Source organism: Bos taurus, chromosome X (assembly GCF_002263795.3).
Source record: "Bos taurus isolate L1 Dominette 01449 registration number 42190680 breed Hereford chromosome X, ARS-UCD2.0, whole genome shotgun sequence".
NCBI lineage: Eukaryota > Metazoa > Chordata > Mammalia > Artiodactyla > Bovidae > Bos > Bos taurus.
This window is the reverse complement of record NC_037357.1, coordinates 131764199-131836287: the sequence shown is the minus strand read 5'-3', so window position 1 is coordinate 131836287 and position 72089 is coordinate 131764199. Positions and strand designations below refer to the sequence as shown.

Genomic DNA, 72089 nt, shown 5'->3' with positions numbered 1-72089 from the left:
ATCTACTTGGGAGGGAATTCATGATAGAGATCTTGAGTGTTACCTGAATTCTTTAGCTGCGCAAATCGGAGGTATTTTCTAGAGCCTATATCACATTGGGCTATGAAGATCAGCCCCAATGTCATGATTTCTAGATCAGAAATATCTAAAACAATGCAAATGATCAGAAGTAGATGGACTAATTAAACAAGACTCCAAGATTCAAGGGGTTATTCCTAACTCCAACTATGTTACTCTGGCCAAATCTCTAAACAATCGCAGTCCTTTAACTTGCTCGTCTTATGATGCAGATACTGATAAAAATCCACTCATGTGTCAGGCATCTTTGTTCACTCACTCATCCACAATGAATTAGTGCTACATAAATACCAAATGACAATGTCATAGTAGTAAAATCAGTTTTTAAAAGAAAATAAATGTGTCTTATAAAGCAAAGCTTAAACATGTAACTTTCATTATTTATTAGGCTTTAAAGGAAATTTTGCAGAACACAATTTCTAAGCTAGTTGCCTCATTATTTCCACAGAAACCACAATGGGAATTAACTAGGAGAGCTGAGCAGTTATACAAATAACTCACATAGAAAAACAGCAGATTTTTAATGAATTTCTTGAGTATTGCAGCACTGTACAGATGATAGAGGAATTCTTTTAAAAAGTGGGACTGAACTAAGCAAGATTAATTAAGATACTAGCTCTTACAAATTGAAAAAGTAGCATAGATATATATACACTATATCATGTGTAAAATAGATAACTAGCAGTAAGCTGCTGTATAACACATGGAGCTCAAGCTCGGTGCTGTGTGATGACCTAGAGAGGTGGAATGGAGAGGGAGTGCTGTGCTCTGCTAAGGTACATTAGTTGTGTCCAGCTCTGTGCGACCCCATGGATTGTAGCCTGCCAGGATCCTCTGTCCATGGGATTCTCCAGGCAAGAATACTGGAGCGGGGTGCCATTTCCTTCTCCAGGGGATCTTTCCCACCAAAGGATCAAACCCACGTCTCTTATGTCTCCTGCATTGGCAGGCAGGTTCTTTACCACTAGCACCACCTGGGAAGCCCCTGAGAGGGAGGGTATATATATATATATGAGGTGAAGTGAAGTTGCTCAGTCATGTCTGACTCTTTGCGACCCCATGGACTATAGCCTACCAGGATCCTCTGTCCATGGGATTTTCGAGGCAATAGTCCTGGAGTGGATTGCCATTTCCTTCTCCAGGGGATCTTCCCAACCCAGGGATAGAACCCGGGTCTCCTGTATTGTAGACAGACACTTTACCAACTGAGCCACCAGGGAAGTCCTGGTGGCTCAGATGGTGAATTATATATTATATAATTATACTTATAATTAATATATAATTATATAATATATTATATAATTATATAATATATTTTATATTATATAATCTGAGCCACCAGGGAAGTCCTGGTGGCTCAGATGGTAAATTATATATATATATATATTTTTTTAGTATCTAAATATGAAATCAATTAATTTATTTATAAAAGACAACTAGACTCACAGACACAGAAAACAAGTTTATGGTTACTGAAGGAGAAAGGGGGTGGGGGAAGGAATAAATTAAGAATTTAGGACTAGCAGAAACAAACTATTGTATATAAAATAGATAGACAAAATGATCCTACTTTATAGCTGCTGCTGCTATTAAGTCACTTCAGTCGTGTCCAACTCTGTGTGACCCCATAGATGGCAGCCCACCAGGCTCCCCCGTCCCTGGGATTCTCCAGGCAAGAACACTGGAGTGGGTTGCCTTTTCCTTCTCCAATGCATGAAAGTGAAAAGTGAAAAGTGAAAAGTGAAAGTGAAGTTACTCAGTTGTGTCTGACTCTTAGCGACCCCATGGACTGCAGCCTACCAGGCTCCTCCGCCCATGGGATTTTCCAGGCAAGAGTACTGGAGTGGGGTGCCATTGCCTTCTCCACTTTATAGCACAGGTAACTAAATTTAATGTTCTGTAATAAACCATAATAGAAAAGAACACAAAAAAGAATATGTATATGTATATATATATATAGTTGAATCACTTTATTGTATATCAAAAAGTAACATCCCTGGTGGCTCAGAGGGTAAAGTGTCTGCCTACAATGAGGGAGACCCAGGTTCGATCCCTGGGTCGGGAAGATACCCTGGAGAAAGAAATGACAACCCACTGGAAAATCCCATGGACTGAGAAGCCTGCTAGGCTATAGTCCATGGGGTCGCAAAGAGTCGGGCACAACTGAGCGACTTCACTTTCACTTTCATTTTCATACTTTAATTTTAAAAGTTAAGTATATATATATTATATATATATATAATTATGACTGATTCATGTTGGTATGCAGCAGAGATCACCACAACATTGTAAAGCAGTTATCCATCAATAAAAAAAAGAAGATACTAGCTCTTGTAATATATAAAACTTATGCATATCAGTGAATCCGTCCTGGGACCAGGTTCTTTAGCCTGATTATCTATGAGACTCATACATTCATCATTCCTGGAAAGACAATACATAGTTTAGAACCAAGACTGAGAGCTGAGGTGGGGGAGAAATTCCATCAACCCAGATTGCTTCTTCTCTGCCCAATGGGGCTTTTAGGAATAGAAACATAGGAAGGAATGGAAATAAAAAAGGTGGTGGGTCAGAAATTGCACACTGACAGGTTGCAAAGGGGTTTGTTTGCATGCTCTCAGGAGGGGTGTGGAGGGAAGCAGGGAGCACTGACAAACAAGAAGGCTCTCTTAGCTCCCCTGTTACAAGCATCTCTGGCTGTTGAATATTGCAGTGTTAGAGAGCTTACCTTGTTTTCTTCTTCATGGGCCATCATCTAGCAAATCATGCACATAGCAAAGACATATCTGAGAGGCAATGGAGCAAGGGGTGAAGAGCACATATGCTGGAATCAGGGCTGCATTTGACTTCTGGTTCTGCTCTTTTCCAGCTCTGTGTCTCCATTTCCTCCACTGAAAAAATGGGACAACAGCCATTTTTGTTCCTGGGCTATTATGATAATTCAATGAGTTAATACTTATAAAATGCTTAGGACTGTGCATGACACATGATGAACACTCAATGAGTGTTTTTTAAATTAATAAGTACAATTACACTTAACATTTTATTTTGTATTTTGTTGTGTTTTTTTTTAACATTTTATTTTGTATTTTGGTAGGTGTATCAGTTGATAGAAAATAGGAAGTATTTTGATTGCTCATAATTCATATTTCAATTTCTTTCTTTCCAAGTGTTTATGTTTATAAAGAGCAACTCGTTATAATGTTTCCATTAGTTTTTACAATTTTTTAATCCTGGAAAAGTTCTCTAATAGAAATTTCCACTCCCCCAGTTTTTTTGAAATGAAACTGGTCTTCAGAAAGTTGATTAATTTCACAATGGCCACCCAACATTTTTTTCCTGCATAACATGTACACACAATGCATTATAGGAACTGAAAATTTTCCTCCTCTGTGAAGTGCCTTGATTTTCTTTTACACTGGGGCTTCCAAAGAAACCATCTGCGATTTTACAGAAATTTTCCCAATGAATGGTGCTGTTTTCAAGTTGAATACATTCATTCTGTGGAAAATATAAGTAACACAACATGGAGAAAAACAAGAAAATTTTGAGAGTAAACCAAAATATTTATATATTTATCCACAAAAGATGTGCACCAGTGATTTTTGGATATATAGGAAAATGAGCTTTGCCCTCAATGCTAAGACCTACATCCACTTGCAACAACATAAAAGATGCCATAAGCTTTTCCTTTGTTACTGGGTCACCACAAAAATGTGAGCTGGGTGAACTGAGTGTGTTCTTAGCACTATCTTTAGCTTCAAGTCTGGTGGTCTTTTTTGGAGCCAGACTTCTCTTGTTAACTCAGAATTGTTTTGGCAGTAAAATAGCTGCTTTATTATTCTTCATGCTTTGGAAAAGATAGTTTCAAGTTAATACTACTCTTTGAAATTACTCTGTTTCTTACACCACCTCATTTTTATCTAGTTACTGGCATTCTTACACCTTCAATTTGAATATTCTGTAAATGATTTATATTTGATGAATTTTATTTTTTCACACATATTTTAATTCAAATTTCCTCTACCTAAAAGAAAGTACTTTGAATGGAATTGTACTAAATTTCAGCAAAGGAACTGAACAAAATAATTGTTTCCCTACAATAATTTTTAAGAGATTAATTTAAAGGAATTAAATTAATTTACAGGTTAATTTAAAGAAAAAATTAATAGATTTCTCTTCTAAATAATAATCTACAATGTGTCCCAACTATTTTTATGAACACTCATCAGTGCATATGCCAACAATTGCATTCTAGGGAGTACACCTACTAAAGGGAATTACAGACATTAAATAAAGTATATTTTCTTTCTACCACTGGCTAGAAAAGTACATACTAAAAAGCAAATACTTTTTCTCTACAACTACTCTTTTGTCTGTTACAGAGTAGAGACACAAAGATGCTTTTATTATTGATATTATAATTTTAACTGTTACTTATGGCTGTTGCACAATTATGTTTTTTTAATTTTAGAAAACAAAAGTAGTATATGTTTTGCCCATATCACTTTTGCCACAATGAGAAGAGACATAAGCTTCACAGTAAAAGTTATTTTGAGAGCAATCTCAAGTCCACAATTAGGGGAAAAAAAGCAGTAGCCCTGAAAGTCTGGAGGTGAAATAAGCGGTCAGTTGAGAAAAGGTGCTTAGGAATTCCAAAATTGTCATAGAGGAGCACAATTCATTTAAAATGGAACCAAGGGAGAGAGGTATGCTCTTTATTCTAGAATTTACAAGGCCCTGGTAGAAAGAGGATTAAATCCCCTCTAGCTATGAACTGAACACTTCAAGTCATTTTGAGGTTTTAAAAATGCAGTATTTCCTTCTTTGTAGTTGCATAAAAAATTTCAACTGATTGAAGATTTGGGGTGTGAATAAAGCACATTCCCCCATTTAAGTGAAATAAAGGCAGCAGAGAGTGATTGAGGGAAAATCAACACAAGAGAAGACATTTGACCCTGGTGTACAATGTGGTGAACCAAAACAACACTCTGAAAACCACTTGCAAGACTTACCATGTTAGTCAGCACTTAAAGCAGCCGATCAGGTTAGTTTAGAATTTTAGAATCAGAAGTTATCTTGGACCCAGTATAACCTATCTTCTCTCAGTCACTGAGGAAATGCAGGCCACACAAGGCACACCAAGTTGGGTTTAGAGTCTTTGTATCTAGGGTTCTGGAATGAATGTTTTGGTTATCTTGTAACTGGAGTGCCCAGTCTCTGACCTGCTGAGTTACCCTTCCCTTAAGTTTCCAATTAAAGTAACTGAAATCTAGGCTCTTGTCCACTTCACCAGCCCTGAGTGCTACTTGGGTATTTTCAAGGATATCTGGGTGTGTCTGTGTTGCAGCGTTGGACACCTATTCCTCCTCCCCTGAACTCCTGAGCCCTGCCATCCTCAGTTACCTCTCCAGGCTTCTTCTACCTTTGTCCTCAAACCACTCTGCCCCAGGCTGGATGCACAGTCTCCTCTTCTTCATTGTCAAAGTGCAACTCAAAAAAGTGCTGAATTCTATAGTAGAGGTTATCAAAGATTGAAAAAACTGGAGAAGATTTACCACACAGTCTTAGAAGTCATTTGAAACTGGACATCAACACTCCTGGGTTTCCTCAGCCATAGCTGTTACAGAGAATCCTCTTACTCTTTCCACAGATCTCAGTCCCCCTTCACTTCCACCAGTTCTGAGAGCTCAAATCTATTTTTTCCAGAGCACAAAGTAGACAACCCTATTTTCCTCAAACTCCTCATCTGTGACTAGGTCCTGGAACAGACCTTCACAGAGCCCAGAGGCCCATCAAGTGTTTTCCTAAGGCAGAGAGAAATTTTCTCAAGTTCTATACAGGACTGCAGCCTTAAAACTTAGCACCATAGTTTTATTAGGTCATGGCCATATTAAACAAGTAAGAACCAGACACACTGCAATCATCAATTCAGAGGCCTTCTGCTCAACTTCCAGAGCCATTGGTGGTTTACAAATGTTTTTTGTTCCTGGATACCTCTCCAATCCATCCCCTCCTCCACCTCCCCGCCGCCATTGCTGCGAAGCAAGCCCTCATTGTCTCACCCTTGATTCTGACAACTGTCTCCTAATTTGTCTCCCTGATATCAGCTTCTTCCTCTTTCAGTTGCATTCATCTGGCCCAAAGTTTTACTCCAAGAATTTAAACTTTATTAGGATCCTCTCCCAGTTGAGCACCACAATGACCACTGCCAGCTCTCAGAAACATGTGTGATCTTAACCAGTCATAATCTAACTTGGCATTTCATACTCACACCGTTCCTTTCTCCTAATGGCATTGCCTGGCTGCTATTAAAACCCACCTCTTGTCACATCTTGGTATCTTAAAGAGGCCTTTTCTTCTTTTTGGAATGTGACCTCTAACCTCCTTAAAAATGTCTAACACTTACACCTGCTTCAAGAATCAAGGTCCAGTTGAACTTCACTTCTATGAAGTCTCTTCATGGTTCTTATAACCTTCAGTATGTGCCTTCATTACTGTATTTTCTACATTATGTTGTTAGTGTGGAAGTGTCTCCCCTACTAGATTGTAAAGTAAAAAGGAACATTGGCTTCAATTCATCTCACTTTCCCAGTACTCAGCATATTTAGCTCTGAGTAGGTGCTTGAGAAATGTTCATTTAACTGAATTAAATAGGCTTACCTAGCCAAATGAAGAAAGAAAGAAAGATATTTAAGCATTTCAATTAATTTCAATTAAAATTTCTTTAAAATAAGGGGAGAGAGAGGAGCCTAATTTCATTCAAAACTGATGACAATAATGTTTCTTGGATAATGTTTTGAAAATTGGCTCTATTTATAAAGTAAAAGTAATTTGGACCACTATCTAAAACCATTGTGTACAAGTGACCTCAAAATAAATTAAAAACACCAAAATGAAAGTCACCCATAGAAAACAAAGCAGTGATTAGAAGCAGTAAACTGAAAGTACACAAAAAAGACAGATCTTAAAATGACAGAGTTAAGCAAAATCTACAGAATCAGATCTTGAATACAACATCATTTATGTAAATTAAAATTTTAAATATAAAATGCAAAACAACAATGAATATTTTCCTAGAATATATTCTTATTCAAAGATATATATTAACCATGTTAGGATGTATGCCTAAGACAGGGTTCAGAATGAAGAAGAAAACAGACAAAATAAAATCGGAAAGAGATATCACCCGGACTGATGATAACAGTGGACTATGAGAGAAATTTTTTCAAGACTACATGCCTATGTAAAGACATATATTGAACCTGTCAGCGTAGTGTAATGTGAGAGGAAAATAAAGGGGAAGAATAAATGCTTAAATGATAATGAAGGGGATCATATATTATACACCGGGGAACATTAGTAACTCATTTGTGGATCTAAGGTCTAAATACTGAAACTAAAAGCTTAAAAAATGCAAAAGAACATTCAAAGTTTGGTCTCACAAAACAATAGATGGATAGGGCAACAGAGTGTTTGTCTTCATGGAGCAATATCATGTTCTGGCATCTGATGGGCAATTGCTGGCTTCTTTCTGAAGGCAATGATGTAGAACAGGCCAGGGGTAAACAAAGATTCTAGTTCCTGCTCTGTCTTGGACTTGCTGGCTGATCCCCACAGCCCACTCCACTCTGAGCCTTATCAGAATGTCACAGATAACGATACCACAGAGGGCTGTGAGAGAGCAAGCAGAAGGGACTCACTTCCCTCCAGATATTAACTCTGTTAAACAAACAGTGGGAATACCAGCTCCCAGGTAGACAGTGGTGCCTGCCACTTACTGTCAGAAGCCTGCAGCCCCTGGGTAGGATTTAGGCAGGGATGGAGAGTGCTAAGGAAGAGAAATGGCCAACCCGAGTCCACGTAACTCTTGTCATCGGATCTGTTGAAGCTCCCTTAGCCATCCGTGTGCCTGGGGGATCAATCCAATCTTGTGAATCTATGGTTAATATAACCTGGACCTTCTCAATTACTGAACACCCTCGGTCCCTATTTCATCTCTGGAGAATGGGGTTGGATGGAGGACATGTGATAGCAGTTTGTGATCAAAGGCCTGAGGGCAAGATGGTCCCCATGCCGGAGGGTTGCCCCCAGAATTCCCTTCCTGTTTTGACTGAAGAGAAATTGTTAACTGCTTTTGTGGGACCAAATGGAAGGGTCACCTGTTTCATTCATCTGCCAAAATAAACAAGTAAAATCTTCATTCTTTTATGTGAAACAGGACATCTGGACTTATGAAATATTGCTATTTTGACACAATTTATAGTTAGCATGTTCCGCAATTTAAGCTGAAGGAAAATATTTATAAAATGCGGAAAATTAAGTTTTAAAAAACTCTAAAATTACTTGTATTCGAAGAGAGCAATACATTTGTTTAACCATGAATAGTTTGACACGCACTTTTCCAGAAGTACACTTAAGAAGACTGACACCAAAGTCTTTTCAAGAGCTATTACTTATAATGCTTCTCATTAGCTTTCTTCCTGGGATCTGGCACTGGTTTCACATCATATTTTATGTGGATATGTAACTTGCCATGCTGTGGGGGCAGGTGAGTGACCAGTGAAAAAAGTCTTGAAACAGATAGAACATCAACTGTTGAAATTACTCACAAGACATATTTCAAGTGTTGAGCCTAGAACTCAAGCCTCTGACCTGAACTTAGAAACCTGGGTTGAACTTGATGGCTTTATGATGCCAATTATTCTGTCTTTGCAGGAACAAGAAAGATTGATGCACAAATATCTGACTGGGGGCTAAGCATGTACTCACTGTTTTGCAAAGGCTTGCTCCTCTTTTTAGTGTGTGTGTGCGTGCACGCACACGTGCGTGTGTGTCTCGTGATGCAGTTCAACAGCGTTCACATGAAGATAAAGTAAGCAAGGAGGAGGGGGCTAGCAGGAGAAGAGAAGTAACTTTATCTTTGACCTATTGAGTGGCTTTTTGAAACCTGAGTCATCAGTTTGGTGCTGTCCCGTGGGAAAGGGCCAGGAAGTGATAAACAAAATAAATGATGGAATCCAAATGGAAAAGCACTGCTCTGTGAGCTCTTGGCTGCATAAAAAGGAAGATGGGGTGCAAACGTTTATTCTACCAACATGCATATGGTACTCAGACAAATCAGTTTCTAGACTGAATATATATTCATGTAATCTTTTGTTCATTCTTTCTGTGCACAAGCCTTATGATGACATAAACTTAAATTAATAAACTTTCTACTTCCCACTGAATTTATAGTCACATTTTGATGACAGAAAAACACTTTTGTATTATAAAGCCTCAGGAAAAGAACAGTAGTGACATAAATTGAACTAGTACCACTGATGATATTGGTACCATCAGTGTAATGAAAATTAACCCCCAGTTCCCAGCTTATTTAATCCAACTCATGACAAGATTACCCAATTCTTGAAGGACAAACACAGAAAAAACTTTAATAAAGAATAGTCAATTAATCATCTAATTGGAATTAGAGAAATCCTTTGATTATTATAGATGTGTGCAGTTTCTTTAACTATCACTCATATAGTAAATCTTAAATAGTTAAAGAAATCAATGCATACCCCAGTCTATTGCTAGTTTTGTTTAAAGGATCATCGAGAAATATACTCCTCAGAGTAGGGACTATATGTTCTCTTTAACATATATATTATAGTAAAGATATTAAACATTGACAAAATAATTTCCATTTTTGAGCACATATGAAATATTAGGTGGGTTTATTAATCTGTTTCCTCAATCAAGAAAAAAAAAAAAAAACATTAAATGTGTAATTATCCTAAGTAAGGTAATTCAAATTTTCTTTTTAAAGACCTGCCAGCTGAATGAGTACTCCAACATAACCACCTATAGAGATGGTGTGTATTATCATTGTTTGGAATATGTGGAAATCCTTTATACAAAGGGTTTCTAATGCTATTTAAGAAGCAAATAACACTTGTTTCTGTAAAGTTATAGATTATTTTGGTTCAAAATACATTTTTCACCTTGACTCATCTTTCTTATCAGGGTTGATCCAAGTGGCTTTTTACACTGAGTTGAAAAATTAAATATGTTCTCAAAGTACTTAGCACCACGATGGTGCTAAGCATGAGAGGGGTTGCCCAAATGCTCTGGCCAAAGGCATCATGAGTACTAAGTTACATGCCTCCCAAATATTTGTCAAAGGAAATACTTGTACCTTTTTTTTAGAGGAATAAATTCTAGTGAAAAGGTGTAAAAAAGATCAATGACAGTGATTTGCGGGATAGTCAAGGAGCTATACCTGGTTGCTCAGACGGTAGAGAATCTGCCTCTAATGCAGTAGACCAGGTTTGATCCCTAGGTTGGGAAGATCCCCAGGAAAAGGGAATGGCTACCCACTCCAGTATTCTTGCCTGAAGAATTCCATGGACGGAGGAACCTGGTGGGCTACAGTCCATGGGGTTACAAAGATTTGGACACAACTGAGTGACTAACACTTAACACTTTTTTTTCTACTTTTAAGGAGCTATAAATTCCCTATCTGCTTTTCTCATTCTCACTGAGATCCCTCTTTCTTAGTTCTCTGAGAAAACCAGAAGACTTCCTCCTTTCTACCTCAGCACTCAACCTATGCTACACATATATTCTTTATTCTAACTTCTCTCTTGCATAAAACCTGTGCACAGTCTAAGCCAGTCGTTCTCATTAGCTTTTGGATCTCTGCGGCATCTGTAGTCAGTCCTTTTTATATTCTTAATACCGTTTTGTGGGCTTTTGGCTTTTTGATTTCTCTATTTTATGAGTTTTGTCAGTTGTTTGTCACTACTGTTAATCTTTTAAAATAAACGGCTTGTATTTGAACTATTATATATTTCTTTTAATTTATGTTATCTATTATTCTCATCTTTCTACATTCTTTGAGCTTATTCTGTGTTTTTTCTAGCTTTCTAATGTGGAGGTTTCACTTATTTTTAGTCTTCTAATATAAGAAAGCTGAGTACTGAAGAACTGATGATGCTTTTGAACTGTGGTGTTAGGGAAGACTCTTGAGAGTCCCTTGGACTGCAAGGAGATCCAACCAGTCCATCCTAAAGGAAATCAGTTCTGAATATTCATTGGAAGAACTGATGCTGAAGCTGAAACTCTAATACTTTGGCCACCTAACGTGAAGAACTGACTCACTGGAAAAGACCCTGATGCTGCAAAAGATTAAAGGCAAGAAGAGAAGGGGACGACAGAGGATGAGATGGTTGGATGGCATCACCACTTTGATGGACATGAGTTTGAGCAAGCTCTGGCAGTTAGTGATGGACAGGGAAGCCTGGCGTGCCGCAGTCCATGGGGTCACAAAGAGTCAGACATGACTGAGCAACTGAACTGAACTAATAAAGCATCTGAGACTATAGACTTCCTATTAAATATCACATTAGTTGCATCCCCCAAATTTTATAAATAGTATTTTAATATATTTAAATTACAAGTATTTTTAAATTTCCAATATTTGTCCTTTACACTATATATATTTTTTTCCTTAAATTCCAAAAGTGTAGGGTATGTTTTTGTTTTCTATTGTTTTGTTTTTGATTTCTAATGTAGTTGTGATCAGAAAAGATGAGATGTATGATAATGTTCTTTGATATTTGTTGAGATTATTTTATGTTCCAGTATGTATTCAAATTTTATAAGGTTCTACATGTGCTTGAAAAGAATATATAGCACAATTGTTTACTATAATCAACCTTTCTTTCTCTCTCTCTCTCTATATATATATGCATATATATACATATACATTCAAGTTTGCTTGTAACTTCTATATCATTATGGTTTTCTTCATCTATGAATTACTGAGAGGGAAAAGTAAAAATTATTTCAATTACTGTAAGTTTGTTATTTCTCCTTATAATTTATCAATATCTATTTTTACAGATATTGTACAGATATTTTTACAGATATTTTACAGATATTTTCCTTTTCCAAATAGGAAAAGGAGTTCGTCAAGGCTGTATATTGTCATCCTGTTTATTTAACTTATATGCAGAGTACATCATGAGAAACGCTGGACTGGAAGAAACACAAGCTGGAATCAAGATTGTGGGGAGAAATATCAATAACCTCAGATATGCAGATGACACCACCTTTATGGCAGAAAGTGAAGAGGAACTAAAAAGCCTCTTGATGAAAGTGAAAGTGGAGAGTGAAAAAGTTGGCTTAAAGCTCAACATTCAGAAAACGAAGATCATGGCATCCGGTCCCACCACTTCATGGGAAATAGATGGAGAAACAGTGGAAACAGTGTCAGACTTTATTTTTCTGGGCTCCAAAGTCACTACAGATGGTGACTGCAGCCATGAAATTAAAAGACGCTTACTCCTTGGAAGGAAAGTTATGACCAACCTAGACAGCATATTCAAAAGCAGAGACATTACTTTGCCAACAAAGTTTCGTCTAGTCAAGGCTATGGTTTTTCCTGTGATCATGTATGGATGTGAGAGTTGGACTGTGAAGAAGGCTGAGCGCTGAAGAATTGATGCTTTTGAACTGTGGTGTTGGAGAGGACTCTTGAGAGTCCCTTGGACTGCAAGGAGATCCAACCAGTCCATTCTGAAGGAGATCAGCCCTGGGATTTCTTTGGAAGGAATGATGCTAAAGCTTAAACTCCAGTACTTTGGCCACCTCATGCAAAGTGTTGACTCATTGGAAAAGATTCTGATGCTGGGAGGGATTAGGGGCAGGAGGAGAAGGGGACAACAGAGGATGAGATGGCTGGATGGCATCACTGACTCGATGGACGTGAGTCTGAGTGAACTCCGGGAGTTGGTGATGGACAGGGAGGCCTGGCGTGCTGCGATTCATGGGGTCGCAAAGAGTCAAACACGAGTTAGCGACTGATCTGATCTGATCTGATTTTTACAGAATTTGAAGCTCTATTATTAGACAACACAAGTTTTAAACTGTCAACACTTTTTACTCATTAAAACTTTTATTGATATTTAGTGGCCCTCTTAGTAACATATTTTGCCTCAAAGTCTATTTTGAGGATATATGGATATATCAACTCTAGATTAATATTTATCTGATATAATATTTTTAATTATCTTAATCCCAACACTTCTGTGCTTTTTTACTGTAGACCTTTCTTGTAAACAATACAACTTAGAAAAAAAAAATTTTTTTAAATTTTGGCTGCTGATCATTGCTTTTTAACTAGAGAGTTAATTACAATTATTATGATTATAAACTATTTGGGTTCCTTTTTCCATCTTATTGTATGCTCTTCCTTTGTTCCAATATTTCTTTTCTGTTTTTCCTTTTTCTCTATTTCTGCTGTCCTTTGGATTAAGTTTCCTCTCTATTTTATTTCTCCCCTCTCCTAGGGTCTAGTGTCTGGTCCTGCCAGATTTCTGTGCATTGCCCTAGAGACCTGCACACTGGCCACTGCTTCTGTTTTCTTCAGTTTCCCCCCAATAAACAGTGCTTCAGCAGGACTGGAGTATGTCTGTTTGGACAGTGCTCGTGTTTGCATAACAGTAATTCTAGGTAGTTGGATTACCGGTTCTTTGAGGCAGGCACCTTCACATTCCCCAAACCTATCACACTGTCTGGTATAGTAGGCTTAATAAATGCTGAATGAACTTGTAAACGAATGAAGATTAAGGAGAAGGAGTGAAGGACTATTTCGAAGGGCAGTGGGAAAGGGCAATGTTGATACCAGGAAGACAAAGCCTTAATTTCACAGCTATAGATAATTGTGTCAGTTAGAAGTAAGTTCTGACACTCCATAAAAACCAAGTCTAGAATTTTATATTTGAGAAATCTTAAAATGTGGAATCAGTAAGGACAGAGGAAAAGAAAGGTGATGAGAGAAGATTTTAAAGATGAATTATTCATTAAAGTATAAAACTTAGAGATTTCTTCTGCCAATAACAGCCATAATTGCACATCAAATATTAATCACATTACTGAGTTTTCTATATTAAAGGATTTCTATAAGATGGGTGTTCAACTCATACTTTTTTATATACAATCAAGTCCCTACCAAAGAACAGATGCTTTCAAACTGTGGGGCTGGAGAAAACTTTTGAGAGTCCTTTGACAGCAAAGAGATCAAACCAGTCAATCCTAAAGGAAATCAACCCTGAATATTCATTGGAAGGACTGATGCTGAAGCTGAAGCTCCAATACTTTGCCAGCTGAGGTGAAGAGCTGACACATTGGAAAAGACCTTGATACCTAGAAAGATTGAGCACAGGAGGACAACAGGGCAACAGAGGATGAGATAGCTGGATGGCATCATTGATTCAATGGACATGAGTTTGAACAAACTCCAGGAGACAGTGAAGGACAGGGAACCCTGGCATGCTGCAGTCCATGGGGTCACAAAGAGTCGGACACAACTCAGCGACTGAACAACAAGTCTTTACTACAAGGGCTGGTCTAAGTATGCTTGCTTACTTTTGGAGTCCCCATTCTACGTTAAATAAAACATACTAAAACAAACCCTCATCTCAAAGGAAGCATAATTCAATTGCTGCAAAAAATTTAATGATTTTATAATTATGTTTTATGATATTTGGCTACAAGTAACTTCTGATTTATGAACTGGTTATAATTTCTCAGCAGTCATCATGCACACACACCAACTCTCACAAAGTGAGAAAATATAACTTACTGATGGTTTTCAAATATACTGAAATGTTTATGGATACTAAGTTTATTAATTATTGAAGTTGACATAATGTTAAGCTTTGTGGACATTTAATTAAACATTTATTCATTTTAAAGTTTTCACTTTGTATTCTTGAGCCTATAAATTTTATTTTGTGTCTTAAATATTTTTTAAATCCCTAAAAAGCCCCAAAGCCTTAATCATATGCTCATAGGATATAACGGGTAAATTAGCCCTACTTCTATCCCTTGCCTGCTTTAATCCTGCATCAAAAATACAACCAATCATTTTTATGATCTTAGACATAATAGGTAACAATGATTACTGTGTCACAGAAAAAGAAACCAGCCGCTTTGATATTGCTGTAATGGTGAATGTGCCTGGTTTGCTCCAAAATGTCAAGTAGGAAGTTGCTCCTCATTTCTGCAGTAGTAGCATACCCATTTTCTTCGGAAATGATCTTTGCCACCCAAATTCTCTCTGCCGTTAAGACTTCTTAAGTTCAGACACTAATTGACATGGATTCTTAAAAAGATGTTATTTAACAAAGTATGAAGCCAAACCAGCTGTCCTTGAGCCTAAATCTAGTCAATGGAATTAATCAACTCTTAATTATCTGTACTATAGCCAAATTTGCTAAAGGTTGAGACTTTCAAACAATCGAAGAGTAGGGAATTGTAAAAATCATTTACATTTGCTTCTAGATGTTATTTTAGTATTTATTTCAGATATCCTGGGGGCTTATAATACTTTAAAATAATAGAGCCACTCTGTTAGGTTTTCACAGTCTCTTGCCTCCCATACTTTCCCTCAAAGCACCTTTCTGATAATCTAGTATCTGAAAACCAAGTAACAGAAAGCAGACTGAGTATTCTCTGAAAGGTACAGAGAAGGAAAGAAGAACATTTTTGAAGGCCTACTGAGTGCTTGACACCCTACCTATCCTCTCATTTCACTTTCAGAACAATCCTACGTGGTCAACATTAGTAATATGGTGTGGAAATAGTCTAGCATCAGTCAGCTGAAGAAGGTGGCAGGTGAATGTTTTAAATCCAAATCTGTATCTAAAGTCAAAACCATATCTTTGCACATCATCTCTGGAAACAGATTTTTTTTTTTTGGTTCGTGTCATACTAGGACACAGAGGTAATTATGTTTACTTAAAATCTTAGTCTATGGTCCCTAACAGACTATTTAAAGATCTCATGTGTATTGACTGACTGATTCAGTAAATAAAGTGGGTGAAATGTCAATATAGTCTTGAGTAATTGAAATCTGATTTTATTATTGGTATCTAATATTAATGAAAATTAATTTAATATTAATATTAAATTTGTATTTCTCATTTCCTAAGAGTTGGCTCAATTTTCCTAGAAAATAAATCTGCTTGTCTCTTCATATTAAGAATTCTTTTTCACGCAATTTTATTAGACATCCACTAATTTATTTGCCACTAAATACATTACTCTAGCATGCATGATTTCTTAAAATAGAAGCTATTTTTGCTAAAATAATTCCTCCTTAGAAGTCCCATTTGCAAAAGCCTATTTCAGGCATGCCTTTTGAACTTCATTTTGATCTGTGTTTACTGTGTATCACTAGTCTTCTATTTATAGTTAAGGGATTAACATTCCCATGTTCCCTTTGACCTATTATTCTTAGCATCTAATTCCTTCACTGAGACCTAATTAAATATAAATTAAAGTATTTAAGAGTCTGGATTACTTAAGTGATATGGTGTATGTTCAGTAAGAATCTGAATATTTTCTTTAATAATTGAAAGCTGACTTTATTTACCCACAATTATATTTTCTGTAGTCTTGAAGATCATATTAGTCTTATGTGATATAAGAGCTATAAAAAGCAGTTGACCAATTAAAGTAGCTAAGTAAATCTTCGAAGAGTTACTGTCTTAGTGTGTTAGGGCTACTATAACAATACCTAGACTGGGTAGCTTACAAACAACAGATATTTATTTCTCACAGTTTTGGAGCCTGAGAAGTCTACATCAAGATGCCAGCAAAAATTCAATGTCTGGTGAGGGCCAGCTTCCTGGTTCATAAAAGGCCATCTTCCTGCTGTATCCTTACACTGTGGAAAGAACAAGTGATCTCTCTGGGGTCTCTTTTATAGGGGCACTAATCCCTTTCATAAAAGCTCTGCCCTTATTACCTAATCACCTCCCAAGGGCCTCACCTCCAAAAACCATCACAATGGATACTGGGTTTCAACTTATGAATTTCGGGGGAACACATACACATTCAGCCTACAGAAGTCATTACGAATATTTTAAGTGTATATTAAGAGGTTAGGTATCAAAGAAGAGCTATATAGAAGTTATTTATCCCAGATAAGATGAACATAGGGCAGACTCTGCTAGTTTCCCACTCAATACCCACTCTCTCCTTCTTCCTAGAAGACTCATTTTCCCATGCTATCTTGGAGCAACATTAGCCATGTGACACCAAGATGATACTTGTAACATAAGATACAGTTTTCAGAGAGTTCTGAAAAAGCTTCTGTTCTCGTGACTAAAGAAAACAGCTTGGCATGGGCCTTCTCCCTTCTTGGTGCTTTGAATGTGAAAATGAAGCATGAAACTGCAGCACCCATTTTGTGGCCACTCACCAATAAACATGAGGGAAAATTAAGATATCATGGAATCACAAAAGTAATGCTAGCAGCAATCTTCCACCTCTAGATTTCTTGATGTGTGAGAACAAAATTTGATAAGGTACTCTTAGATGTTATATTACATGTAGCTGAATGCATTCCTAATACTATCTCTTCAATTTTCCTTCTAACACTTTGCCACTCAAACCATGTTCCATGAACCAGCAGCCACAGTGTCACCTGGGAACTTACAAAAAGAAAAAAAAAGGCAGCATCTCAGGCCCACCTCAGACTCTTTGAATCAGAATCTGCATTTTAACAAGATCCCCAAGTGATCTGTATGCATATTAAAGTTTGAAAATCACAGTTCTAAGACATTATGGAAACAGGGAGAGAAAAAAATAGCCTGGGTACACATACAGAATAATAGCAATTTTTCCAAACAAGGAATTATAGGGGGAAGCAGAGGAATGGGGTGCTTAGTTTCAAACATTTGTCTGTATATCATCTTCTATGTGCAAGGTATCCATTCATTCATCCATTCATTTATACACACACACACATACATATACATACTATGGTTTATAGTCATTACATTATTTAAAGTTCAGATATGGTAAGCATTTAGTCAGTGATCTACATGAAAGAGGAAATGAGGCTTAAAAAGTGAAATGATCTGCAGAGCCATCCAGATAGAGCTGTTTTATGAATCCAGGTCTTCTAGACTTCAAAGTCCACTTCTTTATGCTATACTGCAATGAATTTCTGGCTACAAGGTGAAAGGAGGTGGAAAATGAATAAAACTTTTGAAGGAAAGGAAGATGTGCTTTCATGGTGAGAGACCAATAGCACGAACTGCTGGGATCTGCATCTTCAAGCAGAGTTTAGGAGATTATGAAATTGACTTGCTCCAGAAATCCTCAGCCAGAATGCTAAACTCACGCAGTTGTTTTCTGGCAGCACATCCAGGAGATCATTTCTTATCTGAAACACTCATTTCTGTTCATATTTACCGGCAGTTTTTGCTGACTATGCTGTTGGCTTAACATTGCCCATCTGGTCACAGGGTGCGGGGTGGGGGGACTCATTTGGGCAAATCTGCACTGCCTAAAATGCTGTTGATTCATGTAACCTGTGCAAACACAGACTGAAACCAATAGTCATTAGGAATATTTATTTTTCCTTAAGAATGATAACATTCAGTGGAAATGATCATGAAGGAACATGGACAGTAACTGCCAGTGGATGGGTCAAGGGAACACTCCTTTTCCAAAGCCTTGGCCCATTCTACAATGTTATAATCAACCAAAACCCCCAAAAGAAACTTCCTGTTGACCTACATTGGGAAGGTGACAACTTGCCTCGAACTCACTATTCTACTTGGATCAAAATCTCTATCATTAGAGATCTTCTTAACGTACAAAACAAAATTAAAGAATAGTCTCCAGAAAAGCTCCATTCAGTAAATGTTTTATAAAACTCATAAGAGGTGAGGAGGCCAGGAGACTCCTCTTTACCACTGGTGTTTGTGTGTTTATCAAGTCAAGATAAATGGAACTTCATCAAGACATGGTTTTGATAGTGTTATTTCCTTGCTTTAAAAAACACATATATGTAATTCAAATGTGTCCATAGCCCTCAATCATCGTCTTTCTCATCATCCTATTTCATTATTTTCACCATGATTTCAGCAGCTAAAATGATCTTGTTAATTTGCTTTGTGGTTTATCTTCTGTCTTCCCCTTCCACAACAGAGGCTCCAGGGCAGCAGGGACTCTGAGCATCTTAGTCACTACTTCATGACCAGCTCCTCAGGACCATGCTCAGCACTCCATAAATTCTTGGTGAATGAATAAATGGTACCCAGTATGGAGAAAATGAATGGCAAATTTGTCCCTATTTCCACACTCAAGACCTTTCATTGGTTGACTCCAACCTCAGTTTCCCAGGCTTCCTATTTTCCTCCTTTTATGTTTGACCCCAGCCACACTTGCATTGTCACTGGCCCCCAGACAGAATGACTTCTTCCTCTCCAAGGTTTCTTACTAAGTATCTCCATGCCTGCTGACCTTCCTTACCTTCTGCTCACCCAAATTCTGTCCATGGCCTATTGCTATCTTTCCTTCTTTGTGAAGCCACCCAAACTCACACCCATACACACCTTGATCTTCTCTGCATTGTGCATGGTATCTCTTCACTCCGGGTACTGGGCAATCACATGTATCCTACCTGCATTCTCCTCCTCTTATAATGGTACACTTCATATTATCCATTTCATATGTTACTATTTAAATTTTCATGTGTTTCTATTTTGTTTTACTACATGTATACTAAGCAGGCATACACTTTTCACTTTGCTTCTCAAACAGCAAATTGTACATGGCTTTTCACATAACAGACTTTTAAAAATATATAAATTGAATAATAGATTGAATTAGCTAATGAACACTTAGAAAGCACAGTTATAAGGGACTGAGCAAAAGTTCCTTGTGATATGGGAATGTTACAAGAGCAATAAAAGAGGAACTTTTGATTGGTATTGCTCTATAGACCAGGGAAAGAAAATAAATTTCCTTTTGAAGGCCACATTGAAAAACAATTCTCAAAAAACAACTTCTTATACCATTTTGCTAAAAGTACCAAAATCAGTTGCATTTAAAAATCAAGCTAGATTTTAAATGAGATTATTCTGGTGACTATCACAAAGATTTAAAAAGTCATACATGCTACATTTGGCCATCAAGACTTGCCAATGTATATTACATGGAAAACAACTAACAGATACTCAATGAAATTGTCAAAAGATTCACCTGCAATCATCTCACCTTCTAGCTCACTGGGAAATGTATTTTATTATAGATAATACTTATTCAAAAACTAGTGTTAGCATGATCAAATCATTCATGCTAACAAATGTCTGAATGGATTTTTCTTTCTGGCACACCATCTATTTTATTGATTGTTCCTCATTTTTCGTTATTTCCTACACAATGGGATATAATTGCTGAATGTATAAATGATATAAAGTCAGTGCTTTTTATCAAGATGAATAGGAAAAGAATCCGATATACTGACTTTCAACCTCTTGGCTTTTTTTCAAAGGTTGCCATCTGAATCTCAGCTTTGTTACAGAGTATGAACACATGCAAAACTGACCACTTGGTTTTAAAAACCGTGGATTTTTAAATCTAGGATTAATCTAAGACTCCTTTGAATAAGATTTTTTAATTAAATTTATTATAAATCATAAAAGGCTGATTGTTTCCTATTAAATGTGAAAGTAAAAAATTAGCTCCTTTAGCATGTTTGAACTTTAAACATTTCTACTTTGCTGCAATCTATGGAAGCGTGTTGCTTGTGCTTTCAAATTTAGACATAGACTAAGTATAACTCAATAAAACTTCAAAAAATAAATAAATTTTCTATGACAAAATGCTTTGTTTTACTATTAAATGTAAAATTACAGAATTTGCACCATTATATGAACCTTTAATAAACTTTAAAAAGAAATGTATCCTCATTCAAAATATTGAAAAAAAGAATTGCACTATGGACACTGACATTTTTCTTTTCTGTGACTGGTAAGTATTTTGATTCCAAATGAGTTTTCTATAGTATATTTTCTATAAATTATTGTTTTAGAACCTAACAAATAAGTTTCTTTACTCTGTTCATTCTGAAACCATTCTGAAGTATTTGAAGCCATACATCTGTGTGAGTTGTGTATGTGTTTTCTTTACTCACTGACATTTTGAAATTCTATGTAGATGTTTCTTTACGTTTAAAAAAACAGATGAAGCAGGGGACTGATGAACTAAATCCTCTTGCTTCCACTAATGGAATACTGTGCAACTGTAAATCCAAGAGTCAGAAAGTTTCCTATGTTGCAGTGTGGGAAGATACCCAGGTGACACTGTTGAGTGGATAATGCAACATATATAACATTGTGTATAGAATAATACCTTTCGTGAAGAAAAGGTGGGAAATAAGAGTAAATATTCATAGGAATAAAACTTCTCAAGTAATAATGTTTCATATATTTTTCTTTTGAACCAAGTAAATATATGAGCTATTTAAAATAGCAATAAAATAAAATAAAATCTATTAAAAATCAAGTGAACACCCTGACTTCAGATTATACTACAAAGCTACTGTAATCCAAAACAGTGTGGTGCTGGCACAAAAACAGATACATAGATCAATGGAACAGAAGAGAAAGCCCACGCTCTTTAATAACCCACACTCTTATAGTCCATTAATCTATGACAAAGGGGACAAGAATACACAACGGGGAAAAGACAGTCTCTTCAGTAAGTGGTGCTGGGAAAACTGGACAGTTACATGTAAATGAATGAAATTAGAATATTCTCTAACACCATATACAAACTCAAAATGGATTAAAGACTTAAATGTAAGTGCTGTGCTTAGTTGCTCAGTCATGTCCAACTCTTTGCGACCCCATTGACTGTAGCCCACCAGGCTTCTCTATACTGGAGTGGGTTGCCATACTCTCCAGGGGATCTTCCCAACCCAGGGATCGAACCCAGGTCTCCCACATTGCAGGCAGATTCTTTACCATCTGAGCCACCACTGAATACTATAAAACTCCTAGAGAAAAGTATAGGCAGAACACTCTTTTACATAAATCATAGCAATAATCTTTTGAATCTATCTCCTAAAGCAAAAGAAATAGAAGCAAAAATAAACAAACAGGACCTAACTAAACTTAAAAGCTTTTGTACAGCAAAGGAAACCATCAACAAAACAAAAAGACAACCTACTAAATGGAAGAAAATATTTGCAAACAATGTGACTGATAAGGGATTTATACCCCAAATATATAAAGAGCTCATACAACTCAACACCAACAAAACAACCTGATTGGGGCTTCCCTGGTGGTTTAGTGGTAGAGAATCTGCCTGCCAGTGCAAGAGACACAGGTTCAATCCCTGATCCAGGAAGATCCCATATGCTGTGGAGCAACTATAAGCCTGTGCTCCACAACTGCTGAGCCCGTGCCCTAGAGCCCAGGAGCTGCAGCTACTGCAGCCCACGTGCCCTAGAGCTCGTGCTCTACAAGAGAAGGCACCACAGTGAGGAACCTGCGCACCACAACTAGGGAGCAGCCCCCGCTCACCGCAACTAGAGAAAAGCTCCACACAGCAACAGAGACTCAGCATGGCCAAAAATAAAGAAACAAACTTTTTTTTTTTTAATTTGATTTAAAAATGGGCAGAAGACCTGATTAGATATTTTTCCAAAGACGAAATACAGGTACATGAAAAGATGCTCAATATCATTAACCATCAGGGAAAAGCAAATCAAAAACACAATGAAATATCACTTCACACCTGTCAGAATGACTATCATCAAAAAGAACACAAATAACAAATATTTGTAAGGATATGGGGGAAAGGGAAATCTCCTACACTGCGGCGAGACTGTAAATTGGTGCAGCCACGGTGTAAAACAGTATGGATGTTTCTCAAAAACTTAAAAACAAAACACCCACACACAAAAATAAAAACAGAATTACCATGTGACTCAGCAATTCCACTCCTGGGTATGTATCAGAAAACAACAACGCTAATTTGAAAAGCACATGTACCCCAATGTTCCTAGCTGCAATATTTAAAATAGCTAAGATATAGAAGCAACCTAAGTGTCCGTCAACAGATGAACAGATAAAGAAGTGGTAGTATATATATACACAAAGCAATGTTAGTCTGTCATAAAAAGAATGAAATTTTGCTATTTGCAGCAACATGAATGGACTTGGGGGGTATTATGCTAAGTGAGGCTTCCCTTGTGGCTCAGATGGTAAAGAATCTGCCTGCAATGCAGGAAACCAGGTTCGATCCCTGGGTTTGGAAGATCCCCTGGAGAAGGGAATAGTAAACCACTCCAGTATTCCTGGGCTTCTCAGGTGGCGCTAGTGGTAAAGAACCTGCCTGCCAGTGCAGGAGACCTAAGAGACATGAGTTTGATCCCTGCGTTAGGAAGATCTCCTGGAGGAGGAAATGGCAACCCACCCCAGTATTCTTGCCTGGAGAATCCTATGGACAGAGGAGCATGGTGGGCTACAGTCCATAGAGTTGCAAAGAGTCAGACATGGCTGAAGCGACTTAGCATGCATGCACATGCCAAGTGAAATAAGTCAGACAAAGACAAAAACTGTATGTTATCACTTATATGTGGAATCTAAAAAAATACAACAAACTAGTGAATACAACAAAAAAGAAGCAGACTCACGGAGAACAGACTACTGGTTACCAGTGGGGAGAGGAAATGGGGAGGGACAAGATAGGGGTAGGGGATTAAAAAGTACAAAGTATTAGGTATAATATAAGCTACAACATGGGGAATATAGCCAATATTTTATAATAACTATAAATGGGGTATAAACCTTTAAAAGTATGAATCACTATATTGTACACCTGTAACATATAATACTATACACCAGCCATATTTCAATAAAAAGTCACATGAAAGTTTACTAATTTCATTAACAGAACATAAGATGACAATTAAAACATGAACTAAAACTATGATTCAAATTTCTTTAAGTGTAAAAATGAATGGTTTTTAGTATATTCACAAATTGTGCAAGATACATACTAACTCTAGAATTTTTCTATTGCCCAAGAAAGGAAACCTGTGCATTAGAAGTCACTATCTAGTCCCTTAGTACACTATTTTTTAAATTACAAAACATTCAAACACAACAGGAATTCCAAACAGAACTCAAAATTGGTTTTTAAATATCACTCCTTATAGTAGCACTTGTGACTAACATCCACAATATGGTTTCTAGCAGGTTTAAGTCAACTATTGAGTTCAATATCCACTGTTCTGTTAACTCAGTATCTACTTATCTACTCCTATTCCTCCTCCCCTTCTCGTGTCCCTCTTCCTCTGCTGCTGCCAATGTTGCAGCTCTTTCCTCCTCCTATTCCTCATTCTGAGGCCAATTTGAGCCCCGCAGAAGCACAACACTCATATTCACACAGTGTTGTCAGATCCACCTCACACCTTTAAGTCTTCACCACTAAGTTCTCATCTTCTGCTAAAGGCATATTTGGGAATTTGCACATTCAGTATAGAACCAATACAATATTGTAAAGTTTAAAAATAAAATAAAATTTAAAAAAAAGAATATGAAAAAAAAATACCTAAAAACTTTGCTGTCAATTCGCTTTTGTTTTTTATCTTTTAATTAGAATGTCAAAGTTAATTTCCCAAAAAAAAGAGAAAAAATAGAAGAAAAAGAGGAAAATAAAAAGTATGCCTCCCATTCATTGTATAGTTTCATACATGACACAGTAATTATCTATATCTACTATAGAAATTCAAATGTTATTAATAAAACTGAAGTGAAATTTTTTTCTCTAAAATAGAGGCCTGAGAATAGCAATTGAAGAAGGTTAACCTAATTAAGGAAATCATGCAACAAATACTTGTTGGATGTCTTACATATCCAAAGCACACTAAGAAAGTGATAGGAAGAGGGCCTCTAGGGGACAGAGACCCACTATTTCTGTATTTCTCATTTTGTCAAGGATCTTGCATTCAGTTGCCATTTCCCACTTCTCCCAGCTTTGGGTGCTAAGGTTTTTTCCTTGAAGATTACTGTTTCATTGATTTGATTGTGCTGGGTCTTTATCGCTGTGCAGGGCTCTCTCTAATTGTGGTGCGTGGAGGTTACTCTTCATTGTGGTACATGGGTTTCTCATCGTGGCGGCTTCTCTTGTTGCAGAGCACAGGCTCTAGGTGTTTGGGTTCCAGCAGTTGTGGCTCCTAGACTCTAGAACACTGGCTCGTAGTTGTGGCACATAGGCTGAGTTGTTCCACAGCATGTGGGATCTTCTCGGACCACGGATCGAACTTATAGCCCCTGAGTTGGCAGGCAGATTCTTCTCCACTGTACCACCAGGTAAGTCCTAAGTTCTTCTTCTTATTATTATAATGTTGGAAAGCTTGCATATCCTTTTCTCCATCTTTACAGCCATCAGCTTGGTTCATGGCCTTACCTTCTCCCATCTGGATAAAGAGATGGCTCCCCACTTGGGTCTTACTTAGCCTCAAATTTCCTTCTCTAATCTGACTCCTTCATGGCTACCAGAAGTATTTTTCTAAAGCACAGACCTATTCATGCCAGTTTACTGATGAAAATCATTCAATGGCTTCCTCTTGGCTGCAGGCCAAATTCTATTCCTTAGCACGGCATGTGTGTGTGCTTAGTCACCCAGTCGTGTCCGACTCTTTGCAAACCCATGGACTGCAGCCCGCCAGGCTCCTCTGCCCATGGGGATTCTCCAGACAGGAGTACTGGAGCGGGTTGCCATGCCCTCCTCTTAGCACAGCCACAGCTCATGTTTCTCGCATGGTTAACCACATATATTGCCCCCACATCTGCATTCCAGGGCAGCCCACACAACTAATTCCCCAGAAAGCATTCCCCCAGACATGTCTTCCTCTCCACTCCCATCCACCTAGAATACTTCTGTCTATCCCCTAAGATCCAATTCAAATAATACCTTATCTCTGATGCCTTCTTCAGTAAAAATGTACCACCATCAGATGCAACTCTTGTAGATGGATTAAAGACTCTCACAGAATGTATTGAGTACCTTCTTTGAAAGTCCTGACATTCAGGAGCAGAGTTGGGCTATGCTCTGAGGATAATGAGTTTTTATTTTGTGTCTGGTTGCTCTACATAATAGGGGTAGAATGGTTGGGCATCCAGTGATGTAGGCTAAAATAATTATGATCACTTATCCCTTATGAACCTAAGGGAGTGTTTGATAAGTTTGAAAAGGAACTGAAGGATGCCACCAAAAACTGTCCAATGATTTGGACAATCAAAAGACACGCTGTAAAAAGATTTCCACTGGTGAAACAGAATGTAATCCCATACATGTGATGTTATTTTAAGTCAGCCAAAAGAAACCAGGTCAGAAAAGGCAATGGCACCCCACTCCAGTACTCTTGCCTGGAAAATCCCATGATCGGAGGAGCCTGGTAGGCTGTGGTCCATAGGGTCGCTAGGAGTCGGACACGACTGAGCGACTTCACTTTCACTTTTCACTTTCATCCATTGGAGAAGGAAATGGCAACCCACTCCAGTGTTCTTGCCTGGAGAACCCCAGGGACTGGGGAGCCTGGTAGGCTGCCCTCTATGGGGTCGCACAGAGTCAGTCACAACTGAAGCGACTTAGCAGCAGCAGCAAAGAAACCAGGTATAAAATAGTAGACTCTAACAATGCTTATAGCTTTATCTGTTTTCTGGTTAATTTTCTGTTAGTTTTGTTTCTTAACAGAGTTCAAGCAGTGTTAAAACTTACATTTTTCATACTTCTACATATTGCAGATGAGGATAAAGAACTATACTGTGGCAATCATTTGTAAAAAAAAAAGATTTAATTTTTCAATCAGGAAAACGACAATCATACCAGGTATTTTAACAGAAAGAATTAGATATAAGGAACTGGTTGAACTGGTATAGGAGTACTAAAGGGACATAAAGGGCCCACTGAGGTAAGTCAGACAAAGTAACTGCAAGCAATAGTTACCACTCGAAGGCTAACGAAATAAAGAGAAGAGTTTGGGGATATTGGAGCCTAGGAGATCAGAGGAGGTCAGCAGAGAACTAATACCCAGACCTCTGAAGAGAGGGCACAGGTTGGCCTGTGCTGGTGCCTCTAAGGTCATACAATGAGGGTGGGGGAAAAAACCTAGGAACTTGAAAACAGCTGCCACTGCCAGGTAAAGAGTCACTGCCAGGGTGACACTGACAGGAACGAGAAGCAAACAGTAAAGGGCAAGCCCCTTCCGCCTCCTCCAGCTTTGCAGTCTCCCCTGCAGTACCCTCCTTGCCAGGACCCGACTGGCAAAAGGAAAATGAAGTTTTCAGATTCTCAGCCCCAATATCAAGAGGAAAATATAGAAGACTGAGTTTGGGCTGAGAGAAAATAACTTAATGATCGGCACATTTCCTACTTACACATTCCTACTTAATGTTTAGCTTCATGTTTAAATATAAGAAAAATTCCCATGTAGGAACAAATGAATGCAACTTTGAATTCTAAAAATCTATGAGTTTTTACAATGTTAAGTACATTAAAAGTTACATAGCTTGCGTGTTAATGTTCTGGATTCCTAATTTCAAAGTGAAAGTGAAGTCGCTCAGTCGTGTCCGACTCTTTGCGACCCCATGGACGGAGGTCTTCCAGGCAAGAGTGCCAGAGTGGATTGCCATTTCCTTCTCCAGGGGATCTTCCCGACCCAGGAATCGAACCTGGGTCTCCCACATTGCAGGCAGACGCTTTTACCATCTGAGCCACCAGGGAAGCCCCTGATTTCAAGGCTCCTGTCAATTCTCAGTAACAGATACCTTAAAAATTCTAAACCCACTTTGGAAATACAATCAATGTCAAGAACACACATATCTATTGAACACACATTTCAAAATTAGTGTCCCTGGCCTCTACCCACCAGATGCCAGTAGTGTCCCACTACCAAGTTGCGACAACCAAAAGCTGTCTCCAGACATTGTCAAATGGCCCCTGGGGGTGAAAACTCACCCTGGTTAAGAACCACTGGTCTGCTACCACTTGAGTACAACATTGATTAAGTGCTTTTGATAATAATCAAGAGAAATGAGCCTCTTTTTATAAGTGTTTTTGATAATAATAAAAAGAAATGAGAAATGAGCCTCTTTTTACCATTCCTAATTGGAACAGCCTGTCTGCTAACTCAATGTGAAATTTGTAACTAGTTTTCAAATTCCTGTCAGTTTAATTTTGGAAAAAATGATTTCTCATCTTTGAGGAGACCATGCCTACATTTGGGCCAGAGTCTTTTCATCTATGCTTGTAACTGAGCAGAGAAGATTCCTGAATCTGAGTGTGCCTTGCTGCATTCCCAAGTACAAAGCTCAGAATACTGAGGTATGGTTTTTGACTGTTCCATACTATTTATCTTAAGTATCTGTGGTCAGAAGCCAGAGTTCTAAGAAGTCTGAGTTGTGAAAGATCTCAAACTGAATTTTTTTTAAAAGGTAGTTGGAAGTTGGAATTAATTTCTCTCAACAATCTGTTTTTAGATTCATAGGTAAAGGAACCATTAAATACAAATACAGGGAGTTTTCTCTATTTGGCCAAATACCTAAGAATGTTTGAAATAAATATAGCTAATATTTGAAATGTTTCTTTTTCACACACCTTCAAAAACAAAATTGAGCAGAAATAGACACAGCATGAAGGAAATGAAGACTTTCAAAGCACATTTGGTTAGGTGAACTAGTAATTAATTTTGCTTAAATTTCCTCAAATATGGAAAGAGGGTAATTTATCCCATCAGATCTATTCTGTATAATTAATAAATTTTCCATACAATCAATTAATTATGTACAATTAATGAAGCCAATATTATCAGTCATAAATAGTTCAATCAAAAGCATGTCTCTATTCACTGAATGTGTTAAGAGTTCCCATCCAAGGACATTCTGTCTCTTCCTCTTTGTTTTCCTCCCCTCTGCCTCTTGTAGTGCGTAATACACATTCAGTGTGGAAAGTTTATAAAATAACCAAAATAAAGAAGAAACTTACCTCAAAAAACAATAATATTACAGTATATTTCATTCATTACATTTTTTCTCCACTATTTTTGTCAATGCATTCATTTATAAAGAAAAGTATCACTATGAATTGAAATCATACTTTTATAGCTGAATTTTTAATTGAACATTGCATCATGTACATTTTCTCAAAGGGATAAATATTCTTCAAAAAGAGGAAGCATTCTCAACATGTTCATCTTGGAGTAACATTATGCTTATTTGTGTTTATTTTTTTTTCTAAAAGCGTTAGCACTCATGGAATTAAGCTTCTTTGATGATTTTTTCACTGTTTCTATGATTTTTAAATTAAGTTCTATTCATGAATAAATTTAATGTAAAAAAATTGTAAATTCTCTATTTCCTAGATTCTCAATTTTGTACATCAAAAGCAAAACTGAGATCTGGGAATTTGTAAGTCACTTCTGCTTATATAAAGCAGTTACCACAGTGCTTGGCACATGATCAAATTTCACAGAAAGTTAGTATTATTCTTAGAATTCTCAAGATTATTCTATTTGAAACTTCAGCTTTGAGAATAAAGCAAATGCCATAAAAGGATTACCTAAATATGAGCTATTTTTACACGTGTTACTCTACATCAGGGTTTCTCAACCTCAGCATGACTGAAATTTGGAACTGGCTAATTCTCTGCTGGGGGATTGCCTGTACATTGTAGGATGTTTAGCAACTTCCCTGGTTTCTACCTACTAACTGTCAGTTGTCACAGCCAAATCTGTGCCTGGACATTGTCAACCTGCCCGGGGGAGGTGGGTGCAGAATCACACCAGGCAGAGAAATTCTGCTCCAGGTAATATGTCTGAACCAAAAAAAAAAAATATATATATATATATTCCTTTATAAAGACCTTCTGCCATCACCAAGCCTTTGGCATGAGTGTTTTATTCTAAGATCTCCATACGGAGTGAGATTGCCTTTTCTCCTGAGAGAGAAGTCTCTTAAGCTTCCTCAGGTTCGTGACATTCTAAAGTGTGGATGGTGTCAGGACTAGTCACCAGAGATGTCTGAGCCAATAGGACTGAACAAAGAGACACGTGATAAAGATATCTGAAAGGCTGAAAGTCTGTGCATTTGGAAATTAAAACATCCTTCTGTTTCCATCCAAAAACCAAGGCAGAACCACATGATGCTGGAATGATGAGTGAAAAGAAAATATCCATAAAGAACACACTGCCTTCTCCATCTCCTTAACCTTCTCCTTATTTGTGCAGTATAATGATCATGACTTACTTCACTATTAATAGCAGCATAAAAGTAACAAAAAATTAATTTTAAATTTACTTTGGTGTTATTTTTCAGTTGCAAGTCATGTCCATTTCTTTGTGACCCTGTGGAGTGGAGCATGCTAGGCTTCTCTGTACTCCATTATCTCCTGGAATTTGCTCAAATTTATTTAAAATTCAATTAATTTAAAATCAATTAAATTATACTTAAATAACTAATATATCTGGAATATACACAGACTTTCTACTTTGGGGTAAACTATATCCGCAATGACTCTCTTTTTTTAATGAATTGACTTATTTTGGCTATGCTGGGTCTCCGTTAGTGTGCACAGGCTTTCTTGGTTGTGGTGAGTGGGGGCCACTCTCTGCTTGTAATGCATGGGCTTCTCATTGGGGTGGCTTCTCTTGTTGTGAAACCTGGGCCCTAGGGCACAAGGGCTTCAGTAGTTGTGGTGCCTGGGCTCTAGAGAACAGGTTCAAATGGTTGTGGCACATGGGCTTGGTTGCTCTGAAGCACGTGGGATCCGCCCAGATCAGGGATTGAACCCACGTCTCCTGCATTGGCAGGCAATTCTTTACCATTGAGCCACGAAGGAAGCCCCGCAATGACTTTATTTCTAAGGGTTACATTCTGAGGTACTGGGTGTTAGAACTTCATATCTTTTGAGGAGACACTTCTGAACCTACAGCAATTACTAAGTTTTCTTTTTTTCAAAGTGCTTTGAGTTAAAGATGTATATTCATTATGGCAGGATGCTAGCTGCCCACCAACAATTGTGCTCCGTTTCCATCATGAGGGGTGATCACTGCAAAGCAGCCACCCCATCTGGCACTGTTTTGGGAGATCCCCTTGCTTCTTATGTGACTATGCCATGAGCTCTCACCAATGATATGTAGATTGGAATAAGTTTGTCAGTTCAAAGTAGGTTTTCCTTTCATTATATTCTCATGGAAGTTGATATTCTGATAAATATACCTTTAAATGCCAAAATGATTTTAAGCTAATAATAGAAGGAAAGCAGTGTACATGTTATCCCAACTGTGGACAAGCTATAGGGATAGATACTACATACTATGGAAAAAAAGACACAGGAATCCTTGACCAAGAAGTGAGCAGTGAAGTAATGCAAACCTCTATTTCCCATGCTCCTGAAGGAAATTATGTGAAAAGAAGGATCAAGGAGACAAGAATAATATTGGATTCTGTTCCTTTTAAAATTGAACTTAATTCTTTATTTTCATGGCCATTTGTTGCGTACCCGTACCAGTTCCTCACTGTGGTTCCAAGACAGAAAATCAAGGATCATGTACGTAAATGTCGATGAACCTTTGCGCCACCATTGGAGTCGCCATCTGGTGGTCATGGTGAGGAATGGCATGTTTTCCTGAGAAAATAATGGTGCGAAGTGGGGGCATTTTAGATATTTCCTTGGTATCTGAAGGTACTGGTAATCACAGCCCTTCTTTTTTATTTTGTGTGCTCTGAGTTTTCTTTATACCAGCAGAGAATTTTGACATACATCTGTGGAGTGTACTTTCACTTTCAAATAGGGATGATCTAGCCTGGCAAAAGTTTTCTGTGAAGGCCCAGAAAATAAACACTTTAGGTTTTGTGGACCATGTGTTCTCTGCTTCGCGTGCTCAACAACGCCACTGTAGGGTGAGCGCAGCCACAGACAATATGTACACAAAAGGGCGCGGTGCGTTTCAGTAAATCTTTATGGACACTGAAATTTGAATTTCATGTCATTTTCACGTCACAAAATATTATGTATTTTTCAACCATTTTAAAATGCCACAATCATTCTTAGCTCACTCAACTTTCAAAAATAACCAAGAGGGGGATTTGGCTCATGGGCTATAGTTTTCCACCTCCCAGTCTAGTCTACAAACCACTTGCTAGACTTCCTTCAGGATGACTGTGAGGCATATCTGCTGCATACTTGCCCTGGGTGTCTCTTGTTCATGCCTCCACAGCCAAAGAGATGAAGGGCTATGAGACACCCCGTAGAGTCCTGACAAAGATGGCCATGATAGGCGAATAATAGGCTGATTAAAGGACTGCTATAGAAGACCATTTCTTCTAAAAATGAGCTCACAGATAAAACTTATAAAGCATGTAAGGAAATCAAATTTCATAGAAATAACAAGGATAGATAATAGATAAATTCAATTTGATGATTATAATAAAGGTTTCAGTAAATAAGCTGAACAGTAGGGTGGATACAGCTGAATAGATAATTGTGAATTAGAAGAGAGAGCTAACGAGAAAACCAGAGACCAGAAGGATAAATATTTGAAAATTTCTCAATAGGGGCTTCCCTGGTGACTCACATGGTAAAGAATTTGCCTGCAATGTGGGAGACCCAGGTTCAGTCCCTGGGTTGAGAAGATCCCTAGGAGAAGGGAATAGGCACCCACTCCAGTATTCTTGCCTGGAGAATTCCATGGACAGAGGAGCCTGGTGGGCTACAGTCCATGGGGCTGCAAAGAGTCGGACACAACGGAGTGACTAATACACACAATAGGAGCCAAGAAAAAAGACAGATGAAATGGTGGGCTCCAACGTACAGTTAATAGGAGTTACAGCTGGAAAGATGGACAGAAGGGGAGAGAAGCACTAATGGAAGGGATAAGGGCCAAGACATTTCCAGGAAGTATTCTTGCAGCCACGTGTGAATTTAACTTCAGTATAGTGAGGGGCTTGAAAACATGACCTTTGGAACCAGAGAGATTTTAGTTTGAGAGCGGTTCCATACTGGAAATGTTGAGGTCTCAGGCAAGTAGCTTAGGCCTTGATTTTCTCGTCTGTCTCTCTACCTTCCACAGGAAGATAACGTATGGGGGGGTACTTAGCACAGGGGCTGGTTCTTATTAACCATCACTGTTACTGTAACCTAGAAGCACAGGAAAGAGCTCAGCTAGGGTGTGGAATTGATTTTAGAACTAAGGGGGCAATTAACACACTGAGGTGGCATCTTGGATTCTTTCACTTCAGTTCTTGAAGTGTTGTTCTTTCCCAACAATGTTCCTGCATAAATCATTTTTATTTGCCTTAATTTCTCTCTCTCTTCTTTTGGAGGGGGTGTTTTGTTTCCTTTTTACTTTCCCTGCCATCTCACACTGAAGTTCCCATCATGGCCAGATTCTCTGGTGAAAACTGTCTCTGTACCATTACTGAGGTATTCATTTGGATCCTCCAATGCCACTTGAATATCTGGCATTTTATATGTACAGGGATCTTTTTCTTTGTTATCCTCTGTTCTTGAAGTTTGAGCTTCCTGGGACCTTTAAGATAAGAAGTCCATGTCCCTTAGTGATCCTAGGATAGCAATTAAAAAATAAAAATATATTTCTTTGAACACCAAGTGGTTTCTCACTCTTATGTGACTTTCCTACTTTATTTATTTTCTCTTTACGGTGCTTGCAGTAATACTACTCTATCTTATTCTTGTGAATTTCAGTAGGAAGAGATGCCTGGCTCACAATGAGGAACTGGCTGCCTTCACTGTGCCATCATCCCTAAATTAGTACTTCTGCTTTGATCCTTCATGTCCATTTCCACCCCACCCCAAGGTCTTCTATAAACCAAGATTATTCTTTTGCAAAAAAAAAAAAATCAACTAAAATTTTGTAGACTGATAGAAAAAAATCTGTGTCGTAACATTGCAATTTTACCTGATAATGGCAACACAACATCAGTTTGAGTAAAACTGACTTCAGTAAAAACAAACAAACAAACAAAAAAACACCTTTGTTCATTATTGAGAATCAAACCAACAATTAATGGCTTTGGTAGACTTGGACCACAATTCTCTGATACTTCACCTCATATGGAGTTGAAACTGGAGAAGTCCTGAAAATCATACCACCTTCGTTCCTTACTTTGCAAATTCAGACAGAAAAACTAAGCATTGCCTCCCACCTCCTCCTCTCTGCACTTGGGCTGCTTTTCCTCTGCTCTGTCTTATTCACTGAAGAACGCATATTTAGATATTTAATTAGTCAAGAATATGATGTGTCAGTACTTAATAGTGATTTTGTCTCACCTCCCTTTGACAGCTGTGGACTTCGGGGTTCACTGAAATGAGGTGCATTCTTATAGCAAGTGCATTAGCTTCCTATGGCTATTGTAAAAATTTACTGCAAACTCAGTGGCTTAAAATGACACAAAGTGATTGTAGGAGTAAGAAATGCAAAATGGGTCAGTAGGACTGCTTCCTTCTGGAAGCTCTAAGAGAGAATTTGTTTCCTTGCTTCTTTCAGATTATAGAGATCGTCTGAGTTCCTTGGTTCAGGGCCCTGTCTTACTCTGATCCCCTTTACTCCTCACGTCTTCTGCTCTGCCTCTGACCTTCCTGCCTCCAACTTAGAAAGTCCCTGTGATACCACTGGGTCCACCCAGATAATCCAAGATAATCTCTCCATCTCACTAGCCTTAACTTAATCATACCTGGCAAGAGTGATTTGTTGTGCAGGGTACCATTTCAGTGTCCAGGGATGAGGATGCAGAGATCTTTGCGGGGAGAGGGTTGCATTTTTCTGCCTAGTAAAGAAGTATTGGCTGTACCTGTCACCAACAACATGTCTTGGTGTAGAAGGAAAACATTTTTATTGCCATCTAACCTTCTGAGGTATGTCTTCTTGCCACCATCATTAGTGCTGTTTCCTTGAGGGTAGACTCTTTCTTAGGCATCTTTTGTACCCTCCAGGGTCAGGACTTTACACATGCTTGGTAATAGTGATGCCCTCAATGTGGGTTTGTCTATGAGTACACTACATTAGAGGATAATCCAGGGGTAAGTCCCTGATAGTTTCTTCCATAAAACATATACATCAACTTCCAAAATATGTATAATGGTTAGTGCCAACAGAACATTTACAAAATGACTATTGCAGATAAAGAACAAGGCAAAAAATAGATATTTAATCATCCTTATTAAGCTGTTTGAAATCTGTAACTTTCTCTTCTTCATTCTTGCATGCTTTCTCTATATTCTTCTACATTTCTTCTGACTGACTGACTCAAAGTCATAAATCAATCCCTCACATGCGGAAAGTTAATTGTCAACTTCACATACTGAGACTTAAGTCATGCTTTATGGTGACGATGATCTATGACTGAAATATGACAATCGACAAATGCAAAGTGAGCAGCTTCCATTTGTAAAGTTTCCACATTATCAATGTTACTCATGACCCTCTTAAATGTTCTGAAATAAGTGGAAGAAAAGAGAGTCTTAGAAGTGATTGAAAATGGCCCCAAAGCTTGCACATATGCAAAATGGATTTTTAAACAACCACCAGAATTTGGAGAGCCAGTGAGGGACTCTCTCTATATTCAGGACACCCCAGTATCTCGCCTCTACCACTTTGATAAAACTACACACAGCATTTGCCAGACAGACTAGCACCTCAATAGATTCTTGGCTGCTTAGCATTGGGGCTGATGGAAACTTACACTGGCCATCTGTGTCCTTTGAGAATCATTTTAAATATATACATATAAGATATATATAACATGTCCTCCCCCTTTGTATATGGTGATATATATATAATATAAGATATATATACAAGGTAGATATATATAGATAGGTAGATAGATGTAAGATGCATTTAATGGCCCCTTTCACTAAAGGGTCAGTTGAGGATAAGTGGTGGTACCGATTCACCATTGTCTTTTTGCTCCTTCCCATTTTCAAACAAAAATGAGGATTTTTCAATGATAAGCTGGGATCCACAAAAATGTAATAAAGGGAAGCATAGCTAGCCCTGTTGTTGCTTAGTCACTCTGTCGCATCTGACTCTTTACAACCCCATCGACGTAGCCTGCCAGGCTCCTCTGTCCATGGGATTCTCCAAGTAAGAAGGCTGGAGTGGGTTGCCATTTCCTCCTCCAGGGCATCTTCCAGACCCAGGGATGGAACCCAGGTCTCCTACTTGGCAGGCAGATTCTTTACCACTGAGCCCCACCTGCAAAGTCCTATACCTAGCCCTGTCCTCAGTCACTTTAGTCGAGTCCAACTCTTTGAGACCCTGTGGACTGTAGCCCACCAGGCTCCTCTGTCCATGGGATTCTCCAGGTAAGGATACTGGAGTGGGTTGCCACACCCTCCTCAAGGGGATTTTCCTGACCCAGGGATCAAACCTATGTCTCCCGTGGCTCCTGCATTGCAGGCAGATTCTTTACCACTGAGCCACCACGGAAGCCCCATACCTAGCCCTATTTGATATTGAATATAGACCTTTAAAATTCACTAATACCTTAATAAAATCTAAAATAGAATATGAAAAAAAGGATGAAAAGAATGTTCACATTTATCTGTTAAGATATATAGTGTCTATATTCCCATACATACACGTATCTCACAAACCAATTCAAAAAATAAATTGATTAATTTATAGGGCTCTATCAATTAACCTTTATAAATAATGCAACCAAGAAAGATGACAATAATGCTGAAACTCAAGACACTACCAGTTTATATGAATATCTGTGCATAAAAACGGGCTTAGTTGTAGAGTTCTTCTCAAGTTGCTTCAAGGGTCCTTAGCTCTGGCATGACATTAGTCAACATAATTCACCCCTTCCACCAGATAAACCCTCTCATATTGGGAAACCAGACAAACTTCCGGAGGTATACATCACAAGCTCCTAAGTAGAACTAGTCAGAGGTCAATAAGCATCATTTTTCTAGCCAAGACCCTGACACAGGTATGTTTTGCTTTCCAATGAATTAAGAAAGAGGGAATTCTGAATGATTCAGGGCTCTGCCTTCTTACAAATAAGTCTGAATTTTGAATAAAATGCAAATTAAGGCAGCTTTTCCTGCTATTTTCAGCCAGATTTCTTTTTTCCCACTTCTCTTCAACTTATGAGCTATGTTCCATTCTATTCTGGTTCATCCCCATGTTAACTGGTGGCTCAGACAGTAAAGAATCTGCCTGCAATGTGAGAGACCTGGGTTTGATCCCTGGGTTGGGAAGATCCCCTGGAGGAGGGCATGGCAATCCACTCTAATATTCTTGCCTGAAGAATCCCCATGGACAGAGGAGCCTGGTAGGCTGCAGTCCATGGGGCTGCAGAGAGTCGGACACGACTGAGCAGCTAAGCACACACACCATGTTAAGTAAAAAATTGAGTTAGCTGAGTAAGTTGCTTGAGGAACCTTGAATAGAATGTTTTGTGCCATGATAGGAAGCAAAACTTCTAAAGTGGCCATTAGGGTGAAATGACAAGAGTTAGAGTGGACAACAGGGCCTGGAGTCCTCTCCAGAACCCCTGAAATCATTCAATGCACACCATACGGTAGCTGCCTCTTCCACTGGTCCTAGAATGTGGTTATTGAAAGCAAGTCTGTTTTTATTTTTAATGTGCCTCTAGGAACATCTAGTTAGAAGAATTACTTTCTTCTCTTATATTACATAAAATAAAGGAAAATTTTATACATTTTTAAAACTTTTGGAATTCCTTCTTTGTTCCAACTACCTTCTTCATTCTCTCATTGAACCTACATTTTTCTCTAAAAGAGAATGATGTCAGTAAGGGACTGGTTGGCATGTACAGACTCAAACATCTGCATGCCAGAATGTAACAGAAGTTTTTTACAGATCCTGTTCTGTAGCAAATTCCAGACCAATTCATTTGAAGTGAATTAAGCAGAAGACCCAAGAGGAACACCAGTTGAGGGGGACACAAAAGTTCACAGCAAGGTTAAATGTCTTTTGCTCACGGTTTTCGCCTGAGAAGGAATCTTTCTCCTTATATTTCTGCTATTCTTCTGTCTCTCCCCCTCCTCCTGTTTCTAGTATTAGATCACTTTTCTTCAGTGATAATGAGTACTTCATTCAACAAATGATTTTTTCAGACAGATGCTTTGTACAGAACATTCTTCTCTTGTGAATTCTTCCCTCCTGTGCACTTCAGAGTACAAGGTTTCTCATGTTGCCACTGTTAACATTTGGGCTGCAAAACTCCGTTAAGAAGCTGTGCTGTGAACTGTAGGCTGCTTAGTGGCATCCCTGGCCTTGTCCCATTAGATGGAGCCTCCCCCTCAGATGTGACAAACAAAAATGTCCACATATCTCCAAACGGCCCTGGAGGTCAAGGGGAAGCAAAATTGCCCCTAGTTGAGAACCACTGATTTAAAAGAATATGTTTTTCTTATTCACCCAGGGTTAAGATAAAGTAATTAAAGACATAAAATTTCTACTAAAAGTCTTGTGCTGAAGCTGGCTATTTTTAATTCTTAAATCAGAAGCGGTTTCATTTCAAGTATCCTTAACTGTCTTTCTAGTGTAATATGTAGGCCTTATAATGTTAAGAGTGTCATAAAGTTCACATCACCATCAAACTTGATGTTCTTGTATGGTAAAACTACAGTCTTAACTGCCTCTTCTGTAGCTCATGTGCTAAGTCGCTTTAGTCATGTCCAACTCTGTGTGACCCCATGGACTGTAGCCCCCCAGGGTCCTCCATCCATGTGGATTCTCCAGGCAAGAAAACTGGAGCGAGTTGCCATGCCCGTCTCCAGGGGATCTTTCCAACCCAGGGATCGAACCCACATCTCTTATGTCTCCTGCACTGGCAGATGAGTTCTTTACCACTAGCGCTACCTGGGAAGTTTGCACATCAATCTATGTCACAGTCACAATGCAAACATCTGGACTTCTTCCCCTACTCTTTGAATGCAACCCCATCTTCTATCTATTTTCCATTCTGTCTTATTCTAAACTTTTTGTTTTGTTCTCTAGCCAATTTTTCCTTTTCCCATGGTTCTATCAAGCATCCCCGCTGTCTTGGGTTTAGGCAGTCCATTAGATGGAACATTATCAAAGGTTTTCTGAAAATTGAGATTATCCATGTTGCATGCATTACCATTCTTCGATGTCTGTAAGCTGCTCCAAAGTATACAAAAGAGCCAGTGAAGTTAGATAGATAACATCTTTCTACGTAAAATCCCCTCACTCTGTCTTCTTGAAGCCAAAACACCCATCTGAAAGGGAGAAAAATGCTTGTCGAATATGTTTTGAATGCAGTCCAAATATTTGGATGCTTGGCATCATGTCGACAGCCATCTGGAAGGCTGATAAAATTTTTCTTCTAGATACTTTGGTGGTGTGTAGCCAGAAATTCTGAGTCTTCTTGGAATACTAGTGATTGTGACAGGTTCAGAGTTAACTAACACTTAATGAGCCTTTTCTAAATATCATACAAAGATAACTATTTGATCCCCTTGAGTAGTGCATAAGGTATGTATTTCTGTTCCAATATTACAAATAAGAAAAATTGGCCTTAAAGACTTAGGTCACAAAATAAGTGGTGGACTTAAACTTGAACTTGGGTATTCTGACTCCTACTCTAGTCTCTCTCCTCTGCAACACAGAGGAAGAGTACAGAGTCCTGTGCCCAACAGATGAGTTAACTCTCTGTAAGTAAATTTCCATCATCACTGTTCAAGATGCAATCCTTGGACCTGCAATGTCAGCAACATCTATCAGCTTGTTAGAAATGCAGAATCATGGGATCCAGTGCAGACCTATCGAATCAGAAGCTGATTCTGATCCCCAGCTGATTTCTATGTACTGATACTTAAATTTTGAGAAGTGATGCTCTTTGGCTCTATGAATATGGAAAGGCAATCACCTAGTTGGCTACTGTACTGCATCCCTTTGCAATAACATGTTGACCAGCTCCTCAGCCTCTTCCTGTCACCCCTGCCTATGTTCCTCCACTCTGATGCCCTTACATTTTCCTGGACATGACAAGAGGCTTCAAGTCTTTGGTCAACACCAATGAACATGCAGTGTTTTCCTAGAACTTTGTGTAGAGGATTCTGATGTTCTATCTGGCTTAAAGTGGTAAGAGTCTGATGTTGGCCACAGGTTTGGGAAGTGAACGAGGATAACACACATGCCTTAGATTTGCCATTCTTATTCCAGACATTCCCTTCCTTGTTCTATCAATACTTATGCATTTATTACCTGCGTTGTCACAACACAGTTCCACGTAACTGCATAGAAAATCTGATAAGACAATTCCAGCTAAAAGTTTATCAGCGATAATGAATTATTTATAATTCTCAAATAACTGTCCATTTTCATAAGACCCTTTAATTATTTGCTACAAAAGCATAATATATGGCAGAATTAGGACACATTGGGCCTTTTATAATTTTTCATTTCAATAAACTTAGGGTCACAATATGCTGGTAGGCACCTCAGCTTCCGCGTCTTCTTGCAAATTGGCAGCACTGATGAGGAAGGACACATTGTAAGAGAAAACAAAGGACCAGTTCACATCCATCAACACTCCCAAGGAGAAAGAAATAGGCCCTGCTTAAGGGGAACAAAATAAAAGGTTGTGAGGGACAACGACTCAGCTACAGAAACTGGACCCACCACCAAGAGCAGTTCAGGAACTCAGTCTCAGCCTGTCACATGAGACTGAATACTATAATTACAGATCACATTTACACAAAGTGTTATCATATCCAAAATACTTCCCCATTTTCTCTACTGATTGATTCTCTCAGGTCTTTTGTTATACTTTATTTTTTAATCAACATAATTTTTTTATTTTCCATATGCGTACATTAGGCTTAAAGTTAGGACAATGGAATGTGACTCACTTAAGGTATGTTTTTATGAAATTAACAAAAGGATTCATTGAGAACTTGATTCAATTCTAAGAAGTGAATGAATAAATGGTATAGGAATAGTAATAGACACACAGGGCCACAATGACTATAAAAGCTCAAGTAGTATTTATACATTCCTTCTATATTGGTCAGGGTTTTTCAGAGAAATAGAACCAATAGGGGAAATGAATATAGAGGTATTATGTACATATATGCAAATATTATAATAAATCTCATTCTAGATATCTATCTTGAGAGAGAAGGTAAGAAAGAGAGATCTAAAATGAGATTTATTATAAGATTTATTATAATCATGAGATTATAGAGAACGAAAAGTCCCAGGATTTGCCATCTGCAAGCTGGAAACCCAGAATCTAGTGGTATAAATTCCAACCTGAGTCCGAAGGCCTGGGAAGTCAGAGTACCTATGGTATACATCCCAGGCCAAGGGTAGGAGAAGACTGATAGCTCAAGCAGCCAGGCAGAGACAGAATTCCCCCTTCCTCCACCTTTCTGTTCTCTTCAGACCCTTAACTGGTTGGATGATGCCCATCCACCTCAGACAGGGCAATCTGCTTTATTCAGTCCACCAATTCAAATACTAATCTCTTCTGGAAACACTCTGACAGACACACTCAGAAGCAATGTTTAAGCAGATATCTGGGTATCTCATGTTCCAGTCAAGTTGATATATAAAATCACCCATCACAAGGCCACACCTTGTCAGCTTGACACTAATATGTATCTCCTTTAACCATGCTTAATCTCCAAACACAATAACTAACAACGTCATAATTCTACTTAACATGATCCTGTGTACAACCAAAAACATACGAACTCCTTTCCCAGATGAGGAGATAAGTCCTTAAGTGACGCTTACTCTTTCTCTTAATATCCCATAACTTAAATATTATGATGCAGAGTCACTATATCATATGTTACCTGATAATAGAATAAGAGAAAACAGATCCAATGTGTGTTCATGTAAGCATGCATAATTACAAAGAACTATTCTAGAACCAGAGGAATGAAGACGAATAAGAGAGTTGCTTCTCCTTGTATATTCGTGGTATGCCCTGACTCTATTCCAGACTCTTCTTTCGTCATCTTAGTATCTAATGTCTCTTTTTCCCTTGATATTCCATCTCTAGGTGGCTTATGCTCATCCATGTAAAGGCATCATTTGCTTCCTTTTATCTGGGTTGATTTCAGTGCTATTTTCTTACTGTTGAGGTTTGGGGGTCTTTTTTATCTTTAGTTCCTCAACATTCAGCTTCTCAAATACAGATATTTTCTTTACAAATTTATTTTTAATTATATCATGACTACATTGGCACATTTTCATTTGTAAAATGATCAAAATACAGCTCCATTCAAAGTCACCTTAGATATTCTTGCTACCTATACCCACTCTGAGGCCCCTCCACAGTGGTGATGACTATCCTCAGTCATTTTGAACTCTTCAACATCCCTTTAGCAATTTTTGTTACTATTTGCATTTCACCAAACATGAAAAGGCATCTGGCTTAGCTAACACTGTCTGTCTGTCAATGCCTTCTAAAAACAAACAAATTCTGTCCTTGACTACAGTTAGAGAATGATAGAACTCTTTGCTTTAAGGAGCAGGGGACTGGGGTTAAGGAAAGAGATCTTCTGAAGCAAGTGTTACTAAAGGTTCTTTCCTGTGGCCTTGAAAGGAGTCTGTCGATTTCAGCTCCACAGATTCCCCTGGGCAGCAAGAGGCTGGAGTTATGAGTTGACCCTGGTTTACAAATTCTGGTTGTCTGACCATACTGTCATAGTCACACTATCTTAGTGTGGCTTTGGAAGTGAGGTATTCAGATGGCATGGGACCAAGCTCCACCAGGTGCCCATTTTCAAGAAGTGGGTGGTGTCTTAATCTGTTCAGGCTGTTACAACACAATACCACAGACCAGGCACCTAATAAACAACAGAAATGTATTTCTTACAGTTGTAGGGGACTGCAAGCCCAGGATCAGGGTGCCAGCATGGTCAGGTTCTACAGAGAGCCCTCTTCTGGATTGCTGGCTCCTCCCTGTGTCCTCACATAGTGGAAGGCATGAGGGAGCTCTCTGGAGCCTCTTTTATAATGGCACTAATCCCAATTATGAGGGCTCTGCTTTCATCACCTAGTCACCTCCCCAAAGTCCCCACCTCTTAATAATATCACTTTGGGCATTAGGCTTATAACAAAGGAATTTTGAGGAGGTACAAACATTCAGACTATATTGCACATGCTAGATTCAAACCTGCCTTGGCTAGCGTTTCTCCACTTTTCTCCTCTGCCCTCAAGTTAAACTCAGTTCTAGTTTTCTAATGCTCAGTGTGTTCTTACCTTTGGGCATGCCTCACTGCTATGTTCCCTTCTGCTTGAGAATCTTTGCTTACATTTTCCCCCTACTTGAGAAACAGGGACATAACTAGACATTTCATACATTGACAGAAAGGTGTTGTATGGCACAAGGTGCTGAGAATCTAAGACAAAGAAGGTAAGAGTGCCAGATGGGAAAAAAGAGTCAAAGTTCTATGGACTTCCATCTCTTTCAGTTCCATCCATCTTTTCAGTAATGCCTCAGTTGTTTGCAATTTTAGGGTAACAGAAGAGAGCTGATCTGCAAGTCCAGTGTGTTTTTCCTTTAACTTTACATAAATGTATCCTGTTAAGACGGGCTTGGATGCTGTATCATCTGGGCCCATGATATCACCTGTTATGAGACTAGCAAATTTGTTAAGTTCTTGAGCTACTTTGTTGCTGCCTTCCCAATGGTATATCATGTATTAGCTTCCTATTGCTATCGTAATAAATCATCAAAAAATTAGTGGCTTAAAATAAGACAAATGTGTTTTGCTATAGATCTAGAGGTCAAAAGGCCTATATGAGTCTTAAGGGGCTAAAACCAAAGTCCCTGTAGCAAGGCTGATGCTTTCTGTAGACTCCAGAGGAAAATCCACTTCCTTGACTCTTCTAACTTCTAGAGGCCACCTGTATTCCTTGGCTCCTGGCCCCTTCCATTATCTTCAAAGTGCATCATTTCAATCTCTACTTCTGTCATTCCATCTCATTCTTCTTTGATCTTCTTGCCTCTCTTATTAGGGTTCTGATGATTACCCTGGGCCCCACCAACTTCGGTATGCCCATGTCTGAAGGTAAAGAGAAGGATCTGACTGGACACTTGGGGGTAATGAAAATTCAGAAAGTAACTGAAACCGATTGAATAATGGACACATAGAGAAATGGTTCTTAGTTTGTTTTTTTTTTTAGAATCTAATGAACCCTACAGATGTTTGCTTCAGAAAACTGAAAATCCATGCACAACTACACATGCAATTTCAGGACTTTAAGTGCTCTGTGCATTCATGAATGCAGGCTAAGAATTCTTGATGTGTAGTCATCAATGCTAAATATCCAGTTAGATCCTTATTTCATACCTCTCAGCAAAATACATTCTGATCAATCAAAGATTTTATCCTCACAAAACAAAACACGAGTCTTTAAAATAACTTCAAGGCAATAGAAGTCTTTCTAAACATAGGACAATAATCTCTAATTTATGAAACAAAAGACTAACAAAATCAACCAGATAAAAATATGTGTGTGTTCTGTATGGAAATTAATCTATAAACAAAAAGGAAAATGACAAAATGGGGGAAATATTTGCAAAGATGAAGGGTTAGTTTTCTTCCTGTTAAAGACATTCTTAAGTTGATAAGACCAGTAATTCAATAGATGTATAATGTATGTTCAAAGAAACTGATGTAAAATCATCTTATTTAATCTGAAAAGATGTTCAGTTTCATTCATAAAAAAGAAATGCTATTTTCAAATATTAATTTGAAACATATTAAGAAGACTGAGCACAGTCTTAGTGAAGATACTGTGAGAACACCATACGTATATTGCCACTGGGAATTCAATATGTACAATCCCTATCCAGGTACTAATCAAACTGAAATGTGTACACAAACCCTCAGGAATCTTGTGAAAATGCAGACTCAGGTTCAGTGGGTTGAAGGTGAGGCCTGAGATGCTGCATTTCAAACCACCTCCCAGGTGATGCCAATACTTCTGATCCACAGAACACTCTGTGTGAGTGGCAGTGCTTAATAGAAATTTTCAACGTGCATTATCTCTTAAGCCAACAATACAATTCCTAGGATATGTGAGAAATGGTGTGTGCATAAAGATACTCCTCCTAAGACTGAGTGTAATAACAAAAGCCAAGAAGTAACATAAATAAATGTCTGTGATAATAAGTGTGCTAGCACAGAACTTCCTCATGCCCTTCTTTGTTCCTACCTTGTATTCATGGGGGTTTAGAGGACTAAAAACTACATTTACCGGACTCTCATACAGCTAGGATTTGTGACATGATTTAGATTTCATTAGTAAGCTATATGTGTATGAAATTTAAAATAAAAAGAGACATCTTCCTGATGCTTTGGAGTCTGAAAAGTGAAGTGGACATGAGCAATTGCAGTACCTGTACACCCCACATTCCAGGGTCTACTTACTAGCTCCATGAATAAGAGGCCCAGTTGTGGTGGTGACAGCGACAGTAACTGCTTCCTGACTTATTGATCACGGTGATTATGGTGCGATCTTTAAACCATTAGCCCTCCTGAATTCAGCTCTTGCCTTGTTTGCAGTGAGTTTCCTAGCACCTAATTTTCTGTAGTAAATTCCTTTCTACTTGAAATATCTAGTGTTTTGTTGTTATTGATTTCTGCATGTAATTGACTAAAACAGTATTTGGCACCAAGATGGAGAACTGGGATTAGAATTCTAACCTGTTTGGTTTTCATGGCAGTGGTAAGTTCATCACCAGACTGGGTGACATTATCTCACCATATACACAATTCTAACCAGCTGAAATACTATTCAAAGGCAAAAGGAAAAACATTTGTAAACACCAAATATATACATGATTAGTTGCCAAGTTGAGGAATATTGTAGCTACAGATATTTTTTCCTTGTCATTCTATGTATATATCTTTATATACTAACCATATTTCTTTTTCTCTCTCCTCCTATTTTATATCAAGATGTGTAAACAGTGGTTGTTTTTTATCACTTAGTCCTTGGGTTATATTATATAAAAGTCCAATTGTGACTAACAATTCAATTTTTGTTTACTTTTTATTGGCGTATAGTTGCTTTACAATGTTATGTTAGTTTCTGCTGTACAGCAAAGTTAGTTATACATATACCGCTCCTTTTTAGTTTTTCTTCCCATTTAGGTCACCATAGAGCATTGAGCAGAGAAGGCAATGGCACCCCACTCCAGTACTCCTGCCTGGAAAATCCCATGGACGGAGGAGCCTGGTAGGCTGCAGTCCATGGGGTCGCTGAGGGTCAGACACGACTGAGCGACTTCACTTTCACTTTTCACTTTCACGCATTGGAGAAGGAAATGGCAACCCACTCCAGTGTTCTTGCCTGGAGAATCCCAGGGATAGGGGAGCCTGGTGGGCTGCCGTCTATGGGGTCACACAGAGTCGGACACGACTGAAGTGACTTAGCAGCAGTAGCAGCAGAGCATTGAGACGGAGAAGGCAATGGCACCCCACTTCAGTACTCTTGCCTGGAAAATCCCATGGACCGAGGAGCCTGGTAGGCTGCAGTCCATGGGGTCGCTAAGAGTCAGACATGACTGAACGACTTCACTTTTACTTTTCTTTTTTTTTTTTCACTTTCACTTTTCATTTTCATGCATTGGAGAAGGAAATGGCAACCTCAAGTGTTCTTGCCTGGAGAATCCCAGGGACCGGGGGAGCCTGGTGGGCTGCTGTCTATGGGGTCGCACAGAGTCGGACATGACTGAAGTGACTTAGCAGCAGCAGCAGAGCATTGAGAAGAGTTCACTGTGCTATACAATAGGTTGTCATTAGTTATCTATTTCATATATAGTAGAGTGTGTGTGTGTGTGTGTGTGTGTGTGTGTGTGTGTGTGTGTGTGTGTTAAGTAGTTTTAGTCATGTCTGATTCTTTGCAACCCCACAGACTATAGTCCACCAGGCTCCTCTGTCCATGGGATTCTCCAGGCAATAATACTGGAGTAGGTAGCCATTTCCTCCCCCAGGGAATCTTTCTGACCCAGGGATTGAACCCGAGTCTCCTTTGGCTCCTGCATTGGCAGGTGGGTTCTTTACCACTAGCACCACCTGGGAAGCCCATAGTGATGTATATATGTCAACAGTTGTGACTAATTTTAAAAGATATTGTGCAAGCTGCAAACAGTCAGACAGCTATGAGTCTGTGTGGTTGCTGGCCTCCATCTCCTAGGGTCTACTCTCCAGCTTCACAGGTATGAATAAGCAGTGACACTTGTGGCTATGGGAGCCAAAGCTTCTGCAACTCCAGATCCTGGCTATGGTTGTGTAACTTTGAAATCAGTAGTACAGTTGCAACTGCATGACTTTCACTCTCCCATCCCTTTCAATTATTTCATTGTCCCCTAAATCCTTTTAATAAACCTCTTTATGTCAGAAATGGGATCAATTCAAATGGACTCTGAAAATTCAAACCATTTTGGAGCCCCATACATACTGCTAATACATACATACTAATAAACTGGTGTGGTTAAAATGCCTATATGTGTGCTGTGCTTGGTCGCTCAGCCATGTCTGACTCTTTGTGACCCCACGGACTGTAGCCTGCCAGGCTCCTCTTTCCTCCTCTGTCCAAAGGGATTCTCCAGGCAAGAATACTGGAGTCGGTTGCTATGCCCTCCTCCAGGGGATCTTCCCAACCCAGGGATCAAACCCAGGTCTCCCGCTTTGCAGGCAGATTCTTTACCAGCTAAGCCACAAGGGAAGCCCAAGAATACTGGAGTGGTAGCCTATCTCTTCTCCAGTGGATCTTCCCAACCCAGGAATTGAACCAGAGTCTCCTGCACTGCAGATGGATTCTTTACCAACTGAGCTATCAGGGAAGCCCACATATATACCAGGGAAGCCTGTATATATAAAATGTCTATATACTGCTTGCTAAATGAAATAAAGTCACTTAGGCAGAGCAGTGACATTCAGTGAAATTTAGAACATACCTAACATAGCTTCCATAAGGTTCCCTTGTGGCTCAGCTGGTAAAGAATCTGTGTGCAATGCAGGAGACCTGGGTTCAATCCCTGGGCTGGGAAGATCCCCTGGAGAAGGGAAAGGCAACCCACTCCAGTATTCTGGCCTGGAGAACTCCATGGACTGTATAGTCTATGGAGTTGCAAAGAGTCAGACATGACTGAGCAACTTTCACATTCACACAACATAGCTTCCTAGGAACTAGCTTGCTTGTCCAGTACAACCTGACCTTTGTCTCCAAATTTTAATCCTAGTCCTTTACTACTGCCTTTATAAAGTCTTTAAAAGGTGGATGATTGCTATTAATTTGGAAGATAATAGGCATGACTACCTTCAGTTTGTACATTGGAAAATGAAATTAAAAGGATTAATGTGTCCTCAAAGCTAAAGAAAGGGCCATTAGGAAGAAATAGGGATGTTGCGGGTTTTAGATTTATGTTATTTTGAGTTCTTCCAGCAAATTCATGTTAAAGCTCACTATCCCCATTTGTCTTCCAGAATAATTACATAACTCAGAGTTTATCAACCACAGTTTTTTTCCCCTTGAAACTTAAAATTTTAGTATAAACAACATTGATATGGATAGTCAGTTGTGCATAAAATTTTAATTATGTAAGTTTAAATATATATATAGGCCATTCTGTAAGTTTATCATCCTCACTTATGAAAGAACTAAAAATTAGAACACTATACATTTTGCTGTTTTCATGATCCTTTTGGAAGGTCCATTGGTCTCAAGTCTGTAAGAGACTTATCTGCAAAATAATCAGTTCCCATTTAAAAGTTGCCTGGAAAATGTTATAAAACTAATAAAAGTGAATTAATATTTAAGTCCAGTTGAAATGACACAGTTTAAACAATGAGAAAAGAATGCATGACTTGTCCCAAGTGCTATTTTACAACATCAGTTTATTATAATCCTAAAAACTGTTTTTTAAACATTGTTGGATGAAAATTGTTAAAGATTTCCAAAAAAGGGAAGTTTGATAGCACAACTCTATTTGGTCAGAGACACTGTCTTTATAGGGAATCTAGGAGCTTTCTGTTTATAAAATAAATCCAGTGTTATTTGTATTTTTTTCCTTTGGGATATAAACAATGAAAAAATGGTAGAAAAGATTCAATAAACTATAACGTTATCACATTTAATCTATCAATCTCAGTGAGAAGCCCCAGAGCTGTTCATAAGATAAGTGACTTAGATCAGCCACGATCCAACATAAGCATTTAGAAAACGTGGCGAGCTAATGTGACGTACTTGACCACGTTTTCCATTGTCCGCTGTGGTCAGAAAGACTACACTGGGCATTGAGCAGCCCCCAGAGTGCTCTCTGATGTCTAGACTTTAGACAAAGTCAGCTTTGGCCACATCTTCTAAATCTTTGCCTCTGCTTTTCTGTTCAGCTCCACAACTAATGTTTCCTCTACAATCATTCTCTTTCAGCATAAATTCTCCTGTAGAAGGCCTTTCTGTGACCTTCAGACATGAAATTGCTCCTCTGGCCCCCTGTATTTCCTTTATCATTACATTATTTTTTCACTGAATTTGTAAATTCATCTATATGACTAGTATCTCGTTTCATGAGGCCAGGAACGTGCTTCTGTGGTTTCATCTCCTTAGTCTCTCCCCTAGGATGTGATGCTTACTAATTTCTTTTTTGATGAGATAGTGATCAGCAATGACCACAATGCATAATCTTCTTTCCTATTCCTGTTGTCTCTCTGTTGCTGTGTTTCTCCTAGGATGCACATCTCTTTCTAAATGCAGAATTTATACTACAAATCCATTGCAAAATATACTTTTCTCCTTTACATAAAAGTACTGGGGGTAGGAAAGCTTTAGGTCTCTTTAGGACTCTCAAGTTCTGAACTGTGTGCTCTTTCCTAAACTTTTACGTGTTCATTTCAATATTACATCAGGAAACTGTACATGTGTTCTGTTTCACGCCTCTTTTGTGAGTTTTCTGGCCCTTACTTCCTTGCAGGAGACGAATTATATGTACCAGGCTCTGTTATAAGCACTTAACAATATATTATTTAACCTTTTCCAACAATTTTATGAGTCAGATATGAATATCTTACTCAGCCTACATACAAGGAAACTGAAAGGTATGTGTATACAAACACATCACACAGACTATGGAACCAAATGACCTCGCGCAGAATACAGGCTCCACCTCATGCTGCCTCTGTGTGCCCCTCGGAACAGAATCTGGCATAATGGGGCTTTCTGGGGGCTGACCATGCTATGTTTATGCACCTCAATCTTGGTTTTCGAAGAAATTGTTTCACAACAGTTTGTTAAGCTGTATGCAGTTTTTTTTAAATAAATGCAATATTTTACAATTTTAAAGGCTGAAAGAGCAAAAGAAGGAAGGGTAGGAAGATGGAAGAGAGGGCGAGAAAACAGAATGACAAGAAGGGAGCAGGAAAAGGAAGAGTCTGACAAAGAAAGCATTGTATAACTGTCAGCTATTATCATCTGAAAACAATCCCCAATGCGTTTGGCTGTACTTTTGAATATAGGAACAAGATATTGATCAAGTTAAGTGTCATCAACACACATGTATAACTAGCTCTCCTTTTCAGAGGGGTTTACTTCTGTGGAAAATAGCCCAGTGTTTCACCTTTTCTTCTGGCTAAAACTTTACTATGAAATATCACAGCTACATAGAATGTTAGAGAAAATAATATAACAAATACTTGCATGCTTACCACACAGTTGTATAAATTCTTTATATTGTATACTACTTGTTTCAGTAATTTTTAAGTAAAAAATCATGAGTTACACATTTATGCAATGGGAAAACCCCCTCCCTGAAATGTGCCCCTTCCCTCACCCTGTTTCTCTCCTTTCCTGGAAAAAGAGCCATCACTATGAGTTTGTTGTGTCTGTGCATTTGCATACAAATATCATTTACTGTATTATTTTATATGCTTTTTAACATCATGTTTTACTAACTACTACGGTTTTGATACAATGGCTCTATGTAATTTTATTTGTTGTGTAGTATTCTATTATATGAATATATGCTATATATTTTATCCATTCTCCATTTATCATCTATTTAAATAATTTTCATAAGCTTTTGAAATAACAATTCTATAAAGAACATTCTTATTATACTTGTCTCTGCTACATAAAGTTAAGAATTTTTCTAGGTAGCTCGCTAAAAATGGAACTGGTGAATCAAAAATAGTGCATCTCCAACTTTATGATCTATGGTCAAATTGTTCTCCAAAGTGGTTTTTCCCATTTGTACTTCTACTAGCATTTAAGAAATCTCATCTCCTAGTACCTTTACCAGAACTTTGCATTATCTAGACTTTACATTTTTGCCAACTTGAGAATGTGAAATTTAAAATTTTTGTTTGGAGATACATTTCCCTAAACACTAATGAGGTTATACATATTTTCAAATGTTTCTGCTAAATTTCTCCCATGTTAAGTGGTGTATTTCTTTGCCTGTTTTTTGTCTTTTAGGTCATTAATCTTTTTACTTATTGATTTCTAAGCATTCTCTAAAAATTCTTCTCTGACACCTTATTTTTCATGCCTGATAAGCAAACTCTTTAGGTAATTTTTTAAATTGACATACACAAATTTTTAAAGTACAGCACAGCTCAGTGACTTTTCACAAAAGTAACTAGTGACCACATAACAAAGTAGAATATTCCTAGAACCTAGAATATCCTCTTTTGTCCCTCTTCCCAAGGGTAAACACTATCTCAACTCTTAACCACCATATACTTTTTCCCCATGTTTGAACTGTAAATAAAAGAAATTATCCACCAGTACTGTTCAGTATGTAGCTTCCTTCATTCAATAATAACCTTGAGAGAGAGAATACCTGCAAATGATGTGACTACCAAGGCATTAATATCCAAAATATACAAACAGCTCATATAATTCAGTAACAAAAAAGCCAGACAACCCAATCAAAAAATAAGCAGAAGACCTAAACAGACATTTCTCCAAAGAAGACATACATACAGATGGCCAACAGACACAAGAAAAGATTCTTAGCATCACTAATTATTAGAACAATGCAAATAAAAACTACAATGAGATATCACCTCATACTGGTCAGAATAGCTATCATCTAAAAGTCTACAAATGATAAATGCTAGATAGTGTGTGGAGAAAAGGGAACTCTTCTACACTGTTGGTGGGAATGTAAATTGATGCAGCCACTACGGAGAACAGCTCAGAGTTTCCTTAAAAAACTAGAAATAGAGCTATCACATGATCCCACAATCCCACCCCCAATCCAGAAAAGATGACAACTCTAATTCAAAAAGATACATGCACCCCAATGTTCATAGTAGCACTATTTACCACAGCCAAGACAGGAAAACAACCCAAGTGCCCAAAAACAGTTGACTGGTTTAAGAAGATGTGGTGAGTATACACACAATGGAATGCTATTTGGCCATAAAAAACGAATGAACTATTGCTATGTGTAGCAACATGGATGGACCTGGAGAATATCATACTAAGTCAAGTCAAGTCAAAGAGAAAATATTATATGATATCACTTACATCTGATATCTGAAGAATAATACAAATGAATCTATATACAAAACAAAGAGACTCACAAATATAGAAAATAAACTTACAGTTACTGAAGGGGAAAGGAGGAAGGAAAAATTAGAAGTTTGGGATTAACAATATAAACTACTATATATGAAATACATAAGCAACAAGTATTTACTATGTAGCACAGGGAATTATAGGAGAAGGCAATGGCACCCCACTCCAGTACTCTTGCCTGGAAAATCCCATGGGCGGAGAAGCCTGGTGGGCTGCAGTCCATGGGGTCGCTAAGAGTCAGACACGACTGAGCGACTTCACTTTCACCTTTCACTTTCATGCATTGGAGAAGGAAATGGCAACCTACCCCAGTGTTCTTGCTTGGAGAATCCCAGGGATGGGGGAGCCTGGTGGGCTGCCATCTATGGGGTCGCACAGAGTCGAACATGACTGAAGCGACTTGGCAGCACAGGGAATTATATTCAATTTCTTGTAATAACCTACAATGGAAAATTATATACATATATATACACATAGCTGAATCACTTTGCCAAACACCTAAAACTAACACAATATTACAAATTAATTATAATTCAATTTTTTAAAGTAGAAAAATGATCATATCCTTGAAAGATTCACCTTTATTGTTTGTTCTCTGTGATGTATTTTATTTTATTAATATATTACAATTTATGTATCCAGTCTACAATTGAATATTTGTATAGCTGATAGTCTAGGTGCTATTACAAGACTGAGGGTCAGAGGAGAAGGGGGTGACAGAGGATGAGATGGTTGGATGGCATCACCAACTCAATGGACTTGAGTTTGAGCAAACTCCTGGGAGATGGCGAAGGACAGGGAAGCCTGGTCTGCTGCAGTTCATGGGGTCACAGAGTCGGATATGACTTAGTGACTGAACAACAACTATGAACCTTCTTGTCTTTTGGTAAACTTATGTATGCATTTCTGGAGGGCATAGAGTCAGGAATACAATAGCTGGGTCATAGGGTACTGCATGTTAAACTTTACTGAAGCCTTCCAAACAATTTGCAAAAGTAGTTGTTTCAATTTATAGTCCCACCTGCAAGGTATGAGAGTCCCAGTTGCTCCATAGCCTTGCCAAAACTTGGTATTATCTGTCATTTCCATTAAAAAAATTTTTTTTTAATTTATTTATTTTAATTGGAGGCTAATCCAATACTGGGAGAAGGCAATGGCACCCCACTCCAGTACTCTTGCCTGGAAAGTCCCATGGATGGAGGAGCCTGGTGGGCTGCAGTCCATGGGGTCGCTGGGAGTCGGACACACCTGAGCGACTTCACTTTCACTTTTCACTGTCTCTGGGGTCGCACAGAGTCGGACACGACTGTTAGCAGCAGCAGCAGCAGCAATAGCAATCCAATACTTTGGCCACCTGATGCGAAGAACTGACTTATTTGAAAAGACCCTGATGCTGAGAACAATTGAGGGCAGGAGGAGAAGGGTACGACAGAGGATGAAATGGTTGGATAGCATCACCAACTCAATGGACATGGGTTTGGGTGGACTCTGGCAGTTGGTGATGCACAGGGAGGCCTGGTGTGCTGCGGTCCATGGGGTCACAAAGAGTCAGACACGACTGAAGTGAACTGAACTACTTTACAATATTGGGGTGGTTGTTGCCATACATTGACAAGAATCAGCCATGGGTCATTTCCATTTAAAGAACTTGCAGGCATATGATAAAATCTTGGTAATTTGCATGCCCCTGCTGAAGTCACTCACTTTGCAAATATCCTCTCCCACACTGTGACCACATTTTTTTCACTATTTTTATGCTGCCCTTTAATGAACAAGAGTTCTTAATTTCAATGTAGTACACTTTTTTCTTTTTAATTAGTGCCCTTTATGTTTAAAAGCATTTTGCTACCTCCAAAGTCGTGAAGAAAATTTCCTAAGATTTCTTCTATTTTATTGTTTTTACCTTTCACATGTGTGCCTACAATCCACCTGAGATTGGTTTTGCAGATGGCTGAGTTAGGGGATCAAGATACCTATTTCATATGAACATACAGTTGACTCAGCATCATTTATTAGAAAGACCATCCTTGCTCCACCACACTGAAACAACTGTTTTTACATAATTCAAGTGACATGTGGGGGTCTCTCAGTGGACTCTCTATTCGTCTGCTTGTCTATTCTTACATAATTCCACAGTCTCTTAAATACTGTAGGTTTATAATAAGTCATGATATCCAATATCTTCTAATTCCTCTAGGTTTTTTCTTATTCTTCAAAATATGCTTGACTGTTTCTAGTCCTTTTCATTTCCATGTACATTTTAGAATTCACTTGTCAACTTTTTAAAACACTGCTAGGAGTACACTGTATTTATGAATCTATAGATCAATTTGGGGAGAACTAAATTATAATATTGAATCTCCCAATATATAAACACGATATAGTCCTCCATTTATTTAGGTCTGTTTATCTTAATAATGGTGTTGAAGGAGGAAACAGAACAGGCTCTATCTTGAAAGCAGGACTCCATCTTGGGCCAGACTGTGGACTTTGAGCTATATGCCCAGTATCTATGGAAACGACATACCAACTGGAAAACCAGGACCCTGGAAGGAAGAGCCCCAGGGCTCTCCATTGCTAAAAGAATACCCTAATTATCTGTGTAACCGAATAGAATCATACATTCTATTATGCTTATTGGGGTATGACCACAGGCCTATTGATAACAGTCCACTGTTAACTACCTAGGCTTAAGGCATATGAATCATGGGTTAACTTTGATTGTCGGGGAATTTGGGGAGGTGGGTTTGTGCATGTACACGTAGGGTATACCTTATATGGTCAGGGTCCTTGGCCAAGAGGAGACTCTGCCTTGGGCCCTCCAGTGTAATAAACTGCACTCCACTATCTGCATCGTCCTTCTGAGTGAGTTTGTTTCCTGGAACCCGTGGCTACAACTGTGTGTTTTTTGTACCTTTTATTAGATTCTATTCTAGGTATTGGGCTTTTCTTATGCTACTGTAAATGGTATTTTAAATTTCATTTTTGCTTATTGCTGGCACATAGTTGTAGTAACCTTAGTAAATGTATTCATTAAATAATTCTTATAGCTTAAATACTGATGGAACGTTAGTTTTGTTTTTTTTTTTTTACATAGATAAGTGTCATTCGAAAATAATGAAAACTTCATTTTTCCCTTTTCAAACGTTTTCTTTCACTTCTTTACTTGCCTTATTGCTCTAGCGAGTACCTCAGTACTGAATAGGAGTGAGGTATAATGGGCATTTTTGTGTCATTCTCCATCTCAGAGGAAGAGCTTTCCAAATTTACTGCTAAGTGCAATGTTCTACCGGAGAAGGCAATGGCACCCCACTCCAGTACTCTTGCCTGGAAAATCCCATGGATGGAGGAGCCTGGTGGACTGCAGTCCATGGGGTCACGAAGAGTCGGACATGACTGAGCGACTTCACTTTCACTTTTCACTTTCATGCGTTGGAGAAGGAAATGGCGAACCACTCCAGTGTTCTTGCCTGGAGAATCCCAGGGACGGCGGAGCCTGGTGGACTGCCATGTATGGGGTCACACAGGGTCGGACATGACTGAAGCGACTTAGCAGCAGCAGCAGTGTTCTACGTTCCTTTTTTTCTGCAATGATTTTTTAATCCTCACATCTGTAATATTCATTACCTGGGTAGCCTGCTTCATTTAAGACTCGATTCCTCTTTTTTTGAAAATAAAATGTAACTTTGAATTTGTTTTTCCTAATGAACAGTTACTACTTGATAAATTTCCGGGATGTGATTTCCATTTTGAGTATCAATGTAACTTTTACTAAAATCTGTCTATCTGTATTTTCTTGCTTAGGCCTTCCCTTTTTATTACATTTTGAGAAATAAAAGGAAAATAAAAATATATAGACTTGGGTTTCTATCAAAGCTATTAATGTTGTTTATCCACATTTTAAAATTTTTATTAAAGTATAGTTAATTTACATCATTGTATTAGTCTCGGGTGTACAATATAGTAATTCAACACTTTTATGGATTATACTCTATTTAAAGTTATTATAAAATATTGGCTATATTCCCTGTGCTGTACATCTTTGTATCTCGCCTATCTTATACATGGTAGCTTATACCTCTTAATCCCCTACCCTTATCTTGCCCCTCTTCCTACTGGTCACCACTAGTTTGCTCTCTATATCTACGATCTGTTTTGTTATAGTCATCTGTTTATCTTTTAGATCCCACATATAAGTGACAAGATATAGTACTCATTGTTCTCTGTCTGACTTAATTCACTAAGCATAATACCCTCCAGGTCCATCCATGCTTTTGCAAATGGCAAATTCTCATCCTTTTTTATGGCTGAGTAATATTCTATTACACATTCTCAATTTAAATTAAATTGAGATCAAGATGACTTTTGAAGGCTAAAGATTCTTTTTTCTTTTATTCAACAAGCAATTCTGGAGCAATTGAGATATACCAAGAACAATGCCAAGTTCTGAGACCTTTGAAGGCTGAACATTCACTAATTAACTGACCAACTGATTAGTTCAGTTGACAGGCATTTTTGGAGAAATGATGGTTTACTTGAAATTGTGCAAGGCCCTGAAGATACATAGGAGTTGTCAAGGAGGTCCCATTACACAGGAAGAGATGACAGTGGCTCAAATGAGGGTGGCAGCAGCTCAGATGGAATAAAAGATATACATTGGATAGCTATTTAAGCGCTAGGACTTGGTGTATGATTACTGAGGGAGCTGAGAGGAAGAGGGTGTCATGAATAACTACAAATTTGAAGGGCTACTTAGAAAGTAGAATTGAATGACTGGGTGAGGGGGAAAAGTTAACAGTTGGTATTCAGGTATATGATTTGACTAAGAGGGTGGATGGTGATTTAGCCACTAAGATTCACAGCAGAAGTTTAGGAAGAAAGGTCGAGTTTCCCTTGAACTTGTTACATTTGAGATACTTTGGGTACTCCATAGGTACAGGGCAAGCAGGCAGTTTAGAAACAGGACTCTGACACGTGGGAGTAAAGTGTCTGGAGTCATGATTTTGCAGGTCACCAGCTGGCCCCATCAGTGGGGCTGATGTGGCCATCTGGGGAAATACCACCATGAAGAACTAGGGTTGCAGATCTGACCATCTAATGCATTAATCAGAGTCCAATCTCTTTTTAGTAACATGTTTATATAGCCACAAAATAATTCATATCTTGTCTGTGCAACTTCACCAGCTGTAAGTTACAGCCCTTCTGAGAATCAGATTCACTAGTTACTGTTTTCTTCCAATGGAAACCAAGTATTGAGTAAAGAAAAGCAGAATTAGTTTCACATTTCAGCCCCTTTTGCATCTTTCTGTTCCTACTTGAGAACTGGTCTTTCATCATCCTTTCTAGTCTCCTCCTGCAACATACCAACAATTACATAACAGCATGCACAAGTCAGGACTGAGTGTTACCACACTCAGAAAAGCATTTGCAAACCCAAGGTGAGATGAGAATACTCATTACAGCTAATACTTATTTTTCATTATTAAAACTTTAAGTGGATGCTAATAAAATGAAAAACAAAATTTGGTTCAAGGTTTGTGGAATAAATCCTTCATATTAATTTCAAACTCTGTTAAAAACTGTGTCTTAAATAACTTGGCTCACTTTTCCACCTTTGCTACATATAAAATAATGGCCACATCAGCAAGTTCTTAGCATGTTGACTGTTATGTTCATTAGGACTCTTGGTTGCAAGTAACAGAAACCCATCTGAAAACCCAGATTAAAGAAAACAGAATGCATTGCCTTAGATTGAGTGAGCTACCCAGCTATCACAGGAAAAAACTGCAGAATCTGAGAATTCCGGAAACATCATAATCAGGACACTTTACCCACCAGGATTTCAACTTGTTTCTGCTTCTCTTTATGAATTAGCTTTGTACACTGTTATGAAGATCAGCCTCTCCATCAGGTGGGGAAGATGTCGCCCCAGTCCCAGTCTAGTTGCTTTCTCTCTGTGTCCAAGTACCAAGAAAGAACAGGGAACGATTTTATTTGGCTCTGAACAACAACTGAGATGACTGTTTTTTTGCCTAATACCTTGGTGGGGAGATGAGATAATACTACATTGGGTCAACCCTGACCATGTGCCCAGCCTGTGACTAAAAAGAGAGACCTTTTACCAGAATAAGGAATATGGCAAATCCTGTGAGGCTAACCAGATACAGTCACTGTCACACAATTTACATGACAGTGATGCCAAGAATCCAACCTTTTGGATAGCATGGAAACAGATCTGACAATACCTCAGAATCATCATTGTGAATGATAATCCTCATTGGAGAGTATTGTGTACATAGACAGAGCTTGGAGGCTGAATCCTATGTGTCACTGTACATCCTTAGAATTTTGAATGTTCTTTTAAATATCATAGTTATAGTAATTAATCTCTGAAAAATAAAATATGAAAATAATTTTCAGTTACGTTTGAGCCCAAAGTTTCCATTTTTAGTATAATGCAGGATAATCTAGGCCAATGATTTTTAATCTGATGATTATGCCACTTTTTTCATGATCCATTTATCATATACTCATATCGTAGTTTCTTCCTTAGAGTCTTAAAAACAATGTCAACATGACATCTTATAAACAATACTCACAGATTCAAGGAAAGGGGAAGTAAACCTATAGCCATGATTAAAGCTAATAATAAATATTTACTGTATCTCAATTCTCTTTACCATGTTCTCTCCAAACATCTAAAAAACAAATTAATTACAGGGACTAAAGGGTCATTTTTCAAACATGATAAAACCAAAGAACACTGCTTTTCTTCTAGATCCACTGATTGGAATGTGAACATTTAAATGATCAAAAAACTAATAAGTTTCAGAATATGGTTAACAGCAAAATTTATAGCTTATATGAATTCTGTTCCCCAGTCAAGATTCACCAATTCACAATATATAATTAACAGAAGCAGATTTTATTATTTATAACACTGTCATTTTATTGAAATTAGTCAAGAATATAGTTATTTTACTCAGAAACATCACATGAGCCTTAAGTAAAACAAATTTGAGATAAAACATTCAATGCTTCTGTTGAAATTTTTATGCAAACTTCAATTAGGTTTTAATATTTCAGAGGTCTTGGCATTTGGAGACTCTCATTATTAGGTCAAATTAAGAAAACCTGATTTGATATTTTGGCCCTCGTATAAAACTATTTTCTGTAAATTTCTCTGAAATTCTAACTGTAAGGAGACTCATAATCTGGCTATTGTAGTTGGTATGACTCAATATCCTGAAGACTGAAATGATTCTATGACTGTAAGCTCAGGGTCCTTTTTCATGCAAATAATATTCCCTATGCAAGCCCTAATTTGATATGTCACAGGTGCAGAGAGCAGAGATTACATGGCGGCATAAAGACAGAGACATTTAAAACTTCTTTAGACTTTTGCAAGCCTTTTTCAAAGCTTGTAAAACTCAATGGGAAGTTAACAAGTAAACTGAGAAAGTAGCAGGACATGGGAACTGCAATCAGAGTGGAAGACAGGTTTACTGACGTGCCACCTTGGCCAAGTCCCTAAAGGTCACTGAGCCTTGGTTTTATTGTTTATAAGTGGAGAAAATAGTACCTATCTTGGGGAACATCTCTGGCGGTCCAAAGGTTATGACTCAGCACTTCCACTGCAGGGGGACCAGGTTCGATCCCTGGTCAGGGAACTAAATTCCTGCATGACATGTGGTGTGGCCAGAAAAAAAAAAATTGTACCTACCTTGTAGAAGGGTAAAGTCCATAGAGAATGTTAAACAGCCATGTTCCACAGCTCTGAAATCATCAGAACCCAAATGTAAGCTGGGTGTTGGCCATGAATGTTCTTGATCACACAACAGGAAAGCCTGACAAATACCTGCCTCAGTTAACCCCTCAAAACACTAGGCTTAACCTGTTCAATAAGAGTTTGAATTCTTGGGTGCACAGATGCTGGAGGCCCACCATCAGTATTTTGTCACAGGGGGTCTAAACTGCAGGTTTAAAAAGCTCCTTGGGTGAGGAGAAATCCAAATTCCTTCTGCAATGCTTTTTGTTGTTGCTGCAGCTGCTGCTGCTGCTGCTAAGTCGCTTCAGTTGTGTCTGACTCTGTGCGACCCCATAGACAGCAGCCCATTAGGCTCCTCTGTCCCTGGGATTCTCCAGGCAAGAATACTGGAGTGGGTTGCCATTTCCTTCTCCAATGCATGAAAGTAAAAAGTGAAAGTGAAGTCGCTCAGTCGTGTCTGACTCTTAGTGACCCCATGGACTGCAGCCCACCAGGCTCCTCCGTCCATGGATTTTCCAGGCAAGAGTACTGGAGTGGGGTGCCATTGCCTTCTCCTTGTTGTTACTATACCATTAATAATTTTCCATGTCAATAAGTATCATTATACAGCATAATTTTAAAAGGCTTCCTAATACAGATGTGCTGCTGTTATGTTTTTTCATACTTGTGCTTTGTTTCAAATTCAAGCTAGACCTCATATATATTAGTAGCCTTATTATTTATAAAGTGACCTTGACTTAAGTCTGATTGCCCAAGCACAGTATTATGGTTTTCTGGGAAGGAGTGGTTAAGAGCACTATGGGCTCTGGCATCTGGCTGAACTCACACCCCAACCTCGGACAGGCCAGTTACCTATGCAGGTCCCAGTTTCTATATCGATTCAATAAGTATAATCAGAATACCATCTCATAAGGTGGTGGGGATGATGCAGTCTGAAGTGTAAAGTACTTAGTACCATGCCCACCACAGCAGAAACACTCAATAAATCTTGTGCTTGTGTGCTTAGTCACTCAGTCATGACCAACTCTTTGTGACCCCATGGACCGTAGCCCATCAGGCTCCTCTATCCGGCATTTTCCAGGCAAGAATACTGGCTGCTGCTGCTGCTAAGTCGCTTCAGTCGTGCCCAACTCTATGAGACCGCATACAGGAGCTGGTTACAATTTTCTCCTCCAGGGGATTTTCCCGACCCATGGATTGAACCCTGTCTCCTGCATTGGCAGGTGGATTCTTTACCACTGAGCCACCTGGGAAGCCCCAGTAAACCTTAGCCACTGAGGAAAAATAAAAAGAAGAAAAGCAGCTTTTGACACCTAGGAACTGGTCAGGACTTCACAACTGGGCCTGGTTGTTCTCCTACTGACCTTAAACAATGTCACAGAATAGCAGAAAAGGCCAGTTTAGGGACCTTGGTCACTAAGACACCCACTCTGTAATCATGCCTGAACAGACAAAATTCAAATACTGTCCAAACACAAAATACAAAACAGTCCCTATTCATCCAAAGAAGTGACGGCTGTGTCTTTGTCAGTTACAGCTTCAGCCTCAGTTGGATCCCCCTCCCAGTTAAGATGTATTCAAATACCCAGTCGTATGATCCCCTCTTCCAGACAGCGTCGAACCGGAGAACGAAGCTCCACTTCCTTAATCACTCCCCAGATCACTCAACATAAGCCCAAGTTCTCTAACAAGGCTCCCCACAGTGTACCTTCTCCCAGACTGAAGGAAAGAGATAAACTGGTTCCACTTAAGCTGAAAAAGTGTATTCCTGGTGAGTTTTGGCTGGCAGTCATTGACAGTGTCACTCTGGAACTCTTCATAATGAAACCACATGTAAAGAGCTGGATTTCACCTTGGAAGGACATTTCTATATCATTCGAAACACCAAGGGTGGGAGCCAAGAAGCAAAGGTCATTCCCCACTTGACCTGACAAGCAGCACTTAGGGATTAAGAATTAAGACGCATTGCCACTTTTGTAAAAGAGTCACTACAAGTTTGTATCAGAATATTCCTTAACCACAAAACACATTCTTAGAATGTAAGTCTGCATATCACTAGAGACAAAAATAATGAAAAAGTTTCAACATCAAAAGTATTGAGGCCACAGGCTGTTCCAGATATGCATTCAAATTTTTCTCCAAACTTAAAAGAGCAAATCTCAGTTGCAACTGTATCATAAACGGTTGTTACCCTTCATTCACAAAGTCTATTTAACCCTGAATACACTGAAGGACTACTTCAAATTCACCATCAGTTATGTCTTTATGCCTTTTTTTTTTTTTAATACATTCTCAGTCCGGGGCTTGGGGGGCATTTCAGCAATAACATTACAATGAATACAAAGATCATGCTAGGTGCCAAAAACTTAACTGTCTGCAATTGCAGAAGAGGCGTGATCAGGATAGTTTCAGCTGCACCAGTCTACAGCATAACAAGAAGCCTGGCGTCAGGCAGCAGGGCTGGATAATTTCGGGGAGTCACACGCAAAAAGGTATCAGGGACCCAGTTGAGTGACCCCGCCCTAAGGTTTTGCCTTCATTCTCAGAGCATGGAGGAAGACCGACTGCAGCATTTAATCGACACTCCCGCCCAGATAATAAAACCCAGTGAGTAAAAGGAGAATTTATATCATATCCATCTCTTTCAGTAGTGGGGGGGAGGAGGGAAGCGGGATGATTCTCTGAGGATTTGGGAGGCAAAGACCTGCACAAAACTGAGGCTCTGCTAGCAGCCACGCACCTGGCCCAGCCAAAGGCCAAGTGTGAACAATGCATAAATTTGGCACGTGGACATACCTTGCTACAGCCAAGAGAAGGGATCTCTGCAGCTCAATCTAGATGACCTATTAAGACATTTTTAAAAAATTCTGTTAGAAGATATTTGATGGCTATCTTAATCCTCTAATGCCCTGCCAAAAACGAAACAAACAAAAAAAGCGAAACCCAAAACCTGGAAAAGGAGGAAGATACCTTATAAACATATTGAATTAATTAAACAAGGAGGCCATTAGATAGAGGTGACTCTAACCCCTTGGAGGCCTATATAAGCAAATCAAAAGCAGGATCTAAGCCTGTAAATGCCTCAAGGTTACCAAATTGAAACCTAAGGACAACTAATACCAAGCAGCCAACTAGGCTTGAAACTACATCCCATCAATAATTTCCTTATTTTGATTATGCCTTTTCGCTATAAAAGCCCTCACACCCACTCCCGCAAGAGGGAGATGATAGATCTATAATTATGGCTGAATTGCGCTGTTGTACTGCAGAAACCAACACATTACAAAGCAATTTCGCTCCAATTAAAGAATAAATTAAAATTAAATAAATTTTTAAAAAGCCTCCCACAGCCCCCGCACTTCCTGTCAGCAGCACACCCCTTATCACACCGGTTTGGTGCTGCCCAGTTCTAGCTGATTTTGCTTAGAAACTCTGCGAACTTTTAATATGCCTCAGTTTACCTTTTAACAGCTCTGGCATCAGCACAGGGAACCAAAGAAGCCCCGAGAGCCCCCAGGAGCAGTGAGCCAACAGGTACCTATGAAGTCACTTGATGGGCGGTCCACTCACCTCCCGAGGTGACGGGCGAGTCCCTCTCAGAGCCTGGACCTTCACACGTTTCTTTTCTCACATTGGGTCCAGAAACTGCTCAGAATCAGACTGGATCCAACTTAGAAACTGAACTGAGTCCAGGGACAAACTGTGTCCACCTTAAAAACGGGGCCAGGACAGACCAGGTCTGACTTAGAAACCGAATGAGGTCTGATGGCGAACTGGGTCCAGCAAAGAACTGGGTCCAAATCAGAAACTGGACCGGGTCCAGGGACAAACCAGTTCCAACTTAGAAAGTGAAATGGGTCTGGGGACGGACTGGGTTCAACTTATGAACAGAAACCAGAAACCTGGTGCAGGATGGACTGTTTTTGTTTTAATGTTTTCAATTGGGGTTAAAAGTCACATAATATAAAACATACTATTTTAACCATATTTAACTAAAGTTCAGTGGCCCTATGTACATTCACATTGTCATGCAACTCACCATCAGGACCGACTGGGTTTGACCTAGAAACTTGACCGGGTCTGGTATGAGGCCTCAGGTTAATAAAATGTTGTCTTGAAATCAACCTTACTGGACACTTCCCTGCTGGCCCAGGAGTTGGGATTCAGTTTCCAGTGCAGGGGTGGCGAGGGTTTGATCCCTTGCAGGGAAACGAAGATCTCACCTGCCTGGTGGCACAGCCAAGAAATTTAAAATTAATAAATACAAATTTTTAAAAATGAAGTTAATTTTACCAAAGATAATCTTGAGTTACAGTGGCCGCAGTGGAGAACTTTTAACCACCTGAGATGACCTTATCCAGTTACAAGACCCTAGAGAAAAGGGTCTCAGCCAGGCACTCACTATGAAGGGTCGAGAGAGAGTTACTTTTCCTCCTCTATGGTTTCTAGTGACCAGGATGAGACCCACTGGGACGCTCCACTTGCTTGGAATCCTGCAGACAGCATTATGGGAAAACTGGCAGGAGCCTTGCAAAGGGTAACAGTTCTTAACAAGGTCAGATCTCCTGGATCTGTGGAGCATGGGTGAGAGGAAGGGGAAATTTCATGTTGTCCTTTCCTTTCCAAATTCACAAGGGCAGGAAAACACATTGGCTATCGATCCTTTCCCTCCCAGGGATAGCTGTGAAATGTAAATGATGTTTTACCTAGTTTTCTCTAGGAACCCAGAGGCATCTCATGAAATGCAAACTTCAGAGAAGTCATGCTTATCAGGAAAAAAGAAGAAAAAGCAGCAGCAACAGCAGGTATTTGGAGAGTGAGTGGACGAAGGATCTTAAAACTTTTCCCCACTAATATCAGTAAAAAAATAAGTCATCTGAGCAAGTAACCTTAACTTATTCTGTCTACCTGATATGCACTTTAGATCCAACCATTCTTTTATAAACTAGTGAGTTTTGCCTTATTGTATGTATCCCATGGCTAAAAATGTTAAACAAAGCCTATAAGATCTCTGCATCTGTCTGTATATTTATGTATGTGATAGATGTGTGATATTTTCCTACCTTTGGATATTATAGCCAAAATTAATTTGTAAAGAACTCTAATAGGCTGAAAAAACAAACATTTATATAGATCAAGTGTGTGCTAAGAAATATAGAAACCAACCCAAATGTTTTTCAAGTTCACATGGTCTAGCATAATCTTTGGTAAATGAAACCTAGTTTAACTGTGTTGGTTTAATTAAAACAGGCATCTCTTTAGACTAATCAGTATTAAGTTGAACATTTTTATTCTACCAGAGTTAACTAAAGTTAAATTATGTAAATGTAAAGTAAAATTATGTAATCTCTGTTTTGTCAGCAAGAATGGTAACTTAAGATGATGGCTGGCTGTTCAATGTCTCATGAAATTTTCATGAGTAAACATAATTGTTGAAAAGAAGTAAATTAAGGAGATGTAAGTAATAGTTTAAAAGTGTACTTTTCAACAATAATCATACCTTATGATATGTTTACCTAAGATTAGTTTCCAAAGTCTTCTTGGTAACTTAAAACCTTAAAGTTGTATGAGATAAGTTAAATGAAAGTCATTAAACATCTAGATCATTTCCAAGTAAGATAAAATACTGAAATATTAATTACTGAACACAGGTTTATTCACTTTTGGCTTTCTTTGGCAGAGGAACTAAAGATACTTGATGCTATCCAGGAAACATGTTTTGTGCCACACTGAAAAATTACTAAAAGGAAGAATATACTTCTAGCAATTGTGAAAGGTATTTATAAACATGCCAATCCACAGAATGCTAGTATCATAGTCCACACTGCTTACTTCTTAGTTTTCACTAGAAATAAAGGATTCTAAGGGTCAAGAATTTTAATAAATATATGTAATTAAAACTACTTAGAAATAATAAAGGTGAAAGGAAACAACTGTACCTGTAAACTGAACTGGATCCTGAATTCTTTTAGTTTCCTCCAATACCTGCTACAACTCTCCAAACTAGTGTTTCCACTTTTCTCCTACTCTTCTGACTTGGAATCACTGAGAACAATGACAACTCCTGAACCTCCTTGGAAGGGACGATACCAAGTCTTTCTCACTACTCAGATGGCAGCCAAACTTTAGGGACCTGAACCTGGGTACACATCCCCCACTGAAAACGGGCTCTTCCAGACCCTTGGAACTGCACACCAGCTGAAGAGGTAAAATTGACTAGGGAGGTTCCTCCCCAGAAGCAGATGGCATCTTGAGGGAGACAGCTCTCCCAAGATCATGGATCAAGATCTTCATCCCCAATATGAAATCTTTATTCCTTTTGCCTTCTTGCTAGTTTCATTTTCCCTCTGTTAACACTGGGAAGACAATGCCCCTTAACTCTGAGCACTATTGATGCATCTGGGGCTAAGGCCATAGTGACATAACAAAGTCCCAAGACTATCTCGCTAAGGTGGTTTAGATACTATAATTGCTATAGATTACTTGCTGGCTGAATAAGGAGTCGTCTGTGCCATAGAAAATATCTCCTGCTGTACCTGGATCAACCCCTTTGGTATTAGAGCAAATGCAATAAATTAATCAAGCCACTTGGCTAAAACAGGTTGATGCTCCTTCTAGTACATTTTTTGATATATTTGATACCAATTGGTTTGATTCATGGGGGCCCTGGTCAAAGTGTATACTTCAGGTTCTTGGTATTATCCTCCTATAGTCAGCATTGTAGAGCCCCTGGTGTGCTGTGTTCTCTCGATAGTCTTAAATGCATGTTCACAGCCATCAGCAGTGTATCAGGTGGTCTCACTGCACTTGGAGAAACAGAAACAAGATGAAAAATGAGATGAACATCAAAAACAGATCTTCCACGGATCTGACATCAAAACCTGTGAGTTTCACAATGAGACAAGAGCAACTTAACTGTGAGTGAGTGACAGCGGCACTAACACCAAATTGTCAGTCAATGTCTCCTGCATGAGAGGATGACCAAAAGGGCGAATAGGTTTAATCAATTAAACAAAGAGGCCATCAGACTGAGGTGGCCTAATGCCTTGGCAGCCTAGGTAAGCAAACCAAAATCTAAGCCTGTAAGTAAGTTCCTCAATGTTATGAAATCAGGATGCTAAGGACAACCAATCAGAAACAGCCAACTGGTCTTTAGGCTGTAGCCAATCAGCACTTTCCTTACTTCTGCCTTATCTCTGTGAAAGCCTCTCAGAAGCTCCTGACAGTGTAGCACTCCTAACCACACCTGGTGTGGTGCTGCCAGATTCCAATAGATTTCTGCTCTTAAAATGTTTAATATCTTTAGTTTATTGTTTAACAAGAGCACTTCCAGTCTGGAGCTTTTTCTGACACTCCCCTCCTCCTGAAGAGATGTAAGCCCTTGTGTCTGTCCTCTTCCAGGGCAGCTTTATCAGACTACCCACGAGGCTTGTATTTGCTTGCATGCTGCTCTGCCTCTCCTGAAATGTATCCTCTTTGAGGCCAGGGGTATCTGTATCCTACCTTGTGTGTCTAGTATCCAGCACACAGGAGGCTCAATAAATATATGTTGAATGAATCGGGACAAGGAGAAGTGTTCATGAAGTGCCTGATATTAATAGCAAGCATTGACCCACCACTTCTTATGCACAAAGGCATATACACTGAATAGACTGATTTATTCCTAAAACAACCCTGAGGTAGAAGCCACTATTATTGTCACTTTAATTGTATGAAAACTGCATCCCAGAGAGACTACTCAGTTGTCCAAGGTTAGACACAAACTAGGAACCGACAAGTGTAGGACCAGATCCCAGAGCCCACCATGTTCTTTATCTTTAACCCAAGAGGAAAAGGATGCTCCACCCACATTAGACATGAAGACCTCTCTAAGGGTCCTAATCTGGATGAGGGCTGCCAGGGGGTGCTCCCATTAGTGGGATTTGTAACTTTTAGGATCCTGAAGCCTTGTGCATTCTTGGACTTTTTAGGAAGACAGGGGAAAAGGCATTGCTCAAGGATATAAGGGGTACAAATGGAGAGAAATAAAAGAAAGCATCCAAGTTTTGCTCTGAGTGCTTAGAGTCTGGAGAGGAAATCTCCATTTACCAGCAAGAAAAAGAAAAACATTAATATTAAATTATGGCTTAAGTATGACATGCAATTATTTGTGCCCAGAGGTCCCCCTGCCATTTATGGGGAACACCATCGTCAAGATCTCATCCCAGATAAACCACAACCTGAAGAGGAATCATAGCTCCAGTTCTGCTTTCTCCACTGTATTATCCCAACAACTGTTGTTGTTGTTTAGTTGCTAAGCTGGGGCTTTTTGTGACCCCATGGACTGTAGCCCGTCAGCCTCCTCTGTCCATGGGATTCTCCAGGCAAGAATACTGGAGTGGGTTGCCATTTCCTTCTCTATTTCATAAGTCTGTAATCTAGTCAACCAATTCATCACTATTCATTGTGTGCCAAGAGTATGCATTGGCAGGCCTGGCTTCCTGATGGCTAAGCGGTAAACCATCTGCCTGCAATGTAGGAGATGCAGGTTCGATCCCTGGGTCAGGAAGATGCCCTGGAGGAGGAAACAGCAACCCACTCCAGTATTCTTGCCAGGAAAATCCCATGGACAGAAAAGCCTGGCGAGCTACAGTCCAGGGGGTCGCAGTTGGACATAAAAGCAAGAGTATGCAACGATGAGCTGGATGACATTCCCTGTAGCCCTGCCTTCCCGAACTTCAGGAGTGGAGCGTCTTAAAGACATTTACCAAGTAAACAGCCCTTCTACTGCAGGGCAGTAAATGCAAGAGGGCTGAGAGGGAATCCCTAGAGGGGTGCATCATCGTCTAGGGAAGGCGGAGGGGTTTTCCCTTGGCCGTGTCCAGACTGAAATGTGAAGGATGTGCATCAGGAGCCCAGTGAAGGAGGAGGCAAGTGTACATTTTTGGAGGCAAGAACAGAGCCCGGAGTGTGGGGGGCTGGCAGTTCACCACCACCTCAGTTTGCAGATGAGTCTTCTACAGTGCCTAAAGGCCTTCCACTCCTCAAAAGAAAACAAACCCAGCACCATCTTTCCTGTTTGTAGAGGTTTGTCCTTCAAGAAAGGGTCTCCCAGCATCCGCCATTCGTCCTGAGCATCCCCTCTCTGTCGGTACCTGCTAGTATCGGCCTTAGAACAACTCTCACCTGTAGGGAGGTTTCAGTGTGTTGGAGAAGACAGACCTCGAGGGAGCATCTCTGCCAGTTGTGGGTGTTGGAAAACCACGGGGGGAAGCTGAGACATGAGATGTTAACGACCCTGGTAAAGACCCATCAGCCTCGCCACCCACTGCTCGCCCGCTGTCACCGGCGTGCTCCAGAGCTGCCACCTGCTCATCCTGGCCCCGCAATAACCCCGATGCTTTAATCTCTCTTCCACCACGCTTCGCTCCCCCACCCCCACCCCGAATCAAGCCCACTGCCCCTCTAGACCCGACTCCGGCCCGACGTCCTGCCCGCGGTGGCCACCGCGTTCTGCTAAGGTGACCAAGTCGGCGCGGCCAGGGAGCTTCCCCGCCGCCAGTGCCCACCCCAGGTTCTCCGGTCCCCGGAGCCAAGACGGCGCGCGTCCGGCGCGTTGACCTCGTGGGCGCAGCCCGCTGCGGCCGCCTTTCCCAGGAGGGCTGGAGGGGCCGCGGGCTGCCCGACTCCCAGCCACCCGGGAGCCCGGCGGCGACTCGCAGGGACGCGCTCGATCGGGAGCGCGCGCGCTTGGCCGCTCGGAGGTCCAGCGGTGGCGCGGGGCGGGCAGAGGCGGGGCCGAGGGCGGGCCGGCCACAGCCTCCGCCAGTCCCCGCTCCCTCCCCGCCACCCCCGCTGCCGCGCGCCACCTCCCAGCCCCCACCCCCCTCCCCCACCGCGCGCGCTCCGCCCGCCCCGGAGCCTCGCCCTCCGCCACGATGAGCAAATGAGCGCGAGCGAGGGCATGAAATTTAAATTCCATTCAGGGGAGAAAGTGCTGTGCTTCGAGCCTGACCCCACCAAGGCGCGAGTGCTGTACGATGCCAAGGTGCCACCGCGGAGGGGCAGGGAGGAGGCGCGGGCCGGGAACCCCGGGACGGGAGGCGAACGCGGATGCGGGTGCTGACGGTGCCGTGGAGCGGGGGAAGTGGCGGGGCTCGGCGCTCCTTGCTCGCGGCTCCTCGGCCTGCGCGGCGCCGCACGGGCGGCAGGGGGCGCTCGCGGGACGCCGCGATGGGGAGCCGGGGCTGGGACGCTTCCGCTTCCGGCCTGGGCCGGGGGTTGCGCCGGCGCTGTCGGAATCCTAGCGCGAGCGGTGTCGCGCTGCGGGAGCCGCGGCGTCGGTTTGCGCACCTGAGGGCGGCGGGGGCTCCGCGTCCAGGAGGCCGCTTGCTCAAGGCCTCTTCCTGGAGGTTAACTCTCCCCGTCCTGTGCTGTCTAGGGCAGCTTGGGCTCCCGCGCGATGCCTTGATCGAGCGGCCCCCGTCCTAATCCATAGATTGTACCGCAGGGCTGGCTGTCAACTGGCGACGCCGTTGCCCTGGGCCGGTTGTGGTCTGGGCTCGGCCCCTCCCGTAGGCCTGGATTCTCTCTGAGAGCCAGGTTGAGTGGGTGTCTTCGTCCTCCAGGGCCTTGCACCACTTAGGTTTTCAGTTGGCCGTGTCGCGGCTCCTGCCTGTCCGCCTAAGTTTCGGAGGTTGGGAGAAAATGGAGCCACATCAGCGGCTCCTCCGGTCTAGGTGGCGTGAAGGAGTGTGTCTCGCAGGTCGCGGGTGGGGGCTGGCCCTAGCGCCCCTCTGGGCTTTCCGTTCTACTTTGGGGCTCCAACTCGCTGCCCCTGCCTCACGTTTATGTTTGCCGTGCCTCCTCCCTCCCCGCCTTGAGTCTCCCCAAGGGTGACACGCCCCTTCATTTGCCCCCGAATTTCCCCCTGGGGACACCGCTAGGCGGGGTGGCAGAATCTCCGAGCCTAACTGGCCAGACGATCCTGCGGAGCCCAGGAGACTACAACTCCCAGAGGTCTATCGGCAGAGGCTCGCTTGTCAGGCCGGGACTCTTAGTGACAACTCGGCTGACTAATGGCTTCAGAACCTACACCCGTTCTCACACTCAGAGACCAATCAGGGGGTGGTTGGAGGGATGTTTCCTATTTTGAGGCATCCACTCAGGGGAAAAAATGGAATTGAAAGGGAAAATGTTTCAGCCCAGCTCTCCGTCTAAAAAAGGAGAGAATGCTTTCCTTTCTTTTACAAAAAAGCCCATGATCTAGTTTTCCTAATCCAGCTTCTGATATTCTGTATGTTCTATTGTTTGTGAACGGTATTTTCTGGTTTCAGATCGTCGATGTTATTGTTGGGAAAGACGAAAAAGGCAGAAAGATCCCAGAATATCTGATCCATTTTAATGGTTGGAACAGAAGGTGAGTGTACTTGTTAAACCTGACTGAAAATTGATCATCTGTGCACAGGAACATTGCAAACTTCTTTGTTAAGTTCAAACTTCTTTGAACACTCCTTGGAAAGTTTCATTTCCTGTTTTTGCTTTTTTGTCAAACCTTGCCTACTCTGATTACTTCTGAGTCGACTATATTTGGATTCTCTATGGTTGCTTTTGGAGATTCTCATTGCTTCTGTGTCTGAATGAGTTGTGGTTTCTCTTTTTGTGATTTAAAATATTTAAATAGTTTTCTGAAAGGTAAGTAATTTTGAGACACTTCTGTTCCTGTGTGGTGCTTTTAACATTTGTTTCATGTCAAACTAAAATACTGAATTTTACACCCTTTTCCTCTTTTGTTTCTTTAGCTGGGATAGATGGGCAGCAGAGGAT

General features: G+C 39.6%; 1 protein-coding gene across 2 annotated transcripts in view; it reads left to right on the top strand.

Annotated features, from left to right (window-relative positions):
• Positions 1-70165: 70165 nt before the first annotated feature.
• MSL3 (MSL complex subunit 3) overlaps positions 70166-72089 on the top strand; it is a 15497-nt gene continuing 13573 nt past the window's right edge. The window contains exons 1-3 of one of the 2 annotated variants that reach the window (NM_001192404.1): positions 70166-70311; positions 71600-71682; positions 72065-72089. The exon at positions 72065-72089 is cut by the window's right edge and continues 71 nt beyond it. In NM_001192404.1, the coding sequence (NP_001179333.1) occupies positions 70210-70311; positions 71600-71682; positions 72065-72089 (210 nt within the window). In that variant the 5' untranslated portion in view covers positions 70166-70209. Of the gene's footprint in view, positions 70312-70551; positions 70676-71599; positions 71683-72064 lie in introns of those variants that run through there. The other variant, XM_024987953.2, reaches the window with a different exon arrangement.